The sequence below is a fragment of the Melanerpes formicivorus genome, unplaced genomic scaffold, assembly GCF_026170545.1.
Source record: "Melanerpes formicivorus ecotype bairdi unplaced genomic scaffold, bMelFor1.0.p_v2 SCAF_2, whole genome shotgun sequence".
Lineage (NCBI taxonomy): Eukaryota > Metazoa > Chordata > Aves > Piciformes > Picidae > Melanerpes > Melanerpes formicivorus.
The window spans coordinates 49,238,623-49,310,711 of record NW_027142354.1 but is presented as its reverse complement, the minus strand read 5'-3'; the positions used below and the strand labels follow the sequence as shown (position 1 = coordinate 49,310,711).

The window sequence follows — 72,089 nt, the reverse complement described above, 5'->3', positions numbered from 1 at the left end:
TTAATTGCCAGCTCCTCTGATTTCACTGGAACTATTTATATACTTTAAATAAATCACATGCTTCAAGGCTGAAGGCCACAGAAGACCATGGCTATATTGATAATTAGTTTTGAAAGACTTCACTTTCTGGCCCCAGCTCAATATTGAGGTAAGCCAGTGGGCTTCATAAGCCCCAGAGGATGCGTTATCTCCAAGCTGACTGCACAGAAATGAACTCGTCTCAGCCTCCAAGAAACACGGGAGCAGAACAAGGTTTGGTTCCCCTCCAGGGCCTGCTTAGGTGTCCCTGCCAGCACAGCTAACACTACAGGAGGTGCAGACGGAAGATATTGAGACACTGTAGGTGGCTCCTCTTTCACTACTTATCGGTGCTTATACTTGATTACACTGAACAGGAATCAGACTAGCACAGAAAAGAATAGCAGCTTAATGAAAACTACCTTTTAAAATACCAACTGATACCTTTCTAAAATTGTTATAAATATAGACAATACAATCTCTGGCAAAGCCCCCAAACCTTCAAATCTATAGTTAGATCAATGAGAGAACAGGAGTGAAAGCTAAAATTAAAGTGATGGTATATGGTTTAAGAGAACTAATAAATCATTCATCAGCCTTTAATTATCCTACTCTATAATCACAGAATCAAGCAATAAGCATTTCATATCCAACCTGAACACTTCTACCTGGCCGTTGACTAAAATTGGGAAGCACTTAAAGACTTCTGTTTTGGTTTAATTATAGACAGCCCAATTGCAATCTATTTATTTTGTCATTTGCATCTCATCCCAAAAAATACATATGCATATCAGCACCTTTAATTGTGTGATTAGACCAATGACATTAATATCTGCAATATCATTTCTTTTAAGTAATATTACTCTGGTACCAGAACAGACAGTTCTGAAAATACTTAATTGCACTTGACTATATTTAAGAATGTCCTTCAGTACTCAAACAACAATAATAAAAAAGTCCTTCCTTGGCTGTTCCTCATTAACACTTTAGAAGTGCATTATTTCTACTCCAAACCCCCTTGAATTCTACCTAGCACTCCAACCTATTACACCACCATCTGTGAAGTCAAAGGCCTGCTAAGAAACCTCCATGTCCTTGTAGGGAACAGAGAGATCTAGAAATCACTTCAGTGTCAGAATCTCCACTCACTTTTTAACATGAGGAATATTACAAAAAGAGTTGAGTAGTTAACCATAATTTAATGACATTTTAGGAATTCTGAGAAAAAGTTAATTAAGGTAAATTAGAGATAATGGGGAATTGTTTTAAACTAAATGCCAAGTTTTGTTAAAACCTCTCAAAAGCAAACCTTGATTTGATAAATTCTTCCCTATGAAAAGAATACATTAACAATGTGTGGGTTTGACTATCTTAGAGTTATTATTCCACTTAATATTTTTATGCTCTTATGCTGTAAAGAAATGTTTATGTAAAAGAACATTGAATTGGAAGTTTAAAAAAAGACCAGGGCTTATATTCTTTAAGAATACATGGAATATTGTCTTTTTATTATGTTAATGTAATGTTAACAATAATAGAGTAAACCTTTAAATGTCTCAGAGGTTTTCCATCAAAAAATATGCCTACAAACTTTGATATCCATGAACCTTTTTCCACTTGGTTTCAGTGTGTTGGTGACAATCAGTTGGAAAGTTTTCAAGACCTAGAGTCATGACACTGCACTATACACTTCGTCAGTGGCATCTGCTCAAAACGAGGCCGGTATGCTCCACCATAGTGCTCGAGGCATCTACTGCCAGAAAGCCAAATTAATTTGGACCTTATCTATAGGCATTGCAATTTTTTTATTTATCTGAGTCTTACCATATGCCCAGAAAACTCAGTTTCCCTCTGATTATGCCTAAGCATGTCAGCTAAAGGGAAGAACCCTGTAGGGAACATTTTTTCACAAAAGCATTTTATTAACATGTTGCTTAAAGTTATATATAGAAATATTAGGAATACTGAAGTTAAATCTAAAAAATGTATTTTTAACCTTACTGAAAGAACCTCAGGGCCTGCCCACCACTGCCAAATTACAAACAGGAAACATGGCCCAAAGGGATAATCCAGTGAGCTACTTGGAGGAAACATATGTTCCCCTTACTCCCTCAGGTTACAGGATCGGGAAACTCTTGGACTGAGGACTTGTATGGAGTTATACAGTACTTCTGTTATAGCATTTGTGTGCCCAACAGTGTTAATACTATGGATATGGTAGTACTTCAGAATTCCCCACAGCATGAAATTTTTCCAGCAGCTGTGCTGCTTGGCCTTGAAAGCATGGGGCTTGGTGCTGGCTGTGTCTGGTGCTCAAATCTGGACCATGCTTGCAGCCCATGGAAAGCAAGAACTATGCCACCATTGTACAATGGCAGCTGCAACCAGCCTTTGTGGCAGCTTCTTGGCGATTTGGCCTTCAGTAGTATTTCATATGTGTATGTATTGCATATAGTACTGTTACTAGTATACTGTTACTAGTAAAGGTAAGAGATGTTTCCTTGCCATAGTAATGTTCTTCAGCTACAAAAAACCAAACCAAAACAAAACATACACAAAAAAAACCTGCAAGAAAGAACTGCTGTTTTCTGTTGAAGGCACACATGTTTTTAGAGTAATCTGATTGTGAGCATGCCATCCGAAACAAGAACTCTTGAACATATAATTCCAGATCCCACAAGATTCAGTTTTACAGAGGGTTTTTCAGCTTTTCTAGAGACAATGAGCCAGACTTGTCAAAGAATAAGATTGAGCATGTTAGGGCAGAGGGTTAACTTTAGTCCTGTACTACTGAAATCTCATCCATATTATCTTCAGAATGTAATTCTTGTTTCAGCTGATGAAAAATAACACCTGGAAAAAGCTTGCCAACCCATACAAGTTTTATATCTTGACAGACAGATCCCAGGTATTGACATTGTACTACGTATGAAAAGGTTTTTCCTTGAACTTGATAAAATGTAGCAGTCAAATGAAAAATGATGTCAACAAAAAGGCAAAGAAGAAAAAAACTGATTGGTCTCTAGATGCAAATGTGCAAATTAAATGAATAGAAATTAAGTTTCATATATTGTATCCGTTCCTGTGTTTTAATCCTACCTACTGAGTTTATTGACTAGCTCTTACGAGATAGCATGTGAATGTCAGGAGGTCTTCTGATGAAAAGTATAAAACAAAAGGCTTGGGGTTTTATCTTTACTTTTTTGTTTGTTTTAAAAAGAAAACATAAAGAATCTGCTTTATAAACTCATGTATTACTTTTTTCCCCTTTCTTTCTTTTACTGTGGCTTATTTGGTCAGAAGCTGTGTCAGTAAAGTGTAGACACAGTACAATAATTTTGCTGGTTTAAATGCTGGTGCTTCTCCTGTTTAAAGCTAGGAGGTACAATTTGAAATACTGGAAGAAAAATTAGAGTAAGTGCATGTGTTTTTACAGTTTTCTTAATAATGTTACAAAAAATATTAAGACCTGCAAAGCTGCTCCTAAAAGGCACACATTTTTCCTGGGAAGGGTAATCTGTTGACTCATGCCTTATGCTTGTGTCTTCTGAAGATTCTTGAAAGGGGCTTTGAAGTAGGACCAAGATAAATGCCAATATCCTCAGCAAGTCTATGTATTAATCCCTCTGAATTCCAACACAAAACTTTGGAAACATATAAAAGACCAAGAGACAGGAATGAGATTTATAACTGCATTCATTAAGAGCATGAGCATACCTATTCTCTGCCTAATCAGTGCCCAAGATAAATTAAGCTTACTGAGCTCCCTGAGCTTTGATTTGGGAGTTCCTTAATAACCTAGGACATAAGATATAAATGCAACTATAGTTATGCTCTCATAACCAGAGCAAAGCTAAAATCTCGATCCTTTGTAATGGCTAAACACGGAATTCCATGACATGGCACTGAATTTCAGAAACCTTAATTGCTTAATTTTGAGCAGTTTCTGCACTGAGTTGATGAAGTGCTGTGATATAAATAAATGTTTGGACTATTCAATTGCTTCTGTAATTAATCCATAGCATACAGTTACTACCTCTCTAACCCTGTATAAGAGGCTATATAACTAAACATATTGCTAGTTGAAGAGTGGTGCTGGGAGATTAGGACTAGGAGTTGACAATATAATGCATGTATTAAAATTACATAACATTAATGCTCTTTTAAAGAGTAATTTCTGTGGAGGAATTTAACAAACATTATGGCTTACAAAATTGATGGATGCAAAGTTTAAGGCTAGACCTGTTAACAGTGATGCATTTTTTTTTTTCTAATACAAATTTGACAGCGTTTCTTACCTTTGAATTTTAATTCTTCATGTTTTGTTAGAGTAAGATCCACAAGATGCTTTACTGGTTAGAGTTTTTTCTCAGCTTATGTACATGTGCTATCCAAAGATCTGACAGCCATGTTCTAATTTAGCTCACAGCTACTCAAATTTTCAAAGGCACAATAGCTACGTTGTGTACAGGGACATACTAGGTTATTCAGAACAAGGGGACACAGTCTCAAGCTGCGCCAGGGGAGGTTTAGACTCGAGGTGAGGAGGAAGTTCTTCACTGAGCGAGTCATTCGTCATTGGAACGGGTTGCCCAGGGAGGTGGTTGAGTCATCGACCCTGGAGGCGTTCAAGGGGAGATTGGACGTGGCACTTGGTGCCATGGTCTAGTCATGGGGTCTGTGTTGATAGGTTGGACTCGATGATCCTCGAGGTCCTTTCCAACCTAAGTGATACTGTGATACTGTGATGGTTGGACTCGATGAGCATAAGGTCTTTTCTAACCAGGTGATTCTATGATTCTCTAATATATCAAGACTATTTCACCCTGGTTTTCTGGCTATGGTACTATATCTCTGCTTATTCATTTCTGTGCTAACCTTGTTCTCCTTTTTCTTGGCATATTTCATATTAAAAAAAGTTCTTTAACTTGGCAAGTTTGTTTCGTGGTTCTATTCTTTAAACATAAATGTGAATGCACGCATGCTCTCAACTGTCCCAAGTTGTTTTCACAGTTACAAAAAGCTCTAAGGTATAGAAGCCTGCTCCTTTGCTGAAGCACAAATCTCTGTACAGGCCATACTGGGCACAAGTCCTGTGGGTGCTGCCTGTTAATGAGTCCAGAATAACTAAAATGAAACATCCTGTCAGAGATGGTACAGCATAAAACCCCCCTTCATTTCCCTGCTGAGAACTGGGGCTGTTGTATGCTACACAAAAAAGTCTGATAGAATTATCAGAGAATGGAGCATGCATGTGGATACTTGAAGGTCAGAAATAGCAAGGGTGGCAATCCACCCTTCAGAATCTTTTAAATATCACAATTTTAATTGGCTTAAAAATTCGTCCTTCATGGCAGTAAACCTGTGTTAAGAAAAGCTGCATGGATTTTACCTATTGTGCATTCTTATTAATTGCCTGGCTCCTGCCACTCTTATGTGGTTATACCAACGGAAGAAGCCACTTTATTTCCCAGCAAGTTTAAAGAGCTTCAACACAAATTTAATTTTGTGTGGGGTTTTGTTTCTGGTTTTGGGTGGGTTTTTTTTTTGTCAGATTTTTAATGGAGATTAAGTACTGTTATCCAAAATACCAATTCAGTTCTGGATCCCCATGACTGCTTAGTAACTTCACAACCTATGGAAAGCACACTTTCCAAATTACTGCATAACATTATTTCAAGTTATTTCTACTGTATGAGTGACATAAAAGCATCTAATGTTGATATTTAATTCTTACCACATGTTTACCATATCATTATTACCATCAAGCAGGAATGTCTTACAGTAGTAAGTATTTGCTGATTACTCGTTATCAGGACAGTTTGGTCTGCATCTTTGTGTTTTTATGTTAAATTCTATAATGGATAATTCTGTGAGGACAGGAAATTCTACAAACATTTTTCACATTTCTCCACAGTATCTTAAGACATTTCTTGCTTGAATTTCAGCTGCAATGGTTGCTATATAACAGCTGAACGGACAATTCTTATAAGGGCTTCCTTGTTACTTTGGCTGACTCTTGCCCTCCGAAAGCTGTAGCTTTCCAATTTCCTTCTCCTGTAAAAAACTAATGAGGTTTTTTCTGTACTGCTCCATATTGTCAGCCATTCTTCATTGCAGTGGTCCTTTAAAAAGCTATTCTGTCAAAGAAAGGTGTTAACTTGGTAGAAATAAACATACTCATTCACCCTAACCACAAAAACAGTTTCTCATTATAACTCTGTAAAATCCATTTGGATGAATGGTACACTAAGTTATAATCTAATTTTAGCACACAATTTTTTCCAGTATTTTTTCTGTTCATTTCTCTTTTGGGAGCAGTATTGTTCACTATATAATAGCAATTATACTTAATGTACATTCCTTTTCTATTTTTGTGTAATATTTTGAATACCTAAAAACTTACAAAAGAAATAAAACAGGCTAACAGCTGTGAAACTTTATAACCTGTGGTTCTTCGCTAAAGAAGCTTTGAACTAAGCTGTTAATCTTGAGCTTTTGGCACATGCTATTTCACACTGATTTTGTGATGCTAAATAAATTGATAGCTAAGTCTATGGAAGGTAGAGTCGAAGAAATTTTATATGTAAACTTCTATCTATGGCATTGCACACTGAAATGCCAACTTGAGGTCTGTGTCAATCCAAGACTGTTTTTCACCAAACACTTCCTTGTTTCAATGTGTGCACCTTCTCAAGTCCAGGAGCTGAAGAGCCATAACCTCTTAGCTTCAGAATTTGGAAGAACAGCTCACGGCGGGTGGCATTCTATCATCAACTGATTATATAAATGGTTTTATAGAATCATGCAAACCTTAACAGGGAAAAAGCTAGGTAACTGCTTAATATTCAAAAATGGCTTTGCATTTTATTCTTGATAATGGTCTGTAGTGTTCAAACTGTAGTTAAAGCAGTTTACTTTACTGTGCTGTTGAATACATGTCCTTAATCTCAGTACATACTGATACAGGCAACCGCTGCAGACAGCTGTTTGTAGTCCCACCATATGACTCCACATGATGTTCTCCATAATCCTCATTCTACAGCGAGACCTTTGGTCCTACTCCAACAGAGTAAAACTGAAAGGCCTGTTTCTGAAGGCAAGTGGGAATAAGGTGAAGGATGGACTACATGACTAAATTCCTTGGCTGGCTAGAAAGGATAAGCCACCAGTTTTGAGTATATGATTTTGCTAGTTTAAACGTCAAGAAGTCTGAGTTTGTAAAAGGTACTTGGTTATTTTTAAAATATAAAGCCCCAAGAAATTAAAGGAGTCTTGCCCAAACTGCTCAGCTGTACTAGCTCAATAAATCTGCATAATCAACCTCATTTTTCCTAATAATATACATAGAAATGCCAGCATAAAGCAGGAAAGGGAGAAATTAAACTGATACTAGGACCACAATGAGCAGATCTGATGATGAAAGCAACACTGACTACTCTACACATCCAAGACCTATTCTTGCAAGGGAAAAAAACAACAAACACAAATAACAACAACAACAAACCAAACCCACAGTAGAGCTCCACATAGAATGCCACACAGGAGCCATGGGGTTATGCATGTCTGGGAATACCCCTCCTTTTTCATTAAAAGTCAAAGATCTCTCATAGAACCAAGTTTTCAAGTTTACTTTTGAAGTACATTCCTACTTTTACTAATTTGCACCATTTAACTGCAAGGATTTCTAAACTATTTCTGGCTATACCACCTAGAAAACATAAATCTTTGAACTTTAATGGAAAAAAATGAACTACAACACTTTGCCCACTCCTGTGTGTGTTTGCTTGACAAACTTTGCTGTGATTTCTAATCAGTATTTGTAGGAAAGCTTCAGTTTAGCACTGCACTCACTGAAATCTACAGGAATTTTGGTTAATTGAACTTCACAGGTTGCAATATTCTCCTTGCAGGTAAAAGCAGCATACAAAGAGAGAAATTAAGTATGTCTATGGCCACCTGAAAAATCAACAAGATATTTGGCCTCCAAAAGCAGCAAAATTCAGCCTAATGAGACACATTTAAGTTTAAGAATAGTTACGCTCCATGGCATTAAGTGGATTCATGTGTGTTTGGCCAAATATGTTTTAAGCATCTATCTGATTTCAGGTGGATATTGTGACTCTACATCTTTCAGTTCAAAGTAAATATTTATAGTGGGAAAATGTGGACTGAATTGTTCCATACTGATTTTTTTCTTATTTTTTTTTTTTTAATGCATTTTGCTGGGTTTTGTCTCTGTAAATGTTGGTTTTACTTTGCACTCTTTTTGGTAGTCTTTTATTTTCTTTATCCACGGACAGGAAGTGAGGGCTTAATAACGCACTAAACATTGCATTTTCAGATAAATGTTTTAAATATTAAAAAAAAATCACCTTTAATTATATCCAGTTTAAAAAAAAGAATCATTATTGATCAAAACTATTGCTTAAGGAATTCTCCCAGGCAACCAGAACAAGAGGACACAGTCTCAAGCTGTGCCAGGGGAAATTTAGGCTCAAGGTGAGGAGAAAGTTCTTCACAGAGAGAGTTGTTAGCCATTGGAATGGGCTGCCCAGGGAAGTGGCAGAGTCACCATCCCTGGAGGTGTTCAAGAGGGGATTGGGCGTGGCACTTGGTACCACATCATGAGGTCTTGGGTGACAGGTTGGACTTGATGATCTTTGAGGTCTTTTCCAACCTTGTTGATTCTATGATTCTATGATTCTAAAGGTTAGCCCATTAGTCTGTAGGAATATAAACTGTCATTAAGCATATCAAACCATGTTGCAATTCTAAGGTCTGAGTCCCAGACAAATCTTTCCTTCCAAATGCAGAGCAGGAAATACAGTGAGCCACAAAACTATTTTATTGGTTTTGAAAGGCAACAGAATGACATCCACACCAGGATACCAAGAGCAGATGGCTCCCTTTTTGTGGAGAGAGCTTCCTAGTTGCTGGTGTGATTAATTTATACTAAAGGTACTATGAAAGCTCCAAATAGTTGTAGTTTTCTAGTCAAGGCTTCACTTCTTGTTCACCAGAACAAGAGGACACAGTCTCAAGTTGCACCAAGGGAGGTTTAGGCTGGATGTTAGGAAGAAGTTTTTCACAGAAAGAGTGATTGGCCATTGGAATGGGCTGCCCAGGGAGGTGGTGGAGTCACCATCACTGGAGATGTTTAGGAAGGGACTGGATGGGGAGCTTGGTGCCATGGTTTAGTTGATTAGATAGTGTTGGATGTTAGGTTGGACTCGATGATCTCAAAGGTCTTTTCCAACCTGGTTAATTCTATTCTATTCATCAAAAGTAGTGAGTTAGTGCATGGAAGATAAACACATATGGTGTTTGTATTCCATGGCAGATAAACCCAGCTGTTGCAAAAAAAGATCTTGTCAATGATCACCACTGGATTTAGCAGGCTCTTGTAATCCCCACAAGCTCTTGACTGTGACCTTTGTTCTTTCTGGTGTTTTTCTTTAATTCCATAGTGGTTTGTTTGTTTTATTTTTTAGAAAACAGATTATTATCCCATTCTTCATTTCTGACACCAAAGAAGAAATCCTATTATTATCTAAGAAAGAATCTTCTATTCCTGGCTTTACCAATTGATTTTTGTGGTGATGTTTGGCAATGCTGTGGCAAGGCATAATAAACTGTTGTCTCTGTGGATTAAAAGGCCTGAGAAACTTGTAAGTAAATGAGTTTACTGCTTGAAATATTGTATTTGGAGACTTTAAAATTCAAGAAACAATCAGCAACTCTAAGTTTCTGAGCCTTGGTTATTCTGCTTCTTTATTCCATTTTCAATAGATAATGGATTCAAAGAAGTGCCACTTACAATTTTCAACACAGATCTAGAAAGAACATTCATATGTCTTTAATAGGCCTTGTATCTCAGATTGACTCTCAGAAAACAGTGCAAATTGTTTTCATGAAGATTCTCATTTGTATTTCCCTGGAATTTCTTTCTACTAGTACTTTGAAGAGGAAAGAGGAAATGCATAGAACCTACTGTAAAATGAAAAAGACATAATGAGAATGAACTTTTTTTTATCATCGCTTACCTTTTATAAAAAACATTAACTGACAAATATATGTCCTGCTTTCTCAACTGTGGCTGTAAATTAAAGGGGAAAACCTCACAACATTAAGCAACTGTGTTTCATTATGTCTACCAAAGGGTCAACAGCCCTTCTTTAACACATATCTGAAATACATTAAATTAGAAATCAAATTCAAATAATATATTTCATAAAATATTTCCATTTAATCACACAAGCAGGACTTGTAAATAACTCAGTTCAAAGCTTTGGAGCAGATGGTCTTTCTGTTTTAATTCTTTATCTGATCTGCTGTATGCCAGTAAATCTCTGAGTTTCATTTGCTTTATTCAAATCCCTTGGCTATTCAGGACACGTCATGTTAAAGCATTCTGCTGTGGAATTTCAGTTGTTTTATATATGCTCCTAAACTAAAATGGAGCAAACATATATATATTGTGTATATATACACAGGCAAAGAACAACATGATTAAAAAAACAACACTGGGGGAAAAAAAAATTGTCCCTGATGACTTATTTAATTACTCTGCATATACATTATATGTATGTATACAGGTAAAGAGAGAGGATGTAGGCACTTAAGGAATAGGCCAGATTTCAAAAAGTGCTTACTAGAAATTCAAAAGCAAAATTAGCTCTAGCTATTTTAAAAAGAATTCTCCACATCCATTTTAATCCAGCATTTAATAAATATATTTTACCAAAATAGGATTCAATTGGTTTAACTTCATTGCTTCTAATCACTTGCACCAACATCGATGTTCAAAGCGTTGCACGTAGTAGCTGTGCCAAGTTTGTGTGGCCTGACTGTTTAGATTTAATAATACTGTTTTTAAAGGATTTAGCTCTACACTGCCTTGTAGACATAGCCTCTTTCTGACAACTTTGTGGAGTCATAAAGCTAGCCTGAAAAAAACATAGACATCTTCCATTGCTAAATGTGACCTTAGAACCATGCAGTGAAAGACATATCACCTAATATTGAGTTACTCAGTTCAAATGCATCTTCTCTTTCTCATTTCATTCAAAAATGAAATCATATGACCCTAAGAATCACTGGCAATATACATATTCCTATATATTTAGCTTAAGTTTGGTGCCTGGAATGAACAGATAGACTCGTTTGATAAATTCATTGCCCTCACTGACGTTTGGATTAGGTCAGTGGAATTCGGACGGGAAAGGGCAAAGTAAGAATTACAAGACATGTATCTTCCCACTTAGTGCTTGTGCTTTGAAAGCATGTTTCTGTTGAAAACGACTAATTATGCTTTCCCTCCTAAAACCCAGTTATTTTGTTATGAAAATCCATCATAAACCAGCTTATTTGTTTGACTACATGCAAATATTTTTAGCATTTACTACAGAATGTCATGATAACTGTGATAACAGCCTTTGAAAAGAAAAGGAAAAATCTGGGTTATGTGTGAGCACTGATGGACAGAAATCTCAGCCATGGAGGAAAAATAGTTTTGTCCTACTTTCTGAGCAGATGAGAATTAGAGAGAGAATGAGCAACTTTCCGTTTTAGGTCAGTATTTTCACCCAGGGAGATCTCAGAAAAACATACTATCCTTTGTCACATGGCAATCATGTCCACAGAGGCAAAGACCATCCTGTGTAGTCCTTGACTCTTTACTAAGTAAAAACAATTCTTATTGTTGATAGATTAATTAGAATAAGAAAACTAGAGGATGCAGGATTACAATTCTCCATGGGCTTTGCTGCCCACTTGCTCAGATTTTTGTTCACAGAGGTACATGAACCTCTAGCCATTCAGTCATTTTCTTTTCAGCCCATCTGTTTTGTCTAGCTACCTATTACAGAGACAGACATACAGCAAACCTACTTACAACTTCTTTGTTCATGAGAAACAAAAAGGAAATTTAAATACTGGATTTTGTTAAACGTTTGTATATTTTTGCAAACATATGTTATTTGTCTAGAAAAAATAGTATAAGACCACTGCAGATAGTAGAATTAGTGCTCAAGTTACAGTGCTTTTACTGCTACACAATGTCCATGTACTTAAATAAAAATCCCATGTGCTCTTTCTGTAAACTCAGCTGAGGGCCTCAGTTTACTTGTTGCTTAAGAAAAACTTTGTCATGCTTTAGCACAAGAATGAAAACATAATAAATCATATGAGCTATGAGCAAATGAAGGTGAAAATACTGCATAGTTTGAAAGTATCTCTAGCCACCATGAGTATGTCTACATGGTAGTCATTTGAAAAGTCACTACTTATAATTTCCTTGGGAAGTTAGTAGGTTTTCTTTTTCTCTACTTGTGTGTGCACTGCTGGCAACCTTGAATGAAAAAGAGAACAACTACATTGGAAACCTCAGGAAAGCAAGCAAAAAGTCCACTACAAGTCTTTAAAAAAACCTGTGGCTATTTAATGCTGATCATAATGACTAGGTGAACTTGGTACACTAGGGGACCTTCATTAACAAAATTTCTGTTTTCCTTGTGCTTAGGGAAATCATTGCAGCATTTAGACTGTTATAAGTCAGGCACTTACCCCAAATGATTGCCACCTTGGAAGTGATTGCCAGCCTCAGCTATGAATGTCATTGGTTTGTTGGGCCACATCAAATCTTTCTCATGTTGCTAAAAAGTGATCATGTATTTTGTGGGGATGTGTAGAACGTGCAATATTTGATTTAAAAATCTTGAAAAGCTTGCTATAGATAGTTTAAATGTAGCATAGGACACCAGTGCAGGTCATCTCTGAGACAAACTATATGGATTTTGACCTCCCTTGTAGCAGCATCACAGGAGGGAACTGAAATTGGCTTGGTGACAGCATTGAAATAGAAAGAGGGAAAGCAGGCAGTATTTAAAATCCAGTGGGTGCATACAGCATAAGGATCTTTTTCCATCCCACAGGTGCTGGTGATGCTTGATAAGTAACAGATACTGTTGAATGAGTTCATTGCACCTTTACACCAAACAGCTAAGACAGCTGGCCACGCAGTGTTTAACGTAGTTATCAATGTCTGGCATTTCTGCAAAAGGCTTGGTGCTGATGAAAGGTACCTTCAGCTAAAGCCACAATAACCTGTGGTAGGCAGGTGAGCAGCTGCCGGCTGCTCTCCCGGCTTACCCGACACCTAGTGCAGTCAACTTTCTCCTTGTTTCTCCGCAGGAGTATCAGCACCCGCCGAGCTCGCCCAGTTTGCTCACACCTGAGGAGGTGACGGTGGCTGGTTGAGGGTTAGACTGCCGTTAAGTTCAAGCAGAACTGTGTCCCTCGGTGACCACAGGTGGGCCAGAGCTGGGCCACCACGCATGTCCCGGGGGGGCAGCCGGGAGCGCCTCAGCCGCTGCGGGCTCCGGCGGGGCGTCGGTCTGTCCCGGCTGCGGTCTGCTGCGGAGCACGGCGGGGGCCGGGAGCTGTCCCGGCTGTGGTCCGCTGTGGGGCGCGGCGGGGGTCGGGGGAGCCGTGTGGCCGCAGGTCCGCGGCGGCCCCGTGGGAAACCGGTGCGGGGCGCGAGGGGCGGGGGGTGAGGGGTGGGGGGGGGGAGGGGGGCAATAGGGCTGCAGCCCCCGGGCACAGCCCTCGGCAGAGCCTTGCGGCCGCTCCGGCCAAACGTGACACCGACCGAGAAAACGCGTATGAAAGTGTGGGAGAGTCACCAGTTCCTGGAGCTGCTTTCCTACGGGTCTCTCCCCAAACGCATGTTACCTGGGTTTAATTAGGATTGCACAGCATCTCTGTCCCCATCTGCCTACATCCATAGGCTACCGCCTGCTCTCTATAGGTATCTACAGTTTACGGGCGTAGTGCTGCATCCTCTCCATCTCTAGCTGGTCGTCATTCATAGTTATGCCACGATTAAATATTGGATCAAAGGTTGAACGCCAGCGCAGATGGGTTATATTTTTAATGTACATCCCTTAAAATAGACTGGTTTGTAAACTGCAAGTGTCTAAATTTCTCGGTGCAGCCTCCCCCTCACCCCCCCCCACCCCACCCCCCCCCGATCATAATAATGCTGCAGATTGTAGAAGGATTTGAGTCTGCAGCCAGAGAGAAAGGGATTAGGGCGAGAGCACTGGAAGTTAAATTGTGCTGCATATAAAAAATGGGCGGATTGGTCTCTAGATGAGAGCTTGGTACCACCTTCCTTTCTAAAATAAAATCTCTCTGGCATGAAGTCACAGCCTATTTCACATCCGGTTTACCCTGGGACGTATTACTACTGTCTTGGTAAAGAGAAAGCTTTTGTTGTATAGCGGCGGTCGGAATATTGGGAAGAGAAATTTGGGTGCTAAACGCGGAGGAGCGGAGCAGCAGAGGCGCCAGCGATGGCCGAGGCGGAGTGAGCGGCGGAGCCGGAGCCGCGCAGCCTCGGAGGCGGGCGGGACCCCCGGCAGAGCCGGCCAGCAGCGCCGCGGACCCGCGCCCCGGGGGCTCCGGTAAGGGCGGCACCGCGCTCGCACCCGCGCAGCCCCGCGCACACGCACCCCCACACCGCACCCCTCCGGGCGCTCCCGGCTGCGGGCACCGCGTCCAGGCGCGCAGGCGACTCTCGCCCCAGTCTCCGCAGGTACCGCCGGTCCGTGTGATTTCTTCCCTATCCCTCCAGCCTGAAAATCCGCAGCGATCGATGGACATTGTAATTTAGCTTATTTATTTATTTCTTAGCGAGGACTGATTTCCACCGGTGGCTTGGAAAAGGGTTTTTTTTTTTTTGGTTTGGGGGCTTTTTTTTTTTTTTCCCTGTTGTTCCGAGGGAGGCGGTGGGAGGGGTGGTTGTCTCCGGGTGAGGGGGAAATACAAAGTTGAAATGCCGGGAGGAAAACAAGTCTCTGTCTCCACCTGAGAGATGGGCAAATCTCTCACCGGGAGTCAAAGATGCATCCCAGTGCTCCCTTTCCCCTACCCCTCTTTTTTTCCTGTTTGTCTTTATTTTTGTTTCTTTTCTGCCCCTCTCTTTCTTTCTTTTTTCCTTTTTTTTCTCCCAGTGGGCGCTGCTGAAATTCTCCCAGCAGCGTGGCTTTCTCCCATTTTGAATGGGAAAACCAGAGCTGGTGTCACAGGCGGTGTGGGCTAGGGGAGGCCAGGGGCTGGGGGCTGCTGGTGTTTAATGCGCTTTGAAAGTCTTTGTTAACATTTGATTTTTCCAGCTGCAAGAAACTTTCCCTCTCCAGGATTTATAGTGCCTATATAGGTTTCTTGAAGCCGGGGGTGCTGTTTGGAGGGAGGGTAAGCGTGGAGCTAAACAGATCAAGATAGTTCGGAATATTTCACTTTCTGTTCTTCATCCCGAGGAACCTTTGGCAAAGGTGGAAGTTGACAGGACTAGTAGAAGGTGATTTTTGAAGCCACAGATGTTGCTTTTCCCTTTGCTGGGGCTGATCACAGGGCAAGCCAAGATGCAATCTGGTCCCTGAAGGTCTTTATCCACACTTTCCTGCCACATCCAGCTCCTTCCTATCCAGTTAGATCAGCTCAGCCCCACTCAATGCCTATCTGCTGATCATTCGACTATAAAACCATTAATTATATCTTGTTGCTTACATATCACTTTGCAATGATATCTTACTGATTTAAATTCTCCCTGAGAGTATGCAGTGAATTGGGGTAGCTTTATTTAAAGGTACAACAACATTTCTATGTACAGTGCTTTATTTTCTTGGGCACTTTAAAAATGGCCAATTCACTGCTGGGGGAAAAGACAGGCTTCATATTTTGTTGCCCTTATTTAGTGTAATGAGTACTAAAAATGGACTGGATTCCAGCATTCAGTATATAGAAATGTAAAGGGACCTGCAGCATCTCTTGGGCAATCAGTTGAATTTGGAACACCGATTCCACAAATATCAGCTAACTTCTTGGTTTATGGTTTATTAGAAAGCGAAAGAAACCTGAAGTTGTGTTATGTTTTACTCAAAGGTAAAGTGAGAGTAACTCAGTGAAGTCTGGAAAGAGGACAGGAGACATTTGGAGAGGAAGAGAAGGCTGCGAATGCAAAACCATTTCATAGCAGCAGTCAGAGACTGGTAGAGATGTAGGAGATGGTGTGTAGGTTGTCAGCACATGGTTTGATTATGAATTGTACCTTTTAGCCCAACAAAAATATTAGTGTGCATATGTAGCAGCAGATCAAAGAGTCACAATCTGATCATTTTACTCCTCTGATGCTAATATTTCAGGGAAGAGAAGAATAGTAATATCTGTGGAAGAAAGTTGTTTCCATCACATCAAAGCAAAGCAGTGGCTGTGAGGGAAGCACTGCTCTGTTACGTTACCACACACTGACAACTTCCAAGAGGTTTGGAAGGACTCAGCCTGGTTCAGGTCAAACAAAAACTAGTTACTCTTGGTTATCTGGAAATCACATGGAAATGCCTCTTCACATTTTCAGCACAGGAGGAAACTGAGTAAGAATTGCCACAGAGTTTGGGGACAGCAGGTTTATCTCATAATTGGTTTTGTTAAAGTTCAAGAATAATGCAAACAAGAATACACCCTTACCGCAAAATAAATCCCACCCTAAGCCTCCTTGTCTAAGAGTAGAAGGTAAATAAAACAGCCAAGGCCGTGCTCCATTACTCTGAATGACATGAGCTATAGTATTGTGAGGTCATTGCCTGACATCAAGTTATTCTGCAGAAGTTTCCAAAATCAGGTATTTTTTTATCACAGTACCTGTTTTAATGCAGGGGACATTGATGATTATTTTCCTTCTAGTTTCAGAGCCCACCATGAAGAGACTCCTGGTGCTTTGCGACTGCCTCTGGGCCTGGAGCCTCCTTCTGAATGCACTGACTGAAAGAAGGTGGGAAGATGTTTTTTAATTCACCAAGACATTTTAGGAACCTTTGATTTAATATAGCAGCATGAAACAAAGACCGCATGGGCTGCACTACTACTAAGTGTATTGGGGGAAGTTAATCTCTATTCACATCCCAATCAAATCTAAGGGAAGACTGAGAGGAAACTACAGTTTGTTTGCATAATATCTTTTTTTCAGTATTGTGAAGAGAAAAAGGCAAAACCTTTCTGAAACAAATTGAAACTAAACTACCTCTTAAACACCTGTGCAATGATTTCTGCTCCTATATAATGACACAAGTTTCTTAAGAGGGGAAAAAAAAAAGGGGGGGGGGAGTCAATTAAGTGTTTGGCTTTTTAAAATCTCATTCAGCTGCTATTTACTAACTTTAGCATCCCTGGAAGCAGGGGCAAAACTTCTACTTTCTTTCATGGGCAGGACTGTCCTAACTTAGCTGTTTTTGAAAATCCAGAGTAGACTCGAATAGTAAAGGGAGACTGCTTGGATGAAGAAGAATTTTTTAGCTCAAATCTTGCAGCAGGTTATGTTTGAATGGTGATTCTGTCCTGACTGTTTATAGAATATATATTGAGCCAATAATCTGAAAATAGCATTAGTAACAATTGGTAATTGTGCAACACTTCATCTAACAACTTGTAGGTTAACTAAAGACTATAAAAGCAGCTTGGAGTATACTTGAAGTAGTCTGCAATTCAAAAATCAGTAGAGATGTTTAAGAAGACTCACTGATATATTCTGGATTTTAAAAGTAAATGCCCTGACAATAATGCTAGTTAGTGGTCAAAAAGCAGCAGAAAGTTTGTACTGTCAATAGTGATCCATAAAAGATGTATTTTTAGCTTGATCTCCGTAGTATTTCCTTATGCATTCACAGCTGTAGATAAACTTACCTTCTGACTACTTTGAAGGTTTGAAGTAGAGTGGAGTGGGCAAAGGGTAAAGGTTTATTTGCATGAGCATTTCCCCTTTAAAAATATTTACAATATAACAACAAAACTGGGTGATTCATGTAACAATTGCTGTATTGAATAAACACAACATTTTAGAGGCAATGCCATTATTTTGCTAATGTATTAAGAAAGGAGAATTTTTAAGGACTTGTGAAGTACTTCATCAGGCCTAGCTAAAGAATTTTCTAGAAATGTGTTTATGATATAGATATGGGTACAAATATATTTGGACATATATTATATCGATAATGTATGCATGTGCATTCTTAAAGTGAGAACTAAAATGCATTGGACTGGTGTTTAAAAATTATATGGTGTGTCACTATTATCATGACCTGTAGATGGAGTTCGTGCACAGTTTTTATTATACTGTGGTTTAATGTGCAAACACAATTGCATTCAGTCACTTTTCCCTCAAAATGTATACACCTTACATGAAATATATCTGTTTCTAAAGCCATTTTGTCATAGTAACTTCCCTTGCCTTTTCTTCTGGAGTGCTGCTAATTCTTTATGATAAAAACCATTGATGAAATAGATGAAGTGTTCATGATACAGAAAGACAGCCTTTCCATATCATTCTTCTTGTCATAAAAAAGCAGCATTAGGATTATGTGCGTATGTGTGTTTGGAAAGAAAAATCACAATCCCTTTGGAGTTACAGTAGCCTTCATATGTACATAAATGTTCAGATTCTTCCTGTTGTGATTCTATGTCAGTGAAAAGCAGCCCTAACGGTGCTTTTTACCTCTGATAAAATGGTGGGAAGAACAGGTAAGGGTACTGACAAATGTGACTTCCAGAATGGAAGCAGTGTATTTTGTATTGCATCCTTTCTGACTGCGCTGCCACTAGTCCATCTTCCTGATGCCTTTTCTGCAAACGTACTCATTTACGTCCCGCTAACATTTCTGAAGTGTTTTTCTATGCTTTTGCCACCTTAATCCTGATGACCTTCCACTATCCTTGAGATATGTATGTACAGCAGCTTGCTTCCTGACAATGAGTGTTCATATAAAATTTGATCCAGTGAATAGTCCTGGGTTGCAGTTCTACATAAGATGTATGAGGAATGATCTTTTGAAAGATAACGCTTACTGGAGAAAGCAGAACAACTTGTTATTTAGTGGCATACAGAATGCATAAACAAAAGAAATAGGAATTTCTCTATGGTATGAAAAATAACGATAAATCAGCCCCCTATTTTATTATTATGAAACTTTGTGACATGGCAAGAGGAAATTAATAGTATTTTTTAGCACTGCTAGACATTTTGTCTTCTTCATTAGAGAGAGTAATTTGTTTAAGAAAGCCTGAACATTGTTTGCTTCAAAGTCACATCCTCTTGAAATAAACCAGAAGTTATTGAAAGTTCTATGAGTGTCACTTCTAACACTCATTCAAATTTGTAGTGTTATGTATTCAAACCTGTATTGCAAAATAACATGGAAGCATTTCCAGAGTACCTGGATCCAGATTATCTTTCCTCCATTTCTCTGTATTTAAGTGGAATATATGTGTGGGGATATACAAAGTTTGTTTGACTTGTGCAGCTTGTAGAAAATAATTCTGTAGTGAGTTTGAGAGAACCAGATTGTTTAATTCAATAGTATACTCCTCACAGAGACAGCCTTTGCTGGTTAGAGCAGGAGCAATTGGCAGGCCACAGACAACCCGCTTATTGCTGTAGCTGTGTGGATAACAAGCTGCCCAACGGAAGGATCATTTTTGTGACTGGGCCTGATTCTAACAAAAGTTTTTGGAACTACACTGCTTGTCTAGTTCAGTATCAATGTGTGTGACAAAATGATGTCTTCGAAAGCAGTGTTTTTGCTTTTAGTCATGATGACTATGCATGTTTAGAATGGAAGTCTCCCAACAATGCATGAGAAAATGTAACTGTGTTTGGCTTTAAGACAACTGTAATCTACGATTAAGGGAATCATCTATGACAAGGTATTTGATAAAGGTTCTGGATGTAAGAAAGGAAATTCTAATGTCATCTACAGCAGATAGAAGCCACTAAGCCCAAGGATTTAATTTTTATTTGTATTGATGGATGTTAGGTTTTGATAGCTAAGTTCAAAGACCATTATTTTACCCTTGTTCAAGCACAAGTTCAGGACCTTTTGGCTGAGTTAGAGGTCCACATTAGGGATCAGTAAGTGAAGTTTTATAGACATGAGAGATTTCCATATCAACAGATAGTGTAAGGAAAAGTTGGAGGTATTCTTCCAAATCTAATTGCCAAAGGAACATGGGAAATAAAATAAAGCACAATTATATGCTGATCTATGAAAATGCAGAGTCACATGATTTACTTATACATATACATTCATAAAGAAGTCATCTTTGAGTTAGCTTGTACTTTCAGTCCTTAAGTGTCAGTGTTCTAAATTCTTGAATCTGTATGCAAAACGTTTAGAACTATTATGAATTAAACTCATTGTCTTTTTCTGACAAACCAGCCTTCTCCTGAGGAACTCAGGTATTAGAATGTTATAACCATTAATTAATAACAAGATAGATGATCAGTTCCTTAATGTTTATCTGCTTCTTGTTTATAAGAGGCACAGATCTTCTATGATTGTACAATTTAAGAAGAAAACATTTAAGAGAAAGAACCCTATAAAGCACTATAATCGTGTTGTATGGAAGAGATTTTGTGACCATAAACCGGTATAAGTAAGATTAAACAGCTTTCAGAATTACTGTCTTCTAAGGCTATTGGTAGATTACTCTTCTTCAGTGTTAACTATTCTTTATTTCAGCTATGGACAAACCTCATCACAAGATGAACTTAAAGACAACACTACGGTATTTACCAGAATATTGGATCGCCTGCTGGATGGTTATGATAACCGCTTGAGACCAGGACTAGGAGGTGTGTTTGTGTTACAGTTTTCAAGGTTACATATTATACACAAAGCAGTTAAAACAATGTTATTTTCCCTTAATATACTTGGTTTAGTTCTGTTTATATATAAGCATGTAAAATAATGCTGATACATAATATCTATTGTTTCAAGAATGTCATGTCCTCTCTATCTTTCACATACTTGGTCTTCTCACATTTAGACCCAGATAAAGACAAGAATGGTTCACAATTCAAGATGACCCCTGAATGTATGTTAAAACTTTGAATGTATGAAGAGTAAATGTTAACAAAATACGACCTGTGGCCTGACAACTGACAAGTTTATGAATCAGGCCTAAACAGCACACCTATCACTATCCCCATAAGATAATTTGGGTTCAAATGTGGAAACACCACTCAACCTTAGTCATAAAAGTCTCAGAGAAGTTCCTAAGATGTTTTTCCTTCTTAGATAGATCAAGATTTTTTTCCTGCAACATTTGGTCTTCAAAGCGTGGTAAAAATGTCTTTTTTCTGCTCTTTGTGCTGAATCCATAAAAAGGTAGAAAGCCACATAGCAGTTACATATCTTCATAAAAACACTGTTATAAACTGCACATAGACTTTAATCAGCATCCTTATGCTCACTCTTGGGTTTGTTCTGTGGTGACACAATCCTAAGATTTGGTCTTAAAAGCCTGTTGTTCACAAGCACAAATCTGTTCCTTTCAGTTCATGGAAAGGTTGGTGGGTTCCCCCCCTCCCCCCCCCCCCCCCCCCCCGCCGTTTTGGTCTCTTCAGGTAAAACAAACTTCAAACTGTTTTCATAGAATAGCTCTCAGAGGAACTGTATTATATGAACAGGGTATTACCTTAACAAGTTTTACACCATGTCCTTAGGATGAAAGAGAAGGTAATTAAGAGCAAACGTTTTGTGGTTTGAGGTTACTGCCTTGCAACAGTTCTTGAATTGTGAGCCAAGTTTTTCCATGTTTTGACTAATTTGACTTCAAGGAATGGCTAAAGATAAAATGATGTTTGTAAAGTATTAATTGACATGTTTCAAAATGGGTTGATCTGTGATTTTTTGTGTGCACTTGCCAATAATATACAACAAAGTAGGAAGAATTCTTTACTTTCATCTACCAGTGCTTTTGCCTTTTTACTTGCAAAACCTTGGACTAGTGTAGAAATAAACACTCCTTAATCTTTCAGTAATGCAACTGTACAATTCAGTCAGCTATTATATCACAGTAAATAAATGTAGCAGAGAAGGCAATAAATGAAACTCTGTAAACTGTCTAGAGTCTGGTATGTGACTACAAGAAAAATCACATAAGATGATTTCCTTATGTGAGTTCTGTAGCTATTAATATTTGTTTAACATCTACTAGGAGAGCAAACAAAAGGAGATGTAAGAAAGAGATTTTTCTTTCATTCTCTGGATAGTAGTTTAGAGAAGTCAGACTATCAGTATAGAGTCTAATGTATGTGTGTTTATACATACGTTTCTGAAGCCAGACTTGAGGCGTGTACTGGGAGAACAGGTCTATATACCTCCTGAAAGGATCATCTGGTCCAGTTAGAATTTACTTCTGACAGAAAGATTGTTAATGCAACTGCTTCTATAGGAGGAAATTAGCGTTTTCACAAACTCTACTAGCCATTTGCATCACTACCAGTGAAAAGCAAAAATGAGCAGAGCACAGCAAAGGCAGCATGGGAAATACAAAGTGGAGGGAAGACAGGAAGGGAGTAGTTTTCTCTAAGCAAGTGTTAGAGAAGTTTAAATAATCTTTGGATCTCTCCTTTATTGAATTGTGTTATATGTTCCTAGTTGTAGCCAAGAACCTCAAATACCACAATTTCTCTGTTCTCAGTACATTACAGCCTCATACTGTCAGTTCAGCAGAGTAAATTTAATGTATTTGTTATAATTGTCAGCTGCCAATACTAGTATTAAGAGTACCAGGACTTTTTAAAAAAATCCCATGTCTGATGAAATGTTGGGCAATAAATTATTGTTTAATATCCATTATAGTAAGAAGCAGTTTCTCTCTTTTCGCTGTTGAGTAATGCTTTATTCAGAAGACATAAATTACAGAGTTAAAGTGGGGACAAACATGCAGGACAATGTTTTCAATTAAGGTACCAATTTGTAATAAAGGGTTTGCTCAGCAATTCTGAAATTCACCTCTGCAGAACCCCTTGCTGGGGTGTCTAAATACGAGCTAAGAAGCTCTATATGACTCAGTTTTGCCATATTTGATATAGACACTTGGTATAATGGGGAAATGTATTTCAAAATATTCCATACATAGACACATCTAGTGAGAAATCTGCATATATCAAGTAGAGTATTGCTTTTTGGAGTTGCAAGTTCAATAGCCTTCAATTACAGCATGATAGGTTGCTGGAAATTTTTTAATGTATCTGGAAGAGCAGTGGTTTCTTACTCTTCCTCTCATCAGTGACAGCTTCTTATTACAAATTTAAATCAGGATACGATTTTTATCTGCTCTAAAGAGCAAATAAGCAAGGTGCTGATATAACAGCATTTTTGGACAGAAGTAGGTCTAAAACTCATTAATTCCATATTAGCTGTAACGTAGCTATCAGAGAATATAAGAGACCAGGGTCCCTCACAAATATGTTGATGTATTTTATGCTGCTAGGCACGATGTACATCTGAGCACCACTAATTACACCGTAGCACTCTTCCAATTATCCAAAATTGTCTATCCTGTTCTTTCTATGCCTTCTTAGAAACAGTAGATCAAGTAAAACATCATGTGGTACAGTTCCTTCCTTCAACAGAAAGAGGCATATTGCAGAAAAGTCTCTGCTTGTCCTCGTACAACCTCTTTTTCTATAGTGCTGTGTTTCAGATATACACACCTACAGAAAACCGAATTCTACACCTACAGAGAACCTATTTCTCTCCCACCCATGGAGGAAAAGGTGGATGATAGAGTTTCTTCGGTCACTTACTTGTTTCTCCTTCATTCTGATCGTGTGTGCACATGAGAAATTCAGTGAAAAAAAACTATGTGTACTGAAAGAATTATGATGAGTTGTGAACAGGTGTTGATCTTGATCTTTCTCTACTAATAGGCCTAATTTCCTCCTTTATGATGATATTTCTCTATCCCAAGTTTGCAAACTCCCTATTAGTGTTTTGTTGTTTGGTAGAAATATCCCAGTGAGGGAGATGAAGCACCAGGAAGCCAGAAACGAGCTCCTGGAGAGAGCTCATTACAAAGGTACATTGTTGGTGCTGTGCTATATATTCTTTGGGAAGCCAGGTTAAAAGGTGGAGCATTAAGATGATGAAAAATTTAGAGCTGCTGAATTTTGACTCACTCTTTCAGCATGCGTGGAATCCGTGCTAGATTAATATTAAGTCCTCCCTTTCCATTTTTAGAAGTATCACTTCAAAAGGAAAAGTGAAAACACAGTGCTCCATAAAGAGTATGGGAATGAAAATTATTTTTCATCAGATAACCCAGTAAGGCCGTTTCTGAAATGAAGTGAGCAGCCCTGCATGTTTTGCCATCAAGCAAAGAAGGAATTATTTCTCATTAACAAGAATATAAAAAAAATGGAGTTGTGACCCGCAGGGAAAAATTATAGTGATTGAATATGCTCATGATTTAAAAATGGCATTATGTCTAAAATGAATCTGATTTCTCTTTGAAAGGAACATGCAGCACTATGTTGTGCATTGGCATATTTGAACCGCTTATCAATAATTATTGATATAAATTATGTTATTTAGATGTTTGCCTCCTTCATTTGTGGGCATAGTCACTTAGTCAGAGATTGCTAGGAAATAGCATCTGTTGTACTCATCCATAAACATGGACAAATAACTACATTTGGAGTTATTTGTGCCCAGAAAACATAACTTTCAAAGATGAGTGTAAAAATGTTCTGAATCACATGAGAAGATGCCTATTAACTCCGTGAGAGGATAATAATTTACAAAAAGCAAGGAGGAGGAATTGCAGAGAGTAACATATTGAAGATGAAAAAGAGGAAATCATGTTAGACATTAAGGGGAAAAAAAGAAGAGTGAAGTAATTTAGGTAATAACATGATTTTCTGGGTCCTAGAACTAGAGGTGAAGAAAAATAGACTAAATAATAAATATGCTGGTCTCTTTACAAATCTACAATCCTGAACAAAATGAAGGATCAGGCAGTGCTGGGAAGGAGTCAAATAAGGAAGAAAATGTACCTCAGTGCTTGGTGACCCTTCTTAGTAAACCACCATATCTAGAGTGGGAGTTTAAAAGAACTGAAAAGTAGTAAAAAATAATAGAAACTGTAATTTCCTCTGTGAATTGATGTGCCATTGTCTTTTGGTTTGTGTTGTCTTTGTGTGGGCAATACAGATGAGTCCTAGGTTGCCACCATAGCAAACTTAGAGTGCCATAATAGGTGGGCTTCATGGGGCAGGTTGTATTTGGTGGTGAGATTCATTAACATGAAATCAGGGTGGAGATACAGATTTAAGACTATGAGCTCTGCTTTGCACCCATCCTCTAAATCTAAGGATACCACATGATCTGTGACCTTCTAAATTAGAGTATTTTTAAATGTGGCTCAGCCCTTTGAGAGAGGTTTTGTGATAGAAAGGTTGTTTAATACAGAAATAAGACCAAGAGTGGGTTGGTTAGGCAGGCCAGAATCTTCCTAAATGAAATGCTCTTTTATAGTTGGGTTGAATGCCCAATAGATCATCCCATGCAGATTACGAACACTACTTTAGTATTGAACAGTATTATAATTGCTTTATGCTATCAGTAAAAGCTATTTGTTGATCCCTCCTGTGTGATGCTTATCAAAATTGAGTGTGACTGTCCTTAAGTGGAACGTCAGTCCATCTCAGGCAATTCATTACTTCCATAGAGTACTCATATTTAAAGTGATGGGAAATAAAGCTGACAGTATTATGTTAATTAGCTTTTAAAATGCAGTTTTATAAATACATTATCTATAAATATATTATAAACTTACCTCTTGATGATTGAGGTCCCAATGGAAATTGCTGCATTTAAACTCATGCCTGAACTAACTTGAAATTTAGGGAAAATACCATTTTGATCTGTATGTGTAATAAATGTAATAGAAAAAGATTCCTATACTGGACCCCTATATAGTAAGTGAAGAAGAACTAGATGCTATGCTTAACACTTGAAAAACTGAGAGGGCTGATTTTGGTCTTTTTTTTTCCACTCTGTAAACACTACTGATGTAAAGAAAAAGCCAAAGAAGACCTTAGGAAAACTGATGTAATACAACAATAAGGAAGTAGGGAGAATATGAGCAACTTGGAGTTGTTAATTGAAGTGGAGAGAGCTGCCATGACACTGCGTAGCGCTCAGTAAACCCATCATAGCAGCACACGCTGTAGCTGGGTAATCACAGGACAGCTCGCTGTTCTCCCTTTTGATCTCTACTTTTACAAAAGCAGCAGCACAGTATCCCTAGGAGTGTATTTGTTGTGGTTCTTCAACCAACATAATTCATAGAATGCAGCCAGGGTGATTAGCCTACATGACTTTCTCCAGTAATAACTGCGTAGGCTATAAAGGCATCTAAATTCTTTCCATTCAAAATCACAGAAAAATTCTAGCCTGTTTTAGTAATTATAGCGTTATAGCACACACACAAGACATGCAGGAGGAATAAATGCATTATATATATATATAAAAAATTAATTTAAAGCACTGAAATATGCAATGTAAAGAAGCCTTGTGCTCACATACCAGCAGGTCAGAAAGGGAAATAATTAATGTGTAGTTTCCTATGATAAATACGCTTGTATCCTGCTATTTAAATAATCTGTGTTTCTTATTTGGTTCTCAATTTGTAATCCAATCACAATTCTAGCAATAATGAGCTCCCTGGGAGTTTAAATCAAAATATTTATTGTTATCAGTTTTGAGAGTTTACATTAGTGTAGCATCATTAGCAAAATACAGCAGCTGTAAACAGTAAAACTGCAGTAATTCACATCAATTGGTGCTTTCATAGCTACATGTGTATCACTTGCCTGAGGCTGTGTTCCACGGTGTGTAGGTGTGGTACTCAGTTGCTGTTTTGCTGATGATTAACTACCTGGACCTTATGGTTGCCTTATAGTAAAACTAGTAAGTCATTAATGATTCCCCTGTTTGGTTTGTTCCTTACTGGAATTGTTACATACTTTACGGAGAGTCCTATGTTACTCAGTTCTGGTTCATGAGACAAATGTTACAGTCTAAAGAGATGTTTAACATGGTTTACAACTGAGGGATTTATCCTCAGCAGTCCAATCAGCTCCTGACCTGACCTTGTTGTGTTCAATGACTTAGAATTTTCTCTAGTTCCTAGCGATATTTAGAAGATTTTGAATATAGCTTAGGATTTTAGGTTCCTGAAAAATGCATTCTGAGCATTTGAAGCACAGCTTAAGTCTTCCCAATGTAATCAACCTGCAAACTGAACATGGTTAACCTTGATTCTAAATATATATCCCAACTGTATGAGTAAACACATGTTCTGTGCAGGAGTGACTCACAACTTCTGAAGCTCTTAACAAAGCACAGTTGAATCATCTAATTAGAAAAGCAGTAAACAAAAAAAAAAATCAGATGGCTTTGGAGTGGATAATCTTTTTCTATATGTTCACACACATTTTTGCATTGCTCTTGAAAATGAGGTATGTATCAAAGCAAAAAGAAATAATTTGGTGGTATGTACAGTGGTTTTATCTGGATTTGAAGAGACCTGGGATTAGATGCTCTTCAAAAGTATAATTGCTATGAAGATAACACAATCTCTTGTGAGTTCACAACCTGAATTTTTTATTACTACTCACGACTTACATGCCACTTAAGTTATCTGCAACGCTATATGGAAATGAAAGGCATCACACAGTTTTCCACTCCCTTGGAAATCTTTTGTCTTCTGGCAAAAGACTTCCGTTTCTATTTCATGTTCTCAAAGTGACTTCCTTAAGATTCAGCCTTTCTTCTATGGCCATGTATCTCCCAAAACTAGAATCCAGGATACCACTACATGATATACTATGTGTGCAAGAAAAATCACTTTGAATTATTATATTAAATAGAGGCTAACTCAGATCTGTGGCTCTGAGTTTACATCATTATGGAATGAACACATTGCGCCTGGAGACCTTCAAGCGTCTTCTACCTCCTAATGACATCAGTGGAAGTGCCTCAATGGAAAGCAGATGGAAAGATGAATATGAAAGATCCTTAAGAGTCATTTGCTTTTTCAGTACATGAAGGGCTAATATGTTTCATGATTATTTTCTGAGTCCTAAGGAAAGGTGATTCAGTAGATGGAACTGAAAGATTTCATTCAGCTATGTTTTACTGGATGTTATGAGACCTTCATGTTCTTTTTCTGCCAACTATTTTATATAGGACCACAGCCTCTTGAACTTTTGTGAAAATGATGGGCTGATGGGGAGAATACTTTTCCTCCAAGCCAAGTAATTTTTAAACAACCATGTGCTTTTCCCAGTAACAGGTTAAATTCTCACTATGAACTTGTTTAGGTCCAGAGCAAAATAGATGTTAAGAGAATACTTACAGTTCTTTAAGTCAGTTGAAAGCCACATGGTAATTTCACCACACGGCCAAGGAAGAAATGTCACCTATCCAGTGCTTTTGCTGGTTGTCACTGTAATTTGTCCATGTCTGCCACAGGTATAAAGAAAGAAAAGAACACTATTAGGCAATTCGGCCACATCATAATGTTTTAGGAATAATACATTGGAAATACCATTCTTTGAGTTTTTTTAATGAGTCCTGGAGATTACTTTTTCCTGCTAGTTGATTTTTGCATTAACGTGCTAACAGAATACAGTCATTCAGTGCATTATTGGAATGACAGTAGAATCAGATCTAATATTTACATCTTGATTATTGCTCTCTTTAAGAAGGAGATACTTTATTTTATGTTTTATATATATATGTAAAACCTTTCTATTAAACTGCTTCCATTTATATATATTTAGAAATTGTAGACCTTTTAGAATGACAGTAAAAAATGGCATGTGTATTGCAGGACACTGATTGTCATGAGGACTTTTTCATCAGGTACAGAAATGTATATACCTCACTTATCTACTGTCAGAAATTTCTTGTAAAATGGAACAAATCATATTTAACTGTCCAAAACCTTTTGAGATCAGAAGGTTGCATTAAATTATTTTTTAATTGTATTATTTTACAATGCAGATAGCTCCATATAGATATTTCTTAGGCTTTTTTTTCCTGCCACAATTCTTTTGCTTACTATGCATGCACTTTTGTATCACAGTATCACTAAGTATCGCAGTATCACTAAGGTTGGACGAGACCTCAAAGATCATCAAGTCTTTCTTTAGGATTACTTTTAAAGTTCCAAATTTCTCAATTTATTCCTTTTTTGAAAGTTATTTGAGAAATGTATCACTCCTTCCACATTGGAAATTTCATGCTGGCTTGTATAACACGATATTAAATGTATTCTGACTTACGTCCCTGTAAATTCTGAAAGCTGATGGAGTAATCACCAGTCTATACTGTTTGGATTTATGCCTTCAGGTGGTCCTACTCCCTGCAGCTATATTTAAATCAACAGAGTTATTTTGATATGTACTATGCTGGGTGAATATGTTGATTCTAGAAAATACCAATATGATCAGAAGTGACTGATGCTCTCTGTACTTGTAGAGGGGGAAGAGAGCAAGGGGTAGGTTAAGCTTGTGTGTTTCTCAGTGTGTTTCTACTTTTAAGGGCAGATCTGCAGCAGCCAGATATTTGTCTTGTTCTGGAGACAAGAACCATTTTAGGTGTCTCAGACTCAGCATTTGAGACCACTATAAGCATTAGATTCTTCTGAAGCAGCCAAGGGCATTGTGCCAAGGAGCATATTTACATCCTTGAAATCATAGAGATGTCTAGCTTTATAGTATAACATACATAAAATCAGTGTTGTGTACATGTTATACCTTGGTGAACTATTATTTATACTAATCTGTTATTGAGGCTTGTAAAGCAAATGTGGTAGTTTAAGCAAATATCATGTTAGTGTCCATATAAGTTATAAAAGAAATCTAAGACATGTACAATCTGTAGTGCATAGACATAAGTAAAATTTGTAGCTTAACTGATGTTTATTTGGAAAAAATTTAACTCCTTTTTCTATATTTCAGTTAAAGGTAACACAGCCATTTATAGCTCATCTGAATAAAATACCTTCATGTTTTTATACACTGTAATCTATTTCCTTTCTCTCTTCTTCTTCTGTGTTCTTGTGTCTTAATACAAAATACATAATTCTTAAGCCCAAGGTTAATTATTAGAGACCTTCATTCAGCTTGCTTAGAAATGTTGAGTAGCCAGTGAGACTTTTGAGTACTGTGTAAAATACTCAGCACTGTTTATATTGTCAGACGAGAAGATTAATCAGAGTGAAAAGATTTTCACCACAGCAAACCTATGGCTACTGTACTGTGGCATCACAAACCATGTCTCAAAAGGCCCTGTGGAAGCACTACAACAACAAAAAAAAAATGTTGCTGATAGTATTGACTGTGAAATTACATCTAAAAGCAATAAATTATCAGGACTGATTTTTAGAATGGCTAATCAAAGCCAGTAATTTTTCTATTTATTGTGAGAATTGGTAGTGGTTAGATCTAATGAAGACTGTTGATAGACACTCACTGTCCTAATTTCCTGCTTCATCAGAGCGTGTAACTGAAGTGAAGACTGACATCTTCGTCACCAGTTTTGGGCCTGTTTCAGACCATGATATGGTAAGTGCTAGCCTCTATTTCCACAGCATGTATTTTGTCTTGTCTTTTTTTTTAATTGGAGGATGAAAGATCTTGTTATAACTTGTTTACTTGTTTTAAGGCTGGGCTTTTAAAAAATCTTTGATTCCAAAATGCTGTCAGCTTTTATGTGCAACCATTCCTGCTACCTGTGACTCCATTTAAGTGCCCTGAAATTAGCAGCCTCAGTGACTTTATTAGAGTGTTTTAACAGACCTTATATTTGCTACATAATGCATTATGAAATGCATTAGGGTTTGGATCTCTATTATTCTGAGGTCCTTACTGGCACACCACTGATCCAATTTGCTGAGAAAGATCATCATCTTAAAATGCAATTAACACTTATGCCTACAGTGTGACATCTGTACAGTCTAACCTGTATTTTTATATTAAAAGCTACTGATCAATGGGAAGTGACTTTCCTGGGTGTTGTCTGCTGAAAGAGAAGATTAATGAGAGAATTAGTGTCACTTCTTTATGGAATGAGTATTAAAACCAAATTGCTAGATAACTGCAGGGGATGGAAAAGTTCAGAAAACTGAATGAAGATGTTGTAAGCCCTGGTCTTAAGAGGTATTAAAAAATAGGTAAAAATAGAGATAAGGTACTGTAAACTTTGCATAAAAATGAGATTTTCACAAGCAGGTTGCTACTGACAAGGAGAGACTGATCTGCACCTACTAGTGCCTGCTGGATCCTTTGTTAGGATGAATGCTAGAAATATCCCCATTAGTTTAAATAAGGAAAACAGTTCAACCTTGTAGCTGGCTACATTTAGCTAAATACATTTACCAAAAGAGGGATTTAAAAAAAAAAAAAATCACAGGAGAGGACACAAGTTCCATTTTTTAGCACAAAATTGTCAGGTGTGTGATTTGAACTAAAACTGTAGGAAGACCTTAAACACTAAGTCATTACAATTTTCTAACTACTCAAAAGAATGTTAAGGGATGGAGCAACAGAAAAGTAAATTTTGCAAGAGAGTTCATTTTCCTAAATGAACTTTATGCAAAGACATCATTTGCCTGATTGCTTGAAAAACAGCATTTATTAAAACTACAATCTAATTTACACTGCAGCTGATGCCATGACGTTTAAATGAGAAAGAATAGCTTGGGCAGCAGGGAACAAACATTCTCAGAAGACAAGACCTGCAATGCCTACTTACTAATTTAAGAGTGGGAAAATTCCTTGGATTAAAGATTTGTGGAAACCACTGACATCTACTATTTGTATTCTATTAATTGGTCCAGCAAAACACTTCATCTTTCTTTGCCATTTCTCTCTCAGAATGAATAATCACCACTGGCTAAACTGAAAGCTTGGAACACAGTCCTGTGACTAAAAATATACACATATTTTAAAATGTAACAGTCATTCAATTAAAATATTAGCAGCTGCAGTTTGTAAATGACCTGGGGTTGCTCCATTTTTGTAGACTTCTTTTGTAGTCTTCTTGGGACGTGTCTCATGTTGATTTCCTGAAAATAAATGTAATTTCAAGCATTGGGCTGGACATAGATGCTTGCGGGAAAGGAACAAAAAAAAAGGGTGGTAGATATATGCATATGAAAATATGTTTTGTACTAATATTTATTAGAGTTGTTCTCTCTAAGGCAGCTGGCTAGGCTATTCTTTGCTATTCTTTTCTCTGTTGAATCAGATTTACTAGAAAACTCCAGTAATGAATGGAAATCTAATAAATGGGCGTGGATGCTTTCCTACATGTAGACATAATTTGAGAGTAACTGATATGCATGCTGAATTACTTGGGACTATATGATGTTTGAAGTTCAGCATCTACTTAGGCTTTGTAGTTTCAGGTGATTTATGCAGTATGTAAAGCTAATTTGACATTCCTAGGACAAACTGATATTTGTGTAGGATTTGGGCTTAAAGGAAGATTAAAATACTGAAACCAAAATAATCTACTTTCAGAATTAGGAATAGGTATATTTGAAACAAAAAGTACTGAATTCAGCTCTAATTCTGTACTGCTGAATTGCTGTAGCATAAGTGATTACTACCTACGAAAAATATCTCAACAGCAATTGAAAACCCATGCCACATTGTTTTTCACAGAGGTAAATAGGAGAAAGAATTAATCAGTCTCTTAATAAAGTGTCTGACTAAGAAACACACAGGCAGGTGTTCATATGTTTTGAAAACTAAGGTATTGCAGAAAGCATTTGTGTAAAACTCCTACTCATCTCCCATAGAAAATAATGTGTGTGCAGCTTATACATGCTAACTCTTTTGCTTAAGGAAAGGAGTGTGAAGTCAGAGGCAGAGAAAGATAAAATTATGACCTTACCAGAACCTAAAGTTTATGTTAATTGCAGTGTATGTTCAGTGCAAAGTCTTCTGTGCATACTACAGATTGGTTGGAGACGCCATCATTTGAGGGCTACCTCAGATTTGCTCCAGTGATGCAGATCTACAGTGAGCGTAGACTGGACTGTGAATCTGGTCACAGGGAGGCCTCACAAGCAGCAGGACTGGCAAACTGAGGCAACAATGTGCTGCTGTCAGAGCCCAGGACTGATGGCTGGGAATTGCCAATGAGCTATTCCAGCTGACACCGTACGTTATGAAGCTACAGCCACAGTGAGACATCAGCATACCTAGACCATCTGTTTGCAGGAATCCAATGAAGCAGTTATATAGATAGTAGGTTGATATATCAGGGAGTACATGATGTTCCTACCCACTCTCAATACACTTTTTTAAGAGCAGCATAGACATAACCTGTTATTCTATAAAGAGAACGTTTTGGCTGATTCTTAAGCTTGTGAATAAAGTTAAACAGGAGAAAAGCATTTTAAATATTTTAAAATAAACCCATATTTTTTTTGGCAAAGAACTGTGCAGGTTTTCAGGCATGCTGTCTCAGATGGTGGATTGAACTGATCAACACATAGTGGGATACTTTCATGGCTGTCATTTCTTTGATATTTTAAAATGTATGTTATCTGGAATAAGAAGCAATTTAAAATTAACTGTTGTCCACAAAGACAGAACTTTCCCCACCCCCCAACCTTCATTCCCACTGCTTTTCTGCCATAAGCTCTTCAGGAACAAATTTCTGTCTTGCCATCTTCCTGCACAGCACCTCATCTGATGTAAACCAGTATGGTCTACACTGTGACTAAACAGGGAGGGAGATCAGAAGATCAAGTTACAGAATATTTAAGTCAAAGTGTTACAACTGTTCAATACCATACAATTTACTGCCAAAGTTCACACAGAATCCTCCTTTCTTTACCTGTATCCTGAGCAATGAAGAGTCTTCATTGTGAAGAATTCATTCCAATTTTCATCTTGCTCATATTTTTGTGTGTAGGCTACTGCTATATCACATGGTTTGGAAAAAATCCTCCGTTGCCCTGTTTTGTATGGCACCCTCCTGTACAAGAAAGCCCTAATCAGAATATCTGATGACTTAATCTTAGAGATCAGCTCTCTGTAAAGATTCATTTAAGGACAATTATTGTACTTGTTAAAGCTAAAGAGCTGAGAAATCTGATCCAAAATTAGCTCATCGTATATGGTCTGATGGCCTGGGATAGGGAACAATGCAGTTTGTGCCAGCTGTGACCTGTCAGATGCATTTTAATGGAGTTTTTATCTTGGGCTGTAAAGTCCCTTATCAAATCTCAGACTTCATGTTCTTTTCGAGCATAAGAACCTCGTGATCATACAAAGTGAAGAACCAGACTCCCATCTCTCAACCTGTACCACCTCCCACTCACTCACCTCCTTCTTTGCAGTTGAAAGAGATAAAAAGGGAATAGCTTACATGCACGCTGATATGATGTCACCTTCTGGGCACGTCTTTTACCTTCCCATGCATGTAGGAGGAAGTTTTCTTTGTAGCGAGTAAAACATGGAGGAAGTCCAATATTTTAATGTCATCCACTGTCTTTGAAACCTCCTTCTCTCCCACACCTGGGACAAGATTTTGCATACAGTTCAATCCTCCAAGGCCCCAACCCAGCAAAATTGTGAAGCCAGTACTTGGGTATGAGCATGCAGCTGCTGCCACTGGAGCTGAACCAATCCAAGCTCCAGCATCTCACTGAGTGCATGACTGAAAAAATGGGAATACAATTAAGTATGTACCAAAATGGTTCACCATTCTGGGAGGTAAATAAATTTTAAAAGTCCCTGAACACCAGAACTGGCATCAAACCCCACACGAACCCAAAGTAAGAACACTTAATGGAATTACAATATTGACATGTCCATGAGAAATTTCTTTAGGCATTTCATGCCCTAAAACCAGGAAAAATACACCACCAGTAAGATTCACCATTCTTACTTGCTCACTGTTGCACAAGGAATAAACAGCTCACAATTGCTTGCATAGCATTGCCATTTGCTAAAAGGAAAATCAGAAGTCTAAGGAGTCTGCCACAGAAAGACTTAGATATTTGTACCAGAACATTGCTCTTTACTAACATACTGCTTGTGGCAGCTCTCTTCCTGATAGCTGTTTGTGCCTTCACATACAGGAATTACCTTTATTTCAGGATTTGCCATCTCCATTGGCAGTAAACCTCATCAAAGGTTCAGTTTCTCACCCAAAAGATTATAATTCAGAGTGATTTTGAACAGTGTTTGGGTAGCTAGTTTTGGCATTTATCTCAGTCACAGCCATCAATGATGGAAGGGGCAGGATTATGCAATACTGAACTTCCATGTCAGAGTGGAGGCTCTCCCTGGAAAAATCCTGCTATGCAGCATCCATGGGAGCTTTTAACATTTTAACCCCATGTACGTCACTATTTTATCTATAATATTCCTTTTTTTTTCTCCTTCCTAATTTCACTTTCTCCCTCTTAACTTTGCTCCTATTGTGATATAACAAATAATTCTTTCATTTCACAGTAAGTGTCCATTATTTCGATTCTCCACATGTGCACTGAGTCAGCCACAGCATCTCTTCCCCGTTGGCCCAGTCCTTGCATAAGTGAACTATAATTCTTGGTCCAAAAGCTGTCCTTGGCTTGTGTCCTCTGTAGTCCATTTATTTGGCCCAATGAGCCATTCCACATCTCATGACCACATAATTGCAGTGAACTGTGAACTTTTTGCAGGCTGACTACATGTTTATGCTAATGAGACACTTAGAACAAAAGGCTCTGGCAAGACCCTGTCTCGCCAGGCTTCTTGCATTCTAAGAGACACATTCTTCCTCTGCTACACATACTGGCTAACTATCCACAGCTTCAAATTACAGTTTTATGGAAGGTGAAGGAAAAGTGAGAGAAGGGTGAATTACTTTGTTTCCACTATATTATCTCTCAAATTCTTGTCTAAGTTTTGATATACTGTTCTCCCTAACATTTATTTTGTTGAACCCAGTATGATATTGTAACTGTTTAATAACCAGCTTCAGTTAGATTTGTTCAGAGAATATGTTCTGATAATTACTGATTTCACTAATAGTCGTCTTGCTTCCAGGGAATGGTAAGAATATTCTTTTCAGGTTCTCATATTGCACTCTATAGTATCACAAGTGTTTCCCTTTCTTCTGAATCGATGTAGGAATACACTATAGATGTATTTTTCCGCCAAAGCTGGAAAGATGAGAGATTAAAATTCAAAGGACCTATGACTGTTCTCCGGCTAAATAATTTAATGGCCAGCAAAATTTGGACACCTGATACCTTTTTCCACAATGGAAAGAAGTCAGTGGCTCATAACATGACAATGCCAAATAAACTGTTACGAATTACAGAGGATGGGACACTGCTGTACACAATGAGGTGAGCTTAAAATGTTTTATCCTTCATTTAGACTGACAACTTGATTCATTAAAGCATGGTATTTTCCAAACAGGAAATAAGTTCCTTTCTTGAGCATAATTTGATTCCTGTTAGTTATTATTTTCAAAATAGGCCTTGGAATGATGTATAAACTGAGGCATTTGCAATGTTTATCTTTCTACCCTCCTGTTATGCTACCTTTACACTCCCTGGATGTGTGTTAATGCTAGATTTCAAAAAGGTATTTATACTATAAGGAATCCATCAGTTTGCACAGGACCTTAATTTGGAGTTGCTGTCAAGACTTCCATCATCAAAGTCTAACACGGCCTGAACGTTTAATATAATACAGAGTACTGAATTGTGTACAAGGGTCTAATCTTTGCATCCTATAGAAAACAGATTCTAAGACCTAGCAGATGCACACAGAATTCATTGACCATTCTTCATATTTCTTGTGCTTGGGATTATGGAGCGTGACAGTTTATAAATAGATATTTCCTGTGCCTTTATACAAGAAAAACAATTCACTAAAGCATTTAGAAACTTAGAAGAAAAACTATTTTTGTGCTGGAACCACTTTTACTGGAAATATATTATTCTTTTCATGGATAACTGAACTTTTGCTATCCAGTTGTCAGCAGAGGAGTTGAATAAATCTTTTAAAAATAATGATAGTACACAGTCACAGAAACATTCTGGATTAAATGACTGCAAATTAAACTATGAAAAAGAATGATATGTTGTCTCTACAGTGCTATACATCCCCCATTAATGTGTCCCATGGACTTGAACCAAGTATAAAGTGATTTTTTTGACAAAGTCAAGATGGATAGCTTAGTATGTAGGTGAACACTGAGTTTTCTTTTAATACAATTAAAGATTTTTTTGTAAAGCTGTACAAGTAATTGGAGAAAACAAAATCTTAAGGCTTTTAGGAGCCTGTTAAATAAGTTTCAATTTGTCTTGCAACATCTTTCAAGAGTGCCTAGACTAGGGTAGAATCTTCTTGATTGGCAGTTATACAAGACCAGGTCAATTCTTTTTGTGTTCCTAAAGGCTTGGTTGTTAGGGATTTAATCCATAAGAACACTATCTTGGCAGCACATTGTTCACATATGACCATAACAATTTCTATTTGCTCACCTTTGCAATTGCCTTAATGCAATCTTCTGCCTACTATTCATGTATTGTTGTTCATTCCTTGTTGATGTGTGATGTGACTGGTTTAGTTTATTTAATCTTTTTATTGAGCAACTTGTTTACACCCAAGCTGATAGCAACCAAATTATTTCAGCAAATGCCTGAGCATCCAAGGGGGGCCAGTATAATGATGGCAGCGAGGAAGTGATTTCAATTGCTGTTAGATTTTAATCCTCACACCAAGTTAGAAGTCTGAGCATGTCTCTACTGTACAGTGAAACATGGTAGAGCAGCAGAGGCAGTCACACTGCTGTGTCTATACATGCCAGTCAGCATCCCCAGCCAGCCAATTCAGGTCTTGTTCTAGCTGCTAATGAATCACACAACGGATATTATGCTATACTTATTCTATGTGTCTTAATAGAAGTCTATTTGCTATTTCTATGAAAACAGAATAAATGTGTCCTTTTGCTCATTAATCCATTATAGATTGACTGTGAGAGCAGAATGCCCAATGCATTTAGAAGACTTTCCTATGGATGCACATGCTTGCCCCTTGAAATTTGGAAGCTGTAAGTTTATTTTAAATTGAGGTTTCTCTCTTTTTAGGCCACTTTACAAAAGTATTTTGCAACTGAGAAAACCTCAAGGTTTTAATCTTGTGTAATTTTGACTTTTTTTTGGCAGAGTTGTATTTTATTCTTACATATATTTATATTCAATATAACAAATCTCTTCTGTGTGTATTAAATATCCTTCAATGTCATGCCTGGACATTCATGAAAGATAAAAATGACAACGCTCTAAACAACTAGAAAAGTAGTTTGTCAAATAGAAAATGCTGTTAATCTTATAGCTGTTCTATTTTGTTAAGACTCAAAATCACTGTTTGAGAAAAATAATATAGTCCCTGGATATTGAATTGGTTTAGGTGAAAACAATTCCACTACCATAGTCTTGGCATGCTTAGACCAAAATTTTGTCTAAATTAGAAAATATTCATATCATGATCATGCAACATTTCTGGAAGTGAAAAATCTCATAGATCTCCAAATGTAGTCCTACAGTTGCAGCATTTGTAACCTCAGATTAGAGAACATGCTGATCAAAATGCAATATAATTGAAATCAGTGTAGTAGCTGACAAAGTTTTCTGTGAGCTGAGAATTACCCTCAAAACTGAATAGCAAGCACTCTGACAGTGGTACATTCAAATTTTGCTAAACATAGTGGGGTTTTTTAAGTGACACAGACCCCCTTCATCTCTTTAAGTAAATAAAACCAACCAAATGAACAAACCCCAAAACCAACAAACAAGCAAACAAAAAAAAAACCCAAGGAAGAGCTGTTTTGCTGTGGTTGGTTCAACAGGAAGACAAAACGTGTGGAAGATGTAAGTGTACAAATTGTTTCCTCAAGGGTTATTTTTTTGTTTTTTTCTGGTAGAAATGGGTCATTTCACTGATAATAGGTACTCAGTGGCTTGATCAATTTTAGAAGTCAACAAACAGAACACCCAATTCATTCTTCACATGGCACCAAACAGGGTGATAATTTACTTTGGTCTGAAAAGCTCTCTGTTTATTATGAGAAAGGACTGATGTTACGTCCTTAAAGAGCTACTAGCCTCCTAGATAAAATTTCAAGAGCAAAAAGCTTATACAAACTGGGAGTATAACTGACAACAGTTTACTCCTTGCACATTAAGTTTTCTTACAGCACTTGCAATAAATCTTTAGAAACAGAATGGGGGAGTGTCCTTACTCCAGCTAATAACAGCACAAGTAGATGCAGTAGGTTCTTGGTTAGTAAGGGGAGATCTGTGCACCTGACATCCCAGTTAGATCAGGAGTGGTTGCAGAATTAAATTTCCTTTGAAATGTATATTAAAGTGTTTATGAGGACCGCATACTGGGTCTGGGAGGTGGAAGAATGGCTAAGCATGCATCATACCTGCTAATTCAAAGTTAAACCGTCAATGTTTTTTGAACAAGTGCAAACTACTAGGTTGAATTACTATAGACTTGTTAAGGCATCTGTCACCACAGCTGTGCATTAGTGAGACACAGCCTACACACCAGGCACTCCCTAGTCTTAACAATAGTTCCCCCTTTTTACCCCCCTACTTTGACTTCTTTATGGCCTACTGTGTCCCAGATTTGTGTACTCTTGATGAAAATATTAAGAGATGCCAAAAGTATGAAAGAAAAGGGATAGATAACATGGATTTGAATACAACTCCAGAACCACACCAAAACCAAGATAGTGTAAACACATGCAAGTCTCTCTGCCTATATTTTTCATCTAGACTAGTTTCATTTTTGTCTTGCAAAAATGTATCATCATAATCTATGTAATTTACTTATATTAATAACAACAACAAAAGCAGTCAGTGATATTTCTGATTGAGAAACCATTTACAGAATTAACCAGGTTAAAAAAGACCTTTGAGATCATCAAGTCCAACCTATCGCAGGTTATTTTTTTACACTAAATCAGAGGCAATAACTGGTATTCTAAGCTCAGAGTGCAGGTGGTGATCCGTCATGGTTTACAAGCTGTTTTCATTATTTGGCTGATTTAAACACTAACTGGCTAGCTGTCCTAAACAAGACATAGTAGAACCAGTAACTTGAAATGCTGGGAAGGGCCATGTAACAAAATAAAAATGTTTTAAGGATTTTCCTTCCCCTACTAAACTGAGGCGAGCTTCTAACCTGGGATCCCCATGGTGAGGAATTCCTTCTGTAACATGACTTTACTGCAAACAATACATGAGGAAATTACTGTCCACAACAGGGTCTTAAAAATGGACCTCTTCCCACCTTCTCATCAGATTATATGTCATAATCAGGTTACAGAATATTGACCTCAAAATTAAGTTGACAGAAATATCTCCCACAGGACAAATGGCTGGACTCATGCAAGATATGAAAATGGGACTCACTGTTGTACATAGAAAAAGAACAGTTCTTATATTTAATTGCCATTTTTTCAGTGGGAATCATGTTTAAATACGTTTGGGATATTTCTGTCAAAGAAGGCAATTCATTATAATCATCTTAACGGACTGAAAAATTTCCTGAAAAAGACATTTAATTGTCATGAAAGGCATGCTTCAAGTGCAGACTGCAATATCACACTTAGTAGCTCCCCAAGGTAGTGTTTGCCCAGCTCAGTTTGTTTTGGATTAAATTGGTTAAGAGTTTTTCCATGTCCTCTACTGCTACTCATCACTTGTTGGAGCTGGATTCAGAAAAGCCTCATATTGAAGGAGCTGCACGTCTCCTATGAACTCTGCCTGTGCTGTAGAGGTCTATAAATGTTTGACCCAGCTCCAAGGCTAAAGTTATTTGCCAGAATAGCAGCTTAAGCTAGAGGTTATTCCAATGTAAATTCAATGTGACAAATGCTAAAGAGATTCTGGAACAACAAGAAGCCATATGTTGGCAAAACAAAATCAGAGAGGCAGATGCTCTCAACTCTTACCACAAAAACATGATCGTCACAACTCCGGCCACCCTGGAAAGCAGCAGTGATAGGAGCCAAAGGCTGGGTTGCTACTTTTGCAGTATCTGAATTAGAAGCTGAGGATGGAAGCTGAACAGAGCATTGAATCTGGCAGCCACAAGGCAGGGCAAGCACTCTCCTGGCACTGAGTGTACTCCCTTCCCTCTAACTCAATCTAGTGGCTCTTAGTAGCTCAGGAAATCAGTCCTCTCTCTTACAAAGTACTGTCCTGCTCCAGAACAAGTAAATGCTTGAAATTATTATTGCCACCCTTTATGTGACTAATTAGCAAGGCAATTCTTGTGCTTACTGTGGCCATTATTTTTAAGGTCAGATTTGTTAAGATGTAGATTTGCATTTACCATTGGTTGCAGAAAACGATATCTGTGTTACAGTGCTTGGAGAATATGAAACCCACTTCTGTTTCAGTAATGCAGGATAATGCCATGTAATTAATTTACTCTAGTTCACTCTCTCCAACACCACCTCTTCAGTTGCTGTTACCTTTTACATTGGTAAGATAAAATTACTAATTCACAAATGAGGTCAAGTGAATCAGATTCCTCTTTCCTGATGGCCAGTCCTGAATAAAGAGAAAATACCATTGTGTAGATAGGAGCCTAGTGTCATTTTAGATGCCCTAAGGTGTCCCATCTGGCTTCCAGCTGCCTTTGGTGGCTTTATGTAGGTTCTGATTACACGTTCAGTCCCTAACTGCTCAGAGTAAGAGCTATCACCTCCAGACTCCTCAAAATGACAAGAATTGAATAAGGAGACTAGGATTAAAATTACTTATATATTTTTTTGATTAATGAAATAACATAGCATACTAATAACAGCACAGGACACATGGGTGTCATATGTAGTATGCTACTGAATTATGTTGTAGCACACTACGCTAAGGTTTGAAGGGCCCACAGTGTTTTCCTTTTGCTTTATTCAAGACTCAAATGTGGACTTGAGTATGAGCATTTTCCAGAAATAAGCAAAGCAAAAATACAGATTAATTGCAATTTAAACTCAGTCAAGCCTAAGCAGCCTCAGAAATGTCTGCTGTTCCTGTTACACATCAAGGACAATGTGATGCAGGGAATAACCAAATGAAGAGCTCTAGGCAGGCCATGATGAGAATGCTGATGAGGATCACTGAAGCCACTCTGAGAGGGATTTACTTTCTTACAGTGGCCCAGACAACACCACATTATGACAGAGTAAAAAGACAAGCTCATGTTCCTTGACAGTAGTTAAAATTTACAGAAAGAGTTTTTTCCATAGGTGGGAATGATACAAGGAAGAGAAAGACTTTCATGCCTTTGAGGACTAGCCTTAATCCAGTCCTACAGTAGATACTGAGCTAATCATTGTGTGGGTAGACATGTAAAATCAGTAATATTTCCCATAGATAAAAAGCTCCAGCAAGCTAGTTGTGAGTTTTTACAGATAATAAAAGAAAATTTTAGATTAAAAACTACTGCTCAAAACATTGTTCTGACAAAGCCATGTGGTGATACAAGGTGCAAAGCTGAAATGCAATGTGTTTTTTTTAAATTAGATGCTTATACCAGAGCAGAGGTTGTGTATGAATGGACACGGGAACCAGCAAGGTCAGTGGTTGTGGCTGAAGATGGCTCTCGATTGAACCAATATGATCTACTTGGACAAACTGTGGACTCTGGAATTGTTCAGTCCAGCACAGGTCTGTGAAAAGTTTTTTCTGGGGAAGGGTCATATTTAACTGCCAAAACATAATTCAAAGCAGGAGAATAAATGCAAAGGCCAAAGAGTGAAAGAGGTTAAAATGCAGTATGTGATCTTCAGATTTGGAAAATCGACTCTGAAAAGATAACATATGGTGGGATTATATTCCAGCATCAGCTGGTGGTTAAAATATTTTAGCAACTAAAAAGCTTCCTATAGTGAGATACCTATAGTGAGAAAATAGAGTAATTTACATTATAAAGAGCACTTCTCATATCCTTATCATATTACCTGCTTACTAGATTAGCTGAAAGAAATAAGAATACAAATTGTCAAAGGTCATACTCCTAGAGACAGCAGTTGCTAAAAAATAAGTATATACTTTCTGAAGAAGGTAGAGAGTAAAAAAAACAAAACCCCAAGACCACCATCAAAATTAAAACCCATCTGGAACACCCAAAAAGTTTTAGGTATGTTAATGCTAGCACCAGCCATTAACTCCAAAACAATGAGATACAGAAGCATAGACAACATTTACGGTGTGCTATACTTGTAGGCTTGAAGCTGGCTAAAACTCTGTCTTTAAACTTTTCCAGTTTGTTTCAAGATATATTTATTTATTTATATTAAAACAAAAAAAAATTGGAAGGGACATGAAGCCATAAATACAGTAATAATGTGAGCACTGGGCATGAGTGACAGCTCAGTGTTGACTAGACTGACTGTTCAATGCCCCCAAAGAAGCACTGCACTAGGAAAAATAGTTGTACTGCTTTGAATGCACACAATGTCCATGCTGAACACTTACACCTGCACAAACCAAGCTTTCTAATGTGTCATCCAAAAGTAAATGAACATATAAGGAAAGTAAGTCAGTTTAAAGTGAACTGTACTTCATGTCTGAACTTTTTGTTTAGCTTGCCAAAATGTATTCATATACTCTATTAAGCCAACAACATTTCTCACAGATAGAAGTTTCAAATGGACTAATATTCAGGTTACTGCTTGGAAGCTTCTGTTAAGTTGATGTAATCATAAAAGAAGTGGGATGGTAGTAATAAGGGCTTTGAATAAGAATGATACCAACACAACTGCTCCCATAGATCCACTGCTTGCATTATTGAACACAGAGGCATGCCTCAGACAAGTAAAAAGAAAAGGGGACAACTCCCAGCCTAGCCACAGCTAAAAATGTTGTCATTGACTTTTGTGGAGCCAATAATTCACCCTGGCTGCCCTTTGCTGAAAAGTCAATAGGACTCGTGAGGAACTGCAAGGACCTCATGCTCTTTGCTCTTTCTGTTCTGAAGCTACTCGCTCACTGAGACCCCGGCAACCTGTGTGCCTGCCCTTTTGTACTCACCGGCAATTCTCTGCTTCTGGATGCATTACAAGGAAGACAGGATAATCAGAGGAGACTCATAAGCTTGAGAACATATCTAAACCAAATAGGTAATACCAGATATAGCTCAGGGTAATTAGATAGTAACATGAGAAGCACCTTAAACATTTTTATGAAAGGCAGAATATAAAATCTTCAACAGACCTGGTTGCAAACATAAGAACTGTAAAAATTCTTCACACATTTCCATGAAGAAACAAAAAAACCCACATTTGCCTTGCCCATGATATTTCCCAGGTTTGAATTCTGCCTCCTTCTACCTTTTTACCACAGCTATCTATAAAGTCAAATATAGTATAAATAAAATTTGTTGGGATAAAGATGCTTTTGTCTGGACACGGAAAAACATTACAAAGTACTAAACAGTTGTCTACCATTGGGTTATCAAACCTAAAATTAAGCCCATTAAAGAATCTTTTTAGTGCTAAACCTGCAAGCCTCTTCAGTTACTACCTGATAAGATTATACTGTGGTGGAAGAAACATATTTAATGCTTGCAAAATTAGTTCCTCAAGGGAAAATTCTCCTTGATTTGCTTTGGAAAGGAAAAGGTACTTTCTTCCCCCAAACAATACTGAACACCAGGAGAGGTTTATAATCACTCTTCTCCTCATTCAGGTAGGTGGGCAGCTAGTCTCAACAGCATTCTCCAGAACATCTGTGTCCTCTGATCATCTCTGTTTTAGGATATGACACATGTAATTCAAATTGTTAAATCTCTTGCTGCTTCCAGAGTTCTTGATGATGATTCATCTGACAAAAAGACAAATGGAATTGAAAACAATCTTGACTTGAGAGTTTTCAGCACATTTATTAGGGAAGAAAATGTAACTTTCATGCAGCTGATCCTGTGGATCATTAGGGCAGTCTACAACATCTTGGGCAATTTTAAGATTATATTTATAATTGTCTGGAATTCCAGTTATGTATTTTCCAGTTTTTGTGCGTGACTGGGTTACTCTAAACATTCTCAAAACCATTGGTGAACCAATAGAGTCTTTTATTTGTCTTTTCTGTGTAATTTCTTTCTTTGCTATGAGGACATCTATTTCTATCCTTATTTCTGAATCTAGAACAAGATAATGACAGGTGCTGATTTTTCTGTGACAAGAGAGCCTTCAAAGACTAAAATGTTTTTATAATATATTTACTCATCAATGATAACTATGGGATGTGTGGGTACTACAAGCTTAAAAGCAGTATTCAGTAATCAAATTATTCCTTTCCTGTAAAATTCCTGTTGCTCTCCAACTACTGGCTCAAACTTGACCCAGAAAGTTTACAACTGTCTTCTTTGTAAGCACCTTAACAGATGCTTAAAGGGCTTGTGCAGGTTTCTGTTTAGACAGAATTATTTTTCCAGGTGGAAAACATTGCTTTGCACTGAGGGTCATCAGGATTTATACTCACAGTGGTATTTTTTTTTTTCTTTTTTTCTTTTTTTCTGATGTGTGCCCAGGTGGCCAAGAGGGCCAATGGCATCCTGGCCTGCATTAGGAATAGTGTGGTCAGCAGGAGCAGGGAGGTCATTGTGCCCCTGTACTCTGCATTGGTTAGGCCACACCTTGAGTCCTGTGTCCAGTTCTGGGCCCCTCAGTTTAAGAAGGACATTGAAACACTTGAATGTGTCCCGAGAAGGGCAACAAGGCTGAGGAGAGGCCTTGAGCACAAGCCCTATGAGGAGAGGCTGAGTGAGCTGGGATTGTTTAGCCTGGAGAAGAGGAGGCTCAGGGGTGACCTCATTGCCCTCTACAACTACCTGAAAGGTGGTTGTAGCCAGGAAGGGGTTGGTCTCTTCTCCCAGGCAACCAGCACCAGAACAAGGGGACAGAGTCTCAAGCTGCGCCAGGGGAGGTTTAGACTTGAGGTGAGGAGGAAGTTCTTCACCGAGCGAGTCATTCATCATTGGAACGGGTTGCCCAGGGAGGTGGTTGAGTCATCGTCCCTGGAGGTGTTCAAGAGGAGATTGGATGTGGCACTTGGTGCCATGGTCTAGTCATGGGGTCTGTGTTGATAGGTTGGACTCAATGATCCTCGAGGTCCTTTCCAACCTAAGTGATACTGTGATACTGTGATACTGTGATGTTCTGTAAATCTCCTGAGAACTTGCTGTTCTTGAGAGGTTTTCTATTGGGTTACATGGCATGAGTAGGAAATGAGAAACACTTTGTTTAAAATTAAAGTCTTCCTATCAGCTGTGATAGGAAAAGTATTATTATAGCTAAAACTCATTCTCCACCTCAAACCTTGTCTGAGGTGCTGCACAGTAATTTTAGGTGCTCACCTGCTAAACTGGGTTTATTACAAATATTTTACAAAACACTGAGTAATGGGTTTGATGTAACTTTGCTAAATTATTAGCTGCTTTCCTGTAAGCACACAGGTTACTTTACACCACATGTGCATCTGACTCAGTTTTTGTGATACGCTGTAGAAGTAAGGGCTGGTTAAAATGTGCAGCTGCAGAAGCACTGACTGCAGGCACAGTCTTCCAGAGCACTGGAAGTGTTCAAATCCTTCAAAACATGAAGTTAATATAGATGGAGGAGTTGTGAGAGCATTTTTAAATGCTTCATGTTGTGGAATGTATATAAACTAATTTTAACATCATAGAACGAATAAAATAAAAACCAAATGCATCTGCCCAAGAGTTATTTGAAGAAGACTTTGGGAATTGTAAGGAAGCTAACTTCTTAGAGTAAGAGAGTGTAAGATGCATGACATATAGTTTGTGCTACAAGCTGTGAAAGCCTAGTAATTAGACACTATGAATATAGGAAACACTTTTCTCAAGACTAATTGTAAATTGTAACTTGTAGAAATTTTATGGCTGAACTACAAACCTTTGAAAACAGAACTGCAGAGGAATTGCTGGGCAGTTAGACAGTAGTCATCAGCTGACATGAATGTGGGTATTATTTTTTTTTTTTTTCAATTAAAGCAAGCCACAAAATGTGGGAAGCTAAAGATGCAGTAAATAAGTAAAGTACTTTCATGTCCTCCAGGTATTTTAATAAATGTCATCAAAGATGTACTGTCTTCTAAAAAATAGCTGCAGTCCATTGGAACTTTGGAGACTTAGAAACATGTGCCTGCCTTGTAAATGAACTGTAGGGGTGTTATACTAGATCTGTGCTTTGCCTGATCCACTCCTTGTGACATTACCTTTAGCTGACTTCTAGCTCAGACCTGATGCAATGCTTAACAGATGAGAGTAATCCCTGCCTTTCTAAATTGCTTTTATGCTTTGACTCTTGTTCTCATTTTCCAGAGGTTAAAAATACTTTGATAATTTAAGCAGCTAAATAAAGCTTCAGAGTACAGTGGTGTGTTCACTCTGTATTCTTAGCTTGCCATCTACAATCACTGAATTAATTCTGACATACCATTGTGAGCAATCTATATCTGATTGCATTAAAATAGCTTCCCACGTCATATTTTAGCAGATAAAATTAAATTATTGGAGGAAAGGCTGGCACCCTTCATAAGATCATAATCTCTGGTACAGAGTAAAAGAAGGTTGTTTCAGTGAAAGTTAAAGAAAGTCAGGCAAAATTCCAGTAAAAATGCCCAATATACTACTTCAGCCACTCCCATACCTGAAATAAAATTTTCCTCATATATTCTTTCCTTTATCTCTCAGTTTGTAAGTGATTCTTTTCCCTCTTTGCTATTGTCTTTTATATTGAAACATACCAGGAGTACTGTCACATCTTATTTATAAGCTTTCCTCAGGGTTATACATTGAGCAAGATTGTTCAAATGAATGTTCTTCTAGATCTGAATTAAAGAAGAGGGCATTTGACATGCCTGGTGCATAAACATTCAAGGTCTAGACATAGTTTTTCGATCCAGTTTAAGCTTTTCCTGTACAAAAGCATCTTTCTCTTTTTGGCTGCCTGCCTTTTAAAAGAGAATAACAGTAATTTCAAATCATCTCTCATCTACACAAGTTTCTATTCAGTGACATGTCCACTTGTTTCTTTCCTAAAATGTTTGTGCATATTGTAATATAAGAGGAGTCAATCTACTCCAAAAAAGAAGTCACAGCATGTTAGCCAGCCTTTTGTGAATGCTGAAGCTTCCTTTCAATTACGAGTAGAATACCCAGCTCCTGTGTTTTTGTAGCACCCATAAAGTTAGTGCTAATGAAAATATTGTGCTATTCTTGCATTGTCCATTTACTTCAGGAGAGATTAATAATTCAGTGAAGTACTAAATTAGCAGAACAGGGACACTGAAGCTTCAGAGCACATAAAGCACAGAGTGGCAATGCAGACACAATCATATCAACAATTATGTCTTAATCCTGGCCTGTGAAACACTTCTGAGTGCCTATCTTAATTTAGTCTTTCTATTTATGCTTACATGTGTATATTATGGTGGTTTCTCATCTTCTGATGGAATAAGACCTTTCACAAGAGGCCTAAACAGACTCTAGTTAATGTAGAATTTCATTCACTACTTAGCAGAGATGAAAAGATGTAAATTTAATTAGCATTTCCCAGAAATGCCTGGTTTTGTATTATTAGTGGAACTTCAGAACTGCCTTTATTAAATATTTTCTTCAGAGCTGAGTCAATTTGATCTGAGGACTTCTTTTTTAATAACAGGGGGAATATAAAATACGTTCTGCAAAGACTTCTGATTCATGTATATCTAAAAGCTTTAATGTTTCTGTTTTTCTTGTTTTTAGGGGAATATGTTGTTATGACTACACATTTTCATTTGAAGAGAAAGATTGGTTACTTTGTCATCCAGACTTACCTGCCCTGCATCATGACAGTGATACTGTCACAGGTGTCCTTTTGGCTTAATAGGGAATCGGTTCCAGCAAGAACTGTGTTTGGTAAGCAAACATACAAACAGCATGGCAATCCTGGCATACCTTGTTGGTTTAAGAAATGTTATGGTAAAAGTAATTATGCATAACATAGTATTGGAAAATAGCATGAGCCTGAGCATAGTGCAGAGCACATTCACCCCAAAGATGTAGCAGAATCCAATTTAAGGGTTGTAAAAAGGGACCTGAAAAATATCTTAAGCAGCTTATCTACTACAGTTTGACTTTTCCAAAACAATAAGTCTATGAATAAAGCATTACTGAAAATGGCAGTGACATCCATGATAGGGATTGTCAAAAAGGCTTTCATCAATGGATGTTGGTCATTTGAAACCCTTAGGCCCTTTGAAAATTCTTACCTTAAAAATATTTTTCATCAATCCTTTTTGCAGGCTGCTGCTAAAGGTCTCCTGCTGAAATCAGTGGCAAATTATTGTGCATGCAGTGATGAATAGATGCTCTCAACAGATGAAATAAGAAGGCAGTCTAAAGGACTCCAAATTTATACAGTTGGTACCTAGTGTTCTAACCACTGCTTGCAAATGCTTATCTCAGAAAAAAAAATATATATAAAAAATCATGTCCATAATTAAAAAAAATTAAAATAAAAAAGAAGATATAACAAATCTTCAGTTAAGTAAGCTAGAACCTGAGAGTTTTGCTATGTGACTTAATCTTTTTTGTGACATTTAAATGGGACACCTGAATGCATTTGGCAGGAGCTGGTAGAACACATTTCCCTGCCTCAGGGCTGTGCCAGGGCAAGATGCCATGGGCTCTTCTGCTTTGCTGAAGAGAATTTACCTATTTACACTGGACATAGAAAAGCCAGAGTGTCACAAGGCCTCATGTTGAGAAACACAGACTTTAAAACTCTTGTTGAACACGAACTATTTTGATTGACCTTTTCTCATGCTCTCCACATCTGTGCATTAGTCTCCTGATGCCTCTGGAAATCAATCAGCTTGTATAGCCTTAGATCTCATGAACCAAGTAGAGGCTTTTGGCTGATACACAGGAGTGCATTTACAGAAGAAGGGTTCAGACCACGGCGTACTTTGATTTGATTTACATAGTATTCTTTAGATTGGCATCTACAATAAGTGCTGAATTAGTATCATCAACTTCATTGGACTTTTATGGGCCTCTGTAGTCATGGCTATTGATATTGTAGCTATTGTACCACTTTTTGTACAGGCCATTTAAAAAGAAACATCAGATCATCAGTTTGAAATGCTGTACTTCATTGTCCCTAGGTTTCCTAGACTCACAATGAGTAATACATAATACTGCTGCTATCTTCACAAGCTCACAAACACACACATTTGTGGAAGTTTACATTTCAGAAGACAGTTATTTAGTACATAGTCTTGTGTTACCTCCATCATTATGTATCAAGATAACTTTTTCATTTCTTAATGGCAGTGAAATAGTGCTTCAGAGAAACATACAGAAACACAGCTTACACATTTAGTCCACTCAGTAACACAGATAATAAAAATTACAAATTCTGCTTTGCTACTGTGTAAGAGAAACATAAGCTCACTAGTAATAATTCAAAGACAAGATTAGGTTATCTCTCAGGGAAGAGAAGTTGCTTCATCATTAGGCACAAATGATTCAGGGTCTTCACACCAGTACATAAATACTGGGCTGGAAAGTAGCCCTGAGGAGAGAGACTTGGGGGTGCTGGTGGACAAAAAGCTCAACATGAGCTCTCAATGTGCACTTGCAGCCCGCAAAGCCAATCAGATCCTGGGCTGCATCAGGAGAAGTGTGGCTAGCAGGTCGAGGGAGGTGATCCTCCCCCTCTACTCAGCCCTGGTGAGACCCCACCTGGAGTACTGTGTCCAGTTCTGGAGCCCCTATTACAAGAGGGATGTGGAGGTGCTGGAACGTGTCCAGAGAAGGGCCACAAGGATGATCAGAGGGCTGGAGCACCTCTCCTGTGAGGACAGACTGAAGGAGTTGGGGCTGTTCAGTCTGCAGAAGAGAAGGCTCCGAGGTGACCTAATTGTGGCCTTCCAGTATCTGAAGGGGGCCTACAGGAAGGCTGGGGAAGGACTTCTCAGGATCTCAGGTAGTGATAGGACTAGGGGGAATGGAATGAAGCTGGAGGTGGGGAGATTCAGGCTAGATGTGAGGAGGAGGTTCTTCACCATGAGAGTGGTGAAACCCTGGAATGTGTTGTCCAGGGGGCTGGTCGAGGCCCCGTCCCTGGGGGTGTTTAAGAGCAGGCTGGATGAGGCTCTCTGCAGCCTGATCTAGTGTGGGGTGTCCCTGCCCATGGCAGGGGGGTTGGAACTAGATGATCCTTGTGGTCCCTTCCAATCCTGAATGAAACTATGAAACTATGAAACATTGTTCATTATTTGGCCTGTTTTAGACCACTGCATATTTTCACTAACGCTTGCTGCAGCAAAGATGAACTCGCAGGACACATTCAATACATGACACTGCAGTTGTCAAGGTAACTTGCAACATGTGATTTGATGCAAATGTTTAGCCTGCACTTCTGCGTTTAGATTTTCAAGCAGCTGCAAGCAGTGAGTTCAATAGAGTCGTGCTTGCTCGCTCTGACAAGTTAAGCAAAAAGGGCCATCAACAGTGAGATACCAGAAAAGTGCAAATTACATTAGCATTGTTCTTACATAAAATCATTGCCATTTTCAGGGCATCAGCAGATAAAGGGACAGACATCTGTAAATCCATCAATTCAAGTAAATGTAATACCGAGTAAAGCTTACTGCATTTGAGTATGTTTGAAAACATATATACAAAATAAGCTGAATGAGAACAAGTGTTTTTTCTTTTTTCCTGAATAACTTAGAAGTGTTATAAGAAAGAATTTAAAATCTTAAATTGTTCTACCTGTAGGACAATTTGCAAGGGATGAATAAAGAACAGCAACAATGATTCTCCAAATATCAGGTAGCATAAATGATTATCCAGTCCACATCTCAAAAATATTTTTTCCATTCCAACAGTGTCAAAAAATAAACATATAACAGATGTCTTGGACATCCTGCAACTGCCTCAGAACTTGACATTTGATTTCCTCTCCTAGTGACTGAACTCATGTGGGGAGGTTGATTAGAATCAGGGGTGAAGACAAGGTTTTCCCATCTCTTGTAACAGCTGAGAAATGAAGCACAAAATATAGCTGCTGATCTAAAGACACTGAAACCATTTGCTTTGCAGGAGTGACAACTGTCCTGACAATGACTACTCTGAGCATCAGTGCAAGGAATTCCCTTCCCAAGGTGGCCTATGCCACTGCTATGGATTGGTTTATAGCAGTGTGCTATGCCTTTGTGTTTTCTGCACTCATCGAATTTGCTACAGTGAATTACTTCACAAAGAGAGGATATGCATGGGATGGCAAAAGCGTCGTTCCTGAAAAGGTAACACCGCTTCATACTTATCCCTCCTGGGTTATACTCTGCTATGCTTGGTCACTATATAGAGGGGGTTTAGCCCATTAGAAATTCTGATTATTTTAAATAGTAAGTAGTTCTTCTAGACGTTGCCTTACGTGTTTGCACACAGCATTTCTACACATAAACAATAATTACTTAGAGACCAAGTACCTAAATAGGACTCTGATGTAGTGGATGATAATTAATGCTATTAGGAATTAAACATTTTATTGAAGTTTTGACTTCTGTGACTGAGCACAAAGAAAATGTCTATTTTTTTAAGAGAAGGCCATTAATTTTCTAGTGTTTGAGCAAGAGGAAGTGCAGTTGCCTCAGTATAAATACAGGAAAAAAACCCTTATGACTACTGCATCTGACAGTTTCAAAAGTATATTGCTCCACAACATGAGCTTAAAGTATGCTGCTTTTATCATGACAAAATAAATCACTGCAGGACTTTCTTCTGCATTTTATAATTTCCCATTTTTCAAAAATAGAAATACTATTTTTAAATCTAGAGAAGTTGATTTATTCTGGGGGAAGCACTGACACTTGTGTTGGGGGTGTGCAGTCCTGATCCTTACTTTCCCAAATGCAGTAGAGTGAGATCACACTGACTCTTTGGTCTTGTATCAGACCCAGTCTGGAAATCACAGATGCATCAAGAAATTTTTGAGGGCATTTAGGGGATGAAAGAGAAAGCTTCTCATTTCCTTTGAGTTATCATGTCAGCTGCTTCTGTGAGGAAGCTCATTTAGTTGGGTTTTTTTTTGAGAGAGAGATCTTGAAAGAGACTTTTAACTTGCCTAATTGGTTATTATGAACATTCAAAGACTAGAGATTCAGCAGAATAAATATTTGGAGGAGCAGATGTTACTCATGAGCACACAAATATATGTGTTTAATTCAGGAGCATATACCTACATATATATATATATATATATATAGGTCAGTAAGAAGAAATAAAATTAGGACACTTACACAAGGACAACTAATATGAAAGTATTGTAGAACAAAGGAGTGAAATAGCAAAACAGACTTACAGGAATGAACTGCACGACTGCTGTTGAATATTGAGTTTTCTGTTAACTGATGATACATCACTGAAAATAATTTGATTCTTTGTTGCACTCCTATCTTCATGATATCTGTTGTAAAAAATGGGCAGTACTCAGACCAAAATTATTAAATGTTAAGTGTTGCCTTGTTAATATAGCCTGCCTTGTTACACAGTCACAATAACCAGACATTTAATTTCAAAGAAAATAATGTTTTCAGAAAAAAAAAAAAAACAAACAGAGGTATAAACACAATATTCAAACATTGTTCAAAACATTGGAAGATTTATGGCTTTGCATTTCTCAGCAGGTAATGGTCTTTATGTCTTGTTTGATACAAGTAAGCAGAGACATATGTGCAGCTGGTAAAGTGCATTATCTGCAGGTGTAAGAAGGAGCAAGCAAAGGCAAACTAATGGTGACCGGAGCATCACAACTCAATAAACTTTAGAGCTCTAATTAGCTGTCATATTACTTTTTCATAAAGTAGAGTATTGATGTGAAATATTAAGACCCTGTCTGGTGTCAGGGCTTTCTGTGGATCAGATTCCTCATGAAATTTAAATCTATAGAAGGGGTCTCCTCTGGGACTTCTGTGAAGCAATTTTTTTGCCTGCTGGATTTATTGCTGCTCACTACAGCATCTGGCTGAGAGGGAAACAGAACTGGCTTCATAGTCAGCAGACGTGTTAGCATCCTTCCTGCTCAGGAGGAAAAGAATGGACAGACAACTAAACAAATCTTTCTGACATGGCTTTCCCATCCCCCCTCCAATCCCCCCTCTTTTCTGAGTAATTTTTTTCAACCTGTTTGTTCTTCTGTTCAGCAGAAATAATCTAAGTCAATTTTAAGCTTTTTTTTCATAGCCTCAAGCTAAGCTGAATATTATTGTCATGAAATAAAGAGCATCTACATCAGAGTCATCATGTGAATCCATTTCTTACCAAGTAGCAGAAATTCAGCATTTCAGCCTTCATTTTCTTACTGCATGGGGCTTCAAGCCATGTTTCCCCAAACCTCTCCCCACTTGCCCTGATGTTTTGGCAGCTTCCCTTCACACTCCCAAGTGCCCTGTAGGAGCATATCCTGCTTCCTGAAACTGTTGTGCAAGAACATTTTACCAAAGCCTGTGTCTAGTTTTAAAGAAGTTGCCTCTGTGGGACAGCTTCCTGAAAAGAGAATTGTATGCGTTTTTTTCTAGTGAAATGCCACAGTGGATAACATTCTGCTAATATTTTCTCTTTGGCTATACCTTTTCTCCTTCTAAAAGAGGAAAAAATGGGGGGGGAATACCTATTTTTTGGTGACAAATACTGACTAAACATTTTCTAAGGTCTTAGGATTATTTTTTTGTTACTTTTTTTTTCTCATAACCAGAGGGACTTGGAGCAAAGTAATGCTTTTCTTTACACCACCTTACTGACCCACGACACCTCTCTTCTATGTTTGCCCTTGTACAGTGGCTGGAGGAAAGATTTGGACTGTCTTCAACAGGGACAGATAATTTCCAACTGGCATCCTCGGATGTCAAAATCTATTTTTTTTCCTACAAGTAAATCCCAGAAGAGGAATAGTAGAAAAAATAGGAACCCAGGGGAAAAATCTAGATATTCCAACTGATCAATAAGCTCATCTCCAGCAATGTACTTTCAATATTTTTTGCTTCAGCAATAGGGGTAGATGGATGCAAAAATCATACAACTATTTAAGTCCTTGTATATAGAATGAAATTTTAGCCATTATGATCAAATTACAACATTCAAAGAAGAACATTAAGTTTCTATTTCATAATGCATATGCTTTTGATGTAAACTATTAGTGAACTGAATACTATCAGCTTTGCATTTTATTGGTGCATGGTCAAATGGTTGGTTTTTTTTAATGTCTATTTTTATGTGTGAACTGTAATTGGGTGCATCATTATCTGACTTAATATTGAAAACTCCACTTAAATATTCAGTGTCTTTAAAGAAGCTCAGTTAATTGAGACAATGTTGAATTGTAAGTGATTTGTTGATGTCGATTACCATTAAAGGCAGGCCTGCAGTCAGTATAAGTCCTTGTTCTATTTTATCTATCGTCTAATTTGGTTTAATTAATACAAGTAATGCAGGTGGATGATTTTGTCTTTGTCTTCACCTATATAATTTGCATGACTCACAATACCCAGATACTAACTTCCTTTTCACAGCTTACTATAATTTATGGTCTAAATTTGCTTAATTGCTAAATTTTATGGTGCTTTTTCATCATCTGTTGAGAAGATAGTGAGAATAAAACATTTTCTTCTTTCCTCAGCCAAAGAAAGTGAAGGATCCTCTCATTAAGAAAAATAACACGTACACAGCTGCAGCTACGAGCTACACCCCTAATATTGCAAGGGACCCTGGGCTGGCAACCATTGCAAAAAGTGCAACAATTGAGCCCAAAGAAGTTAAGCCAGAAACAAAACCTGCAGAACCCAAGAAAACTTTTAATAGCGTCAGTAAAATTGATCGACTATCAAGAATAGCCTTCCCACTGCTTTTTGGAATCTTTAACTTAGTCTATTGGGCTACCTATTTAAACCGGGAGCCTCAGTTGAAAGCTCCAACTCCACATCAATAACCTCATTTATTTGTATAGTTCTGTTTTGTCTTTTGCTCTGGGAATTGCTTCCCGTTTTCACACATAAAGTAATTCCCATTTGCTTCATTGCCTCTGTCTTAAAGAAAATAAAGGTTTCTTTATTTAACAAAAGGTAAAATATATCTATATATTAAAAAAAAACCAAACCTGTGTGCGAGGGAGAGAATAATATAAGCTGTATACTTTGGAGAAGTGATTCTGAAAATGGGGAAAAAAAGAGTTGTAAAGTAAAGAAAAAAAGAAGAGAAACCCATTTGTAGATAGCTTAGTACTGAATGTCCCCAAAAGGTATTGTATATGTATGTGAAAAAATATTTTTATTGAAAGGATTGTGGGGAGTGGGAAATATGCTTTATGACATTCCTGATGCACATACTATATTGCACCATTTATTCAAGCACTGTTTATAATATTTTCAAGGATGTAAAGCTTTCCATTTGCTGAGCCCCGTAAGATATTTTCCTAATCCTTTTTCTCTTCTATATTCCAAACCACCTGACTTATAATCTTAACTGGTCTTTAAAGCAAAAGACAACCTACTCACTCTAGATACAGTTTGTCACTGTATAGCACATAAGATCTAATGGTAACAAATGCTTTAATTTGCTGTCTTACTGCAGTCCTTGTTCCAAGCATTGTCACTAGGCTAGATTTAAAACGGGTTGCACAGTCAAGTGCAAATCCCAGATTCCCTCTATCACCCGTGTAATCCAAACAATTCTTGGATGCTTTTACAGGTAGCTTTTAATCATCACTATATTTTAGAGAGTTTAAAAAAAGCAAACCAAACAAACCAACAATTTTTGCAAGCTCTAGATATGTTGAATGTATTCTTTTATAAAATGATACATTAAAAAGAAGCTTTAGATTGAGATTTATGGGTAGCAGAAAGATAAACTATAATATTTAAATAACATATGTAAATATGCAGCATGAGATTGTACATTTTTTTACTTTTTTAAAGTTGTGTTCTTAAAACATTGTGTAGGATTCACCTCTTAGCTCTTAATATGTTGCTAAATGCTCAATAAAACATATTTAGAGCCTCAATTTAAAAAAAAAAAATTAATTAAAAACCAGTGGTATTGGAAAGCCTAAAAAATTAAATACGCAGGGAGTGCTTGGAATTAATTCCATTTGTAAAGTGGTTAAGTGTACAGTAGCTTGCAATTTGACAATGTCATCCAATGTATACTATTAGAGTAATGACTGATCTGCTCAGGTCATGCATAAATACTAAAGTATGGGATTATATTTGGTAGGTAAAAATGGTGAAATATTTGTTAAGACAGAAGTTCATCTGTATATTACTGCTATATTTGCTGATACATAACTGTTACAATAAGTGATGTAATATATGTAGCATTAAATACAAAAAAGGTCATACATAAAAGAATGTACAGGAAAAATAGATTTTATTGAGTAAACTTATTACATTTCATTTTTACTGTAGCAATATATTTGTAGGAACAATATGTAAGGGCTTTAAATACAAGATGTCCATTTTGCAGGTATCGTGTTCCCTTTAAAAAACTTCTAGTCAGTACCATTACTGCTGATCCTTAGACATAAAACTTCAGACAAAGGTTTTTCAGATGGGAAGACTGGTGGATATTTGCAGGCATTAATTAAAAGATGTAAACCATGCTGTCGAGTGAATTCTAAAAGAGCACGACATGAGCCTCCAGAGAAACAGCTACTGAGAGCCAAATTTCACAGGCAATGTTTTCTAAACTCTTTCTCGGTAAACCAAGAAGTTGACACTCTCTATCTGCTAAAGGAAATAGTTAATGTTTTATTTAGAGCAGATTTTTTAAAAGCAATGCTTCGTTGTCTAACATTTGGTCCTGTCTAAACTTGATAAGTTATCTGATTGGAGCTTACTGAAGGGGGATGTTTCATCTTCTGGTATGGTGTAGATAAATGTATAGAAAAAAATAAACGATGGCTCTTTAACTTCTGTGTACTTGTTTATCTTGTTATTTTTGGCGTTAAACTAGTGTGTTCATTTAGGGCATTTTATCTTTCCAGCAATTTCATAGCTACCTTTTGGTCTGCATTTTGCACATTAGACGTGAATATTACTTAACTAGTCTGCTTTTTGCTATGCAATGATTGCATTCTATCACCTCTTAGTTAGTCTATGCCAATAGTATTATACTGTATAAACTTGATTGCACAGTTTATCAAAGACAAGGTATTCTGTATGTAGCTTTTTTACAATGCTTTGCTAAACCATGTAATAATAGTAAGTCTTCCTTGAAAATAATGATACACTCTTATAGAGGACAGTTTCTGTTTACTCCTGGGATAATTTAAAGAAAAAACAAAAAAAAAAAAAAGATGACATTGAATGTTTATTGCACCTCAGTGCAGTGATGTGGCAATAAAACCTAAATCTAATAGAGGTTGTTTATGGCAGAAGCATGTATTGCTTTACAGAGTTTAGCAAAAGCTCTTTATTTTATGTCAGACTGTAATTCTATTATAATAATAAAGCTAAAAATGTTCAATAATGAAAGTGAATGTTTTACTTTGGTTTTCTTTAGTTACTGCCTTTTATGACACACTGCTGGATAAACTGCTATTCGTTCAAAATCTTCCTTTCTGTGGATTTGCTAATGAATGCGGTTTTAATAGATGTCATTTTCTGTCCAGTGTTTTCCAGGGGCAAATGGAAGAACAGGAATGTTTCTGAAATCTAATTTGACATTCAGAAAAGGATAGTTTGGTCTGTATGAGATATATCCATTAGAGCAATTAATTGAATCAGTTGAGCAATTGTTAAGGTTTAGTAGCATAGCAATGAATATAATGTAGGGTAGGAACAGAATAAAATGCAATATCTCCCAAATAAAATGGTAGTTAAAACAGAATGTGAGTGAAAATGTGGGTATTTTTGTTATACATTTCACTGTTTAAATAAATGCCTAGATCCCAGAAAGACTGTTAGAAGAAAATCTCGGGCTGTATAAAACAATATGATTTCACTTATTTAATTGCTTATGGAGATAGCATTTAAACAAGCATATATATAGCTTGAAAGTTTAAGTTCTCAACTCTTCATTCTTTCCCACATACAAAAATACAGAGAGATAAAAAGTCAGCCCTTTCATTTTCCTGGAAACATTCCTGGAAAGCAATGCTCAAGTTTTTCCATAGGGGAAGACAACCAATTGCAGACATAGAGGTTTAGAGGATCCAAAACAGGAGAAGTTGATACAAGTATATACATATATGTATAGAACAATATTAATAGTTCTCTCAAGCATTAGTCCTAAAAGAGGATTCCTCAAAATGGAAGGAAAGATTGTGTTTAAAATGGACTTAGACTCTATTAATTTCTTATGCTTTCCTCTATTTTGAATGAGAAGAACGCAGTCTGCAACCCTGTTCCTTGCCTCCTACTCCATAGGAATGGATCCCTATGGAAACCCACACAGGATTTTCTGGAGGAGTATGGTAAAGAAGGTGGCAAGTGACACTGAATGCCCACTTTCTATGTTCACATGCCAGATGCAGAGTGTACATGGGGATTCTCACATCTCCTTTGTCACTGCTCAGACATTTTTAGTCATAATTTTACTCCAGCAAAACGAGTGAAAAAGTCTAGATGCAACAGGATTTGACTCAGAAAAATATATAGCACTATTCAGCTTCACAGACTGGAAGAACAGCCTCGTCAGATGACAGATTCACAGTCACCAGACAGTCCTGCATGACATCCTGACATGGCAGTGCTATGTTTGCTGTTACCACATCAGTTGAAAAAACTCCTTCCATTTTTCTTGGATCATCTCTAGAAGTGACTGCAGGACTTTCCTAATGGCCAAAAATGGTTTTTGCACCACCACTGATTTTCTTAAATATATTGTTTCTCTTGGACTGACCATGGGAGACCTGAAGAAAGTTATTTCCTTTTCCCTCTTTCTCCTTCTATTTTTCACCAATATGGTAAATAATAAAAGCTTATGAAACATCCTAATGGCTAGAAAATGGAGTTGACATGCTTCAGGGAGCAAATAATAAGAAAACCTCTTTCAGCCTGTGCTTTGTATCTGGATGTCTGTCCAAATAAATTAGTGTGACTGGGGAAAGTCAAACTTTTTCTTAGAGGCTGTAAAAATATCAGTCATACTTCAAAAGACAAAATCTAGATCTCCTCAGACTTTCTATAGCAGATGCAAAGAAAAAAAATAAATAAAAATCCTCCTGCTATGCATAAACATGACATAGTTTAAATAAAAATGTGTTTGCAGTCTTAGCACATGAATTTTGCAAGTGAAGTGTATTATCAGCTTGTCAAGCTGTTGCTGTCATGTTACATCTGATGACAAACTACGTCAAATACAAGAAAGGTAAAAGCCTTGGGATGACAAGTTTCTATAAGCTAGTTCACTCTGTCCCATCCAAACAAGCAGGATGACTTCACAGCTGCTGATGAACTTATTTGATGAAACCCCTTTAGGGCATTTGAAGATGCTCTGAGTAGATTTTGCACTTGCAGCACAGCTGTTACAGGCATTTCACCCAAAGACAAGAGACATTTCCCCTTGAAAACGTGCAGACAGACAGATCGACCAACAAAGGGCACTGATTTTCTGAACGTGTTGCAAAGGAGGAAGGATGTTCTTTGCTAACTCTTTCTCCAGTCAAGGATGTTTGAGTGCAAACAGATACGATGAATTTATTTCCAAGTATCCTCATATGTGAAGTATTTAATTAACCTCATGTCGTAGAAGCCTATGGATCTGACCCAGGCCTAAGGTGCTAAATTTGTTTAGAAGTGGTTTGCTAACGGCTGCCCAGCACTGACTGCCTTTGCTACATTATAGTTTTGCATGTTTGCATCATCTGTTTTATACTACACGACTGAAGTGCCCCATAGAAAAAGAATAATGTAGTTGGTATGGCATTATAGCAAATAATAAGTACAAAAAAATTTCTCCATAGTTAGAGGTCCTATTCCATTACTGCTACAGATTATGTTTTTCTACAAAAAACCCTGAAATTCCACTTCAGTTTTCATCTTCCTGCCTGAGGGGCTACAGCAAGCATGAAGAGGTGAACAACACAATTCTCAAAGGTAATGGTGCATATCTCAGGAAATTACAGCGTGGGAGACTTAGCTCAAACATTAGTTCTAATATGGCTATGCGAAATAGTTTTGTAGCTATACAGAACACTTTGCTAAGCCTCATGGACATGACAATATGCAGATTAACCTAACACTTCGTGGGCTTGATAGGATTTTGTTTCTTATTTGATTTCTGCACATTTCTGTCATTTCCTCCCTAGCTTGCTTCATTTGCCCTTGATTTGTAAGGAACTGAAGAGACTTTAAACTAAGCGAAATGGGGCCTTGTGTCATTAGGAGATGTACCAGCTTGTCTGTCACTGTCCACTCTTCTGTCTTGTCTAGGGGAAGGAGAAGAAAACAATGAAGAAACTAGAGTAATGGATCCCTTTTCAGCAGCTTAAAAGGATACATTATGTAGAGTGACATATATACTGAAATAATGTTTAGCTAGCTGCAAAGCCAGAATTTGAACACCTGAGTGTGCTTACATCCATATGTATTGCCTTCCCCTAAAAGATTCCCAGAGACACTGAGTATTTTTGCTGTTCCACATGGTACTTCCAGAGGATCCCACCCATGATTTCACTAGCAGCTTTCTAAGAATGCATAGGAGTTGTATTCTGGTCATTGGTCACGGTTATGTTCATTTGTAAGAAACCTAGACCACCTTTTCCAACAAAGGGGGCAAGGCTTTAAATGTCTGCTTCCCTTTAACAGTTTTTGAATGGAAAGATTTTTTTGCTTGTAATCCCCAAAAAGTACAAAAATTGAGAAAACAAATTTTAATAGCACAGATAGAACAGAACCATCATTATGGATAATACAGAGAACCAGTAAATCAGAAAATAGACTTTCAGATGTTTATCATCACCATAGCCCTGATGATCCACACCCAAACAGCACCGGCCCTCTCCTGGCAAATGAGTTGATAAAACAACAAAAACCTTGGGAGTGGATATGAGCAGAATTAAATGAGTGCTTGCTGCTTTTGAAAACCTCAACCATAACTTCTAGTTATGCACGGAATGACTTTTAAACCGTACTACTGATGCTAAAAGATATTAGAAAGATGCTAAAAGAAACTAAAAACAAGAAAAACATCATTAGATGCTGCAGCAAGTTCTGCTAGCAAAAGTTTCCCAGTCTTTATTTTGCCAGAGCATGAGGCTAAAAAACCCAAATCATCTTACTCTTGCAGACACATGGACAGTGCCATAAAAATGTAAACGACAGGCCACACGATCACGAGGTTCAGGTCTTTAAAAGAAATATGCATTCACACTGCATCAAAAGTTTTTCTTAATTAAATAACAGAGCTTGACATTTATATTGAAGGTTGTCATAGATCTGCATGAAGTCACTTAGCAAACAAATTAGAGACACAAATTAATGATTATCTTCCTGTATCAGGCCTCAGTAATGGCAGTAGCAATAACAGAGAATCCAGTAACTCAAATCTATGAAGCTTTTCGATCACATTATTCTGGGAGTGACAATTTGTCTTTCAATAATTCTTTTTTTTCCCTAAATGGCATCCTTGGTTAATTGCAATGAACAAGATTAAAAAGCAAGCATATTAATTTATTTTTTTTACAGCCGTAGGTTCAAAGAGAATAAGCAAACTTGAAGAAATATGACCATATACCTAAAGAACAGCAATTTTGGCTGGCTACTTCAAGAAGTAAATGGAAAGATGTCTATAAATAGACATAATTCATTTATTCATAAATGTCTAGAGATAAGGAATATTAATAATTCTCTAGAGTAGCTTAAGCTGACATTTATTACTAAACATAGTGTACTTAACAACAAGAGTTCTAAGACAACAGGCTGTTTTACTACTGCCTCTTAATGGGAATTACATGAATAATGAGTCTCAGGAGGCACTTACCAGTGATAAAGGTAAATATTGGCTCTAAAAAATGTCAGACAAGCTATTACACCTCTGTGTTGCAAGCAAGCTGTACAGATTATTAGCTATTATTTTGTTTTATTATATCTAGTATTTAATAGCTGGGACTGCGTGTTTAAAAGATAACATAACTGATGATATCAGAAGGTATGGTCAGTGCAAACGGCAAGCAATCATCCATTTTCTTCATCTCATAACTATGGCTGGAGGGTGTTCATCACTAAAGTAAAAGAAAACTTGCTTCAAGGTCAGCACAGTGAAGGATCGTGAACAGAAACCAACACAGCAGAAACTGAAATGTAATGCATCATGTCCTCAGTCCCAGATCAAAAAAATACTAATACTGGTTTTTGTACAGTAACAGAGAGGCACTTGCTTGAGATTTCAGCTTTGCTACTTAACATGTTAGGCAGAGTGCCAGCATGTTACATAGACGGGACACACTGGTTTTACCAGTGTATGTGAAGAAAATGAGGATACAAAGAAAATTTGCCTATACACCACCAGAAAGAATTGAAGGGTGCAGGTTTTGGGGAAATTCCTAAGCCTTAGTGTGGGGCTGAGTGTGTGGTCCCTTGGAAGGGGAAACCTAACCCTAACCCTAGCCCTAAGCAGCGTTCCTCACAGAAATCATAATTCCCTATGACAGAAAGAATTCTTGCTAAATGTGCACTGTATTAATTTGATGATTTCCACAGTTGATAAAGGTCAAGAAACCATTAACATTGGATGTACACTGAAATCACTTCTCTGTCCAAGAAACACATCAGACCTCAAAAAGTGAAAAAAACACGGGGCAGACAAGACCGCAATCTGTTGATGACACTAACTGCTACCTCGTGATGCCTGGGATTTAGGAATAGAATAGAATAAAATAGGATAGGATAGGATAGGATAGGATAGGATAGGATAGGATAGGATAGGATAGGATAGGATAGGATAGGATAGGATAGGATAGGATAGGATAGGATAGACCAGACCAGACCAGACCAGACCAGACCAGACCAGACCAGGTTGGAAGAGACCTTCAAGAGCATCATGTCCAACCCATCATCCAACACCATTTAATCCACTAAACCATGGCACCAAGCAGCCCATCAAGTCTCCCTCTAAACACTTCCAACAATGGCAACCCCACCACCTCCCCAGACAGCCCATTCCAATGGGCAATCACTCTCTCTATGAAGAATTTCTTCCTAACATCCAGTCTGAACCTCCCCTGGCACAGCTTGAGACTGTGTCCTCTTGTTCTGGTGCTGGAAACTGACACGTTAAGTTTCTGTTCAATTCTGCACAATGAAATTAAATAGTTTTACCATGGTCATATCATTATAACTCAGTTGATACAATCCAGGGGCTTAACTATTGTTTAGCTCTCCAAGAATTTAAACCACCGAGTCTTATTCTGGGTGAATGTAAGTCGCTTTTTCTAGGATTGAATTTCTTGTTGGTGAAATGGTGGTAATAGTGATGCTGAACTGTTTACTAATGCTCTGAATTCATATTTCCCTTTTTAACAAGTAAAGGTTGGGAGGAAGAACTATCTTTATTCATTGGGTTTGAAGGAATTGGGCAAGGATCCACTCACTGCTCCCCCAGACTACTTGTATGACCTTTAGAGTCTCCTGAGAAAAATGTCATGTATCAGCTAGGTATTACTGCTATTAGCTGTAACTGCAACTAGAGTCTGCAGTGAGTGATTTGGACTTCTCAGCAGTGACTGCTGTACAAAAAGGTAAGATAATTAGGAAAAAAAGGCGGAAAACAGAGAAATCTCACCATGCTAATATTTATGTTCATGTATATTAGCAGTCTCAGCAGTGGAATGTGCTATTGATAACCAAACGTCTAGCTCATGCTAAACAGTACAAGAATGTTGTGACTAAGGCAGTTTTAAAAGAGAATTTTAAATAAAACAAGAATATACTTTATGGAGACTTTTATTCATCCCAGCATGTTTCCAATAACACCCCCTGATATTTTCAAGACAAATTGTTCTCACACAGTTTCTGATATTCTTAAAAGTCTAAATGCGATCAAACCACTTTGAGTTGTGTACTTACAGAGTAGATACATTTCCTGTCTTGCAGGGGATTTCTTCATAGAGAAGAAAGTTTCCTAAATTTTAATAACCCCTGTGGTGACTGATTTCTAGCTGTAATGTATTTCAAAAGAACCGTTGCAATTCTCTCTGCTCATGAAGTTGTCACTTCTGATGTCCCAGAAATCACCAGTCCGACTTAGATTTCTCATGCCGCTTATGCCACTGCTGGCCAGTGAGTGCAAAAGGTCAAGGGGCATAGTTGTAAAGATATGCCAAGATGGGAAAAATCAGTTTTGGAGCCCGAAAGGCAAAAGTACTGATGCGAAAGATTATACTAAATACAACCAGTTGCCTTATGGCACTTGAGTCTTCCAAGGACAAGACTGTGAGGTTGATGTTGAGTAATATAAAATAAGATCTTCTGGCATGTCAGAAAGAATAAGATTTAATTTTTTTCCCCCCCTCAATCCTTCTAATTACAATTTCCTTGGGTGAAAAATGTTACAATGTGTATCTGTATAAAACGCATTAAAAATATTTCTATGCCTAACGTTATAGAATGAGTGAAAAACCTGCTGACTCTTAGACAAATCTGCATCAATTCTGGCACTCTGACAAGGGCAGAATGTCTTTGGGGAAAAATAACTTACAATACATAGATTTAGAGCTTAAATTGTGGGATAATGAGGGGAATCTCTCACTTCTGATGAAATAGTCCTAAACTTCTAGTCAAATTGTTAGAATTATGTTAATTTTTAATTGTGGTTTTTTTTTAATGTAGATATAGAGACACATATATACAGTGCATAAGTTGTACCAGGGGAGGGTTAGATTGGATACTAGGAAAAAGTCCTTCATGGAAACAATTGTCAAGTATTGGAATAGGCTGCCCAGGGAAGTGGTGGAGTCACCATCCTTGGAGGTATTCAAAAACCATGTAGATGTGCTGCTGAGGGACATGGTTTAGTGGTGGACTTGGCAATACTAGGTTAACAGCTGGACTCAATGATCTAAAGATCTTTTCCGATCTAAAGATCTTTTCCAATCTAAACAATACAATTCTATGATTTTTTCAATTTTCTCCCCAATGTCATGCAGCTGTTCTTGCTGCCATAGCTTCAGTGTTAATATCCACTTAACTTAATCTTTGTTGTCTGGTCACCTACTAAAAGAACAGAATTCATGTAGAGGATGCCATATCACATAATTTCCTTAGAAGTGTGAACATTGCCACAATTAATCCTAAACTTTGTAGAAATCAAAGGAAAGTTTGGGTTTGGCACTCACTTCCAACTTACTTTCCTTTCCCCACCCCCTGCCCCAAACAGTGAAGTGTAGCTGGAGCTTAGGTACACCATTCCACTCAGTTGCTGCACCCTCTGCTAAGATGGTGAGTTTTGATATATGAAATTTTACTTAAGTCTGTTAAATTGTTTTCACAGGCTTCAATAGCAAACCATTACCCTTCATCTATTGAAAACAAAGTACAAGATTATCTAAAGATAATTTTTCTGATACAGTGCTTATTCGTACCTAGTACATTTAAATATCTTCAGTACTTGAAAACAGTGTGCTTGAGTATGACTGCTCAGTGCTACTGAGACAGAGGCATGACAACCGTTGTCACCAACGTGTCTTCCAACCCCATTTCATCTACACAGCTGGAGTACACCTCTGATTTTCTATGAATGTATTTGGCTGAGAGTAAGCTGCAAGCTTCAGCACAGCTGGGGTGAATCAATCTCTGTATTTGTGGCCTGAGCTGTAACCAAAATTTCCAATGAGTCAGAGTGAGCACCCCATGAGTGATGCTCATCTCAGTAACCTCCAAAACTTTCTTCCAATTTCCCATGGAGGAAAATTATGAGCCATTCAAATGTGTGAGTGGCAGTTATGTACCTAACCTAGAAGCCTGATTTTAAATAGATTTTTCAGCTTGTGATAGATGCAGAGCTCTTCATTCTGCTTCACTACATTCATTTGCCACCTTTTCTTCCTCTTTCTTCCACAAAGTAATTGTCTTATTATATGGATGTACTTAGTTTGCCAGTAAAGGTGTTACACACCAGTTTTTCAAGCTGTGTTTATCTAGACAGAGATGTGCCCCTTGAACAAAGAATAGTAAGGTGGGTGAATCTGATGAATGGGAACGTGATGGCTGGATCTTTCTTCCTTAACTGTGGTTAACCTCTTTAATGTGGGTGCCTAAACAAATATAGGTCTTGGATCACATAGGCTGAAATGTATTAATTTTAGAGTGTTGATATATCTTCTTAATATATCTTCTTCCACCTTAATAAATCACAGGAATACATTTATATGTGATATTAGAGGAATATTTGAGCTAGAATTTCCTTGCAGATTCCCTCTATTTTGCTTAACATTCAATTACCTACTTTTGCTTCATTCTTGATTTTGCCAAGACTTGTTAGGGCTAGTTACAGGGAGCATATTCAGGGCAAAATCAAGATGACAGATTGTTCTGTGCCACAAGGGACTGTGGGTTTCAAAAACACAAAAAGCTTGTGGAAAGATTTAGTGGCTTCAGGCAGCCTATGTCAGGATTACAGATCAAGAGTCCTGGGACAGCAGTGCCCCAGAGCTGTGACTTGTAACAACTGTATATGGCCTAAATGCCAAACATCTCAACCACCACCCACCTCCCCCCATTTAGTCATCTCAGATTTACTCAAAGGAGACAGTAAAACACTGAAAGGAATAACCAAGTAGCAGCTGCCTTCATGCCCATTCTGAACACCTTATCTGGAACTAACATGCCTTTGGATTTGACTAAAAATAAGCTTTTAGAGCAAAAGTGTTTTGTTACTCTCTGATCTCTGTAAGATCTTGTATAACACTGCCATCACTGAACTAGATCTTTGACATGACTATAATAACCACCATGGGTACTCACCCACTCCCCACCCCTTCTCCCTTTTTTTTTATATAGTTTTACTTGGACTCGATAAATTAAAAAGAAGGTAGGAAGTTAAAGAAGATCCCAGCATTTGCTTTGATTATACTGTGAAATTACCTCAGGTTCAACATTGGTATCACACCTGTAAGTAGCATTCCTTCTACAAGAATCCAGTAAGAAAAGCAGTAGTTTGCAAAGACAAAGAATGAGGAGGGAAATAAGGGTTCATTCAGTTTCATTGGGTGAAATTTTTCAGATAGCCAATGTTTAGTCTTGTGTCATTTGTGATATAACAATGCTAACATCCCTCATTGCAAAGAAAGCAGTAGTTGTGTGTCTCTCATAGATCGTGATTGACAAGTTTTGGTGCTGTTTAAGGACTGGATGAAGGGGTAGAGTCAGTCATCAGCAAGTTTGCAGATGACACAAAGTTAGGGGCAGATGTTAGTCAGAGGGTAGAAAGGCTCTGCAGAGGGACCCCGATAGACTGGACAGATGGGCAGAGTCCAATGGGATGGCATTCAACAAGTCCAAGTGCCGAGTGCTGCACTTTGGCCACAGCAACCCCATGCAGAGCTATAGGCTGGGGTCGGAGTGGCTGGAGAGCTCCCAGGCAGAGAGGGACCTGGGTGTGCTGATCGACAGCCACCTGAATATGAGCCAGCAGTGTGCCCAGGTGGCCAAGAGGGCCAATGGCATCCTGGCCTGCATTAGGAATAGTGTGGCCAGCAGGAGCAGGGAGGTCATAGTGCCACTGTACTCTGCTTTGGTTAGGCCACACCTTGAATACTGTGTCCAGTTCTGGGCCCCTCAGTTTAAGAAGGACATTGAGACACTTGAACGTGTCCAGAGAAGGGCAACAAGGCTGGGGAGAGGCCTTGAGCACAAGCCCTATGAGGAGAGGCTGAGGGAGCTGGGATTGTTTAGCCTGGAGAAGAGGAGGCTCAGGGGTGACCTCATTGCCCTCTACAACTACCTGAAGGGTGGTTGTAGCCAGGAAGGGGTTGGCCTCTTCTCCCAGGCAACCAGCACCAGAACAAGGGGACACAGTCTCAAGCTACGCCAGGGGAGGTTTAGACTCGAGGTGAGGAGGAAGTTCTTCACCGAGCAAGTCATTTGTCATTGGAACGGGTTGCCCAGGGAGGTGGTTGAGTCATCGACCCTGGAGGCGTTCAAGGGGAGATTGGACATGGCACTTGGTGCCATGGTCTAGGCATGGGGTCTGTGTTGATAGGTTGGACTTGATGATCCTCGAGGTCCTTTCCAACCTAAGTGATACTGTGATACTGTGATACTGTGACTTGAAATGGTAAGATATTTACTATTACAGCAAAGGACAAGATATTTCTGACTAGATCCTTTAGAATGCTGTTTTTTCCTGGTGGATGAAAGGGGATCACCACTAGTAAGTGCTGAACAAATATGGGAATTTACTTTTATTAGATCATAATTAATTAATAGGTACTTTGAATATCAAGGTTCTTGGAGACCAAGTTTTTATGAGGAAATAACGCACAGTTTGAGAAATCAAAATCAGGTTGGACTTGATGATCTTTGAGGTATTTTCCAACCTTATTGATTCTATGGTTCTATGTACTTCTAGTCTAAACCAAGCACGTTGCACCATATAAGACTGAACTACCAGTATAAAAATTAGCCTGTTAAAATCTGAAATACAGAATTTCACTGGCTGTACTCAGAAGGTTTTCTTTCTGCAGATTTAAAAGGATACAGATGTACTTTATTTTGTGCAGTATATTGCTCTAAAAGGATTCTGATGAGGAGTTTTATTTTAAAGTGAATAAAGGATATAAGATGCTATGAAAATCAGTGTGCCCGTCTAAATATGATGACTAAAATGGAAGGTTGATAATGTAGTAATATTTTTAATGTAGTATTGAATGATTCACAGGAAATAAGTGAGTGTTAAAAAAGTCCTGCTCATCTTCCATGAGTTAAAATTTATTGCAAATGTTAGGTATATACTGCTATATAAAACAAATTCCCACATCTGAAGTCTGTCTTGTACTTTATACTGAATAGCATGAAAAATGTACTATGTACAAAAGACAGAAAGATGAGCAGTGAGCCCTGCCAGGGAGAAGAAGTGAAAAAAAAAAGGAGCACAGAATTGGATTTCAGAGATGTAGCTGGAAAGGAAAGTACTAAGAAGTGAAAAAAAACCCTATGTGAAAAAAAATGTATAAAAAGGCAGAACAAACTCCCATCCCCCAATAAAGAGATCTGAAGATGTTCACGTACATTCCAGGGCTTTATTATTTAGCTGTATTTCTGTGTCTTCATTTTTGATTCATGTTGAGAAACCAAGATCTAATTAGTGATTTCATCTAAGAAGTCAGGCGCTTCTCCAGCTACATCACAAACCTTTTGTTATTGTAGTAATTGAGCCAACATCCATATAATTCAAATTTTATTTAAGTCCTAATTTATTTGGAGGAAAGACATCTGGAAAAAAGAAAAACGCTCCTGCACCTTAATCAAGGTAATTGCCAAAAATTGTCCAAAAGATATGATGAGAAACTGCAACTCTAATTAGGAAAATCGGTTTGAACCATCCAACTTTAGACATGCATTCAGAGTTGGAAATTATGCAGGATATAGCTGTGGGCTTTTTGTACCTCAGCACTGAAAGGAGATTTGAGTACCTTAATACGATTTGCAGATTGCTAGTATGCTGCTGAGTCATGTGGGGGAAAAAATGCATGCTTGAATCAGACTGGGATAGCACTGAAAGGTTTTTAGTGAAATAACATTTTCAACTGCAGAGATATAGAGGATTTCAGGAAGGTTCAGTGGCCCTATTCATAACTTCAGTGGCAGTTTTTAAGTAAAAATCTATCTTCATAATCTTATGAGGTGATTAAAGACAAAGCCTCAATTAATGAGGATTGTTATAATATGATTTGAAGTGGATTACAGTATCATTTTACTTCCTGGGCTTAGATGATGGAAATAGCAGATGAGTGCAGATCCAAGTAGGATCTATTCATTTAGCAAAGAAAGGAAAACCTACAGAAAAGCAAGAGAGAAGATTACTATCATGATGTGTAGACTTATGCTGCTGCATACTGACCAGGGTAGGGACTTGGGAATTACAGCTGAAAATGTACAAATTCAAACCAATGCACTGCTGTCATGAAGGATGAAAATGGATATCAGAATCAAAGCACCAAAGGGATAGAAGTGGAATATGTATGAGAAAAAGAACTGGTGGTTTTCTCTTTTTTACTACCACATACAGCACCAAAATCTTATTAATCTCAGAATGAGAAGAAAATTGAGACCAGGAATGAGGCTCCCCAACAGTAACTGAGTAGTGTAACTAAATGTACATCACATTAGTTCATACTAATCAGAATTAATTTTTAAAATACATTAAGCTAAAAATAATGATAAAGTGTCTCTGATAGAAAAGATTAAAATGTGTAGCAAGAACATGGAGATCTATGCAGTAGTTTAGCCAACTGAACATAAAATGATATGTTACCTGTTTCATTATGAAGCAGTAATCAAGCAAGTTAACCACACCAGTTTAATGTTATGCAGCAAATTCAAATGAATTGCCTACTGGGATACTGTCTGTAAAGGCAGAATTATTGTTTATTAAAAAAAACCCCACGTTCCTGATCCAAACTGAAGGAAATTAATCTGCTCCATCATCAAATCCTGCTGAAATGCAAAGCGTAAACTTCTAAAGGGTTGATTTTTTTTCCCTTTTGCAGACTGATGAGAAGCATAGAAACAAACCAGCCTTGTAGTTTTCGTCATATGCCATCTTGATCAATGACCTCTTGATCTCAAGATATTGTAAATGTTCATTTAGATTTAATTGTTTATGTGGTCTGCCTTGGGTGAAATGTGAGTTTCTGTGGGCACAGACAATACTGTGCCGTAGTTGAAACAAGCACTATCCAAATGAGAAGTCTTTAGGAAACTGACAGATGAGAGGAGAGCAGATCAGGACAATTGAGAGAAGCAGATTTTCTGAGTCTTGCTCAGTGTCTCCTCTATATGATGCTGTCTCCCCATCATACTTAGAATATAAAAGTTATTTCTTAGGTTCTCCTTTTTTTCTTTCCTTCCTGTCCCAGTTACTGGTTTTCTACTAGACAACAGACTGGAGT

The 72,089-nt window shown here is 37.8% G+C and overlaps 1 protein-coding gene across 4 annotated transcripts; it reads left to right on the top strand.

Annotated features, from left to right (window-relative positions):
* The first annotated feature begins 14,307 nt into the window (after nucleotides 1–14,307).
* Nucleotides 14,308–59,041, top strand: GABRA1 (gamma-aminobutyric acid type A receptor subunit alpha1). 4 transcript variants are annotated; one of them, XM_068159481.1, is made up of 10 exons: nucleotides 14,308–14,486; nucleotides 16,765–16,852; nucleotides 20,592–20,704; nucleotides 30,432–30,499; nucleotides 36,071–36,291; nucleotides 37,924–38,006; nucleotides 42,496–42,639; nucleotides 48,740–48,892; nucleotides 52,088–52,290; nucleotides 55,662–59,041. In XM_068159481.1, exons 2-10 carry the CDS (start codon nucleotides 16,779–16,781, stop codon nucleotides 55,968–55,970), a joined length of 1,368 nt encoding a protein of 455 aa, XP_068015582.1. In that variant the 5' UTR covers nucleotides 14,308–14,486; nucleotides 16,765–16,778; the 3' UTR covers nucleotides 55,971–59,041. The 4 variants fall into 4 exon arrangements, with proteins under 4 accessions (XP_068015582.1, XP_068015600.1, XP_068015591.1 ...); XM_068159499.1 differs by lacking the exon at nucleotides 14,308–14,486 and adding an exon at nucleotides 14,556–14,617; XM_068159490.1 differs by lacking the exon at nucleotides 14,308–14,486 and adding an exon at nucleotides 14,570–14,626.
* Nucleotides 59,042–72,089: the final 13,048 nt, after the last annotated feature.

What these genes read in the sequence shown, in the direction of transcription:
- GABRA1 (XM_068159481.1), top strand. Translation starts at nt 16,779, where the DNA reads ATGAAGAGACTCCTGGTGCTTTGCGACTGCCTCTGGGCCTGGAGCCTC. An exon ending in CTTGAGACCAGGACTAGGAG is followed by an intron (nt 20,705 to 30,431) that starts GTGTGTTTGTGT and finishes CTGCTTCATCAG; the next exon opens with AGCGTGTAACTGAAGTGAAG. An exon ending in CCCCTTGAAATTTGGAAGCT is followed by an intron (nt 38,007 to 42,495) that starts GTAAGTTTATTT and finishes TTTTTAAATTAG; the next exon opens with ATGCTTATACCAGAGCAGAG.